The following is a 68936-nucleotide window of genomic DNA, read 5'->3' on the forward strand; positions in this document are numbered from 1 at the left end:
CTTCTACTTGAGGGTGAGGCTATCCAAGTTCTGTGGGAATCTGTGTGCGAGTCCCAAGTACTCATGAGTACAATTGGGAAAATAATCTCTGACTTGTTCTAAGAGTTTAAGCAAGGAAATGGAGTCTCTAGAAAGAAAAAGAAGAGTTCTGGAAATGACACTCTATTTTCCAACCAATAAAGTCCTCCAGGTACCTGAGGGAGACCTTGTCAGGCAGGAATCTGGGTTTGGAAAGACTGGAAAGGGTTAACATTAGCAGGACTGGAGGCCTCCACACTCTAGGACTTAGCATTATACTTAATACCCTCCTTCAAATAGTACCTGTGGTTGTAAATTAATATTTCTGTTGGAATTGACATCCAAGCCCCCTGGTCTGGTTCGTCAGACTCTCAACCCTCACAATACTCAGTAGGAATCTCCTGCTGCGTTCAGTGTCTCCTCACTGTACCGCAGACACAATTTCCATTCCTCTCGAACTGTACTGTAAAGGAGACTCTTCGTCCTTCCTCACGACACAGCTCACACCCCACGGCACAGGGTTCTCCGACTCCGTATCTGTGCTGACCTCTTCTGAAAACTGGTTCCCTACAGGACTGCTTAGATTTGTGGCTTGTCTTTCCCACTGGTTTTTGGATGCCCTTAAAGCCAGAAATGACCTTTCCTTTTAACAGAAAGGTGGGTTATTAAGTCAAGAAGTCCTGTGTATGAGTCTCAAGGTGAGTGGCCCAGCAAGCTACCATTTTTATTTTTTAAGAGTGTCACTGTTGCCCAGGCTGGAGTGTAATGGTGCCATCTCGCCTCACTGCAACCTCCTCCTGGGTTCAAGCGATTCTCCTGCCTCAGCCTCCCAAGTAGCTGGGATTACAGGCGCGCACCACCAAACACAGCTGATTTTTATATTTTTAGTCGACAGGGTTTCTTTCACCATGTTGGCCAGGCTGGTCTCAAACTCCTGACCTCAGGTGATCCGCCTGCCTCAGCCTCCCAAAATGCTGAGATTACAGGCGTGAGCCACTGGCCCCCACCACTTCTCTGAGCCAGTGTCCACATCTGTGAAATGGGTGGAAGGCTGGTGTGAGAAATGAGAATACGCATCAAGTTCCTGTTCACACTAAGTTTTCAAAAAACGAGGTCCTTCTCCTTTTCTCATCTCTAGAATACGCTGTTACTCTCTGGATGAAGTAGGTGATTCCTGAATGGTGTCAGAGCAGTTTGCACTATCATGTGCCAGTGTGCAGCAGTTTAATCTGTAGAAGCCACTGGAAGCCTTATGACCCGAGGCTGAAAACTGAGGGTGAGAATTGCCTTGTTCTTCCTCGTACTCCCACTGCACATGGTGCTTTGTACTCACAGAGTGCTAAGTTTTGTTGGAACAAGAAATGAGATTTCTCCAATGCTACTCAAGTTCACCGGAGGGCACAGCTGCTCCTCAGAAGCCCTCACCCACAGACACATAAGCTACTGCCCTTAGGCTCCTGCCCTGGGGTCTCCAAGCCAAAGTGCTCCTCAGCCCTCCATGGCATCTGCCCCTCTGTCCAATGTCAGGCAGAGGCTCCCAGGGATGGGAAATAGGAGGGGCTCCTAATAGTGACAGTGGCTGAAGAACTCCAGGGTGGTTTTGAGAATGCAATGGCAGCCTTAGCCACTGGAGGAGGACTAACCACAAAGAGTGAGGAAGAGTCAAGGCCCGGCTTCAGACAGGCCGCAGTGCTCAGCCTTCCTTTTACCCTGATGAGTGTTCTCCCAGTGTCAGGAAGAGGGCAGAACTCTCTGTCAGGTCTTTGAGTCAACTGAATTGAGCAAGGAGGGCTGGACACCAGCCAGAGCCCCCAGGTAAGTGCTGGCATCAGCACGACACAGGACTCAGAGAGCACAGAGTTAACACGCTCCTGCCGAGTCCCAAAGAGTCACGAGTGTGAAAATACCGAGTGTGGGCACGCAGCCCTAGCCAGAGCCCTGCCTGGTGAGGCTGCTCTTATAATTTGGGAATCTGCTCAATTTTCTAAAAGAAAGCTCTGTTCTACTACACTCAGCATCAAGGGACAGCTCGGCTGTTTATTAAGTCAGTAGAAAAATGACTGTACAGGTTTAAGGTGCAGGAATGAAGATGGGGCAGACTGGGCCCCAGCATCTGAGGCCCCACCCCCATGCCAGAGAGCTCCAGTCCAGAGCCTGAAGTGTGGTCAGCACATGTGAGCTATCTGGATGTCCAGGAATATCTAAGTGTGCTGCCCCCGTAGGAGGCACTGGAATTCCTTGCCCAGCAGCTGGGCCTAAAGAGAAGAGGCTGAGGAAGCCAGGCCCTAGAAACGGCCCAGCACGGTGGCTAACAGAGCCATGCGGATGTACATGCCGTTCTCAGCCTGGCGGAAGTAGGCTGCGCGGGGATCCGAGTCCACTTCCACGCTGCAAAAAAAAAAAAAAAAAGGAAGTGTTATTGTGCAGCCCATGGATGACTTGTCCAGGACTAAGTCTCCTCCCCTCCACCAGCCCCGAGGCAGTCTCTGACTCTGATGCTGCACCACCTTATCTCGTTGACACGGGGCATCGGGTGCATCACCACCATCTTCTTCTTGGCCCGGGTCATGATGTGGGGAGTGAGGATGAACTGACCAAAGCACTGCAAGGCAGATGGGGTCCCCATTAGTGCCTTGGGGTAGGAGTGGCTACAGAGGACACAAGTCTGGGCTCCACTGGGGTCCCCTCCACACCCACATGCAGCTATGGCAATTGACAGATGTGAAGTTTAATAGCTCTGACCCAGCAGCCCTCAGCCCAGCCTTTCTGTCCTCATATCTGATGCCCTACGGCAGCAGCCCTGGCTTCTTCCTCAAGCCCAGCACTCACAGCTTCGTACTCCTGGGTAGAGCCAAATCGTTCCTTCTGGATTCGAGTCATGTAGAGCACATCGGTGTCAGGTAGCGCCTCCTCAATGCTCTCGAATTCCTCCTGGAGGTTGAGGAGAGCCATGGTGGATGCAGCGCTGGGCTCTGACTGCCCAACCCACATCTCCATGGCTTCCAGGCTGGGCTGTGAGGGTCTCACCTGCTTGGTGCCGCGGGAGGCCACAAAGGCCCGCACAGTGGGTGGCATGCGCAGGCTGGGAGGTGCCACATAGCGCAGGCTGACACGATACTGGGTGAGCAGGCAGGCCAGGGAATGTACTGTGCGTCCGTGCTTCAGGTCACCCACCATCGTGATCTAGGGGAGGAACCCAGTCACCACAGGGATCCCAGACTGAGTGCCCCCCGACATCATTTCCAAGCTTTTAAAAGCCTCTGGAGCAGAATGAAGGCCTCCTTGATGCAGCTGTCCTGGACCGGGGTAACCACTTCCTGCCTCCCTCTCTAGATCGTCCCCTGGCAGGGATCCAACCCCTGCCACCACCCTCACCGTCATGCCATTGACAGTTCCCAGCTCCTCACGGATGGTGAAGATGTCCAGCAGGGCCTGGGTGGGGTGCTCTCCGACCCCATCCCCAGCATTGATCACTGGCCTCCGGCAGTGCTTGGCGGCCAGCTGGAAAAAAGGGGAAAATCCTGTCTTTTGCAGCTCAGAGGCCCCCCAACTGCCAGTCCCCCTCTTCTGGGGTCCCCTCACTCATCTGGCCCAAAACACAGAAAACGTGGGCAGAAGGGTTCTCATGCCCCTGGGTCCAGCCTTCTTAACCCCATCTCAGTACCCAGGCTGGCCTCACCTCCACTGCTCCAGGCTGGGGGTGCCGGAGCACGACGACGTCGGCATAGCAGCTCATGGTCTGCACGGAGTCAGCCAGGGATTCGCCCTTCTGGACGGACGATGTGGCTTCCGAGAAGCTGAGCACAGCACCTCCCAGCCGGGCCATGGCTGCTGCAAAGGAGCTGCTGGTCCGTGTGCTCACTTCATAGAACATGGAGGCCATGACCTTCCCCTAGGGAAAGAGCAAGGTGGAAGGTGTACGTATGCGTGTCCACCCTGGGGAAACCCCAGGTAGGCACCACCACCCCAACTGACACTTGAGGGGTGCTGTGAGGACCCTTCTGCACCCAAACCTCCCCTGTGACCTGTCAGAGCCTTGACGTTTCCACCACTGGTGTCACTCTGAGCTAAAGGCTCTGCCTCCAGAAAACCACCCATCATTAAGTGTCTGAACGAGCTGGGAAAGGAGGACACACCCTAGCTCTCTCCCATGATTGCAGCAGCCCAGACCAGAAGACCCCACTAGTGGGGCGATGGTCTCATGCTCAGGGCCTCCCCAGCCAGCTAAATCCTGCTTTGGGGAGGGAAAACGTGGGAGAAGATCTACAGCAGCAGAGGGATGGACTAGCATAAGGGGACGGGATGGCAGCGGGAGGAAGACCCACTCTGACCACTGCGCGGCCCTGCACTGATGTGGCCCAAGGGCAGGCGATGGCCTGGACCCTACCCCCGGCCCTGATCCTGACCTTCAGGATGTCGAGGCTCCGCTCCTTCTGCACCATCATACGCAGTGTGTGTGCCACATTGAACAGGTGAGACATCTAAGAAAGAGCCCAAGTTAGCTAGAAAGGTCCTAGCCCCAGCTTTCCAAATCCTCAAAGCTCTGGGTGGTCCCATCCTCCCTGCCCCAGGCACCTGATCCTTGGTGAACTGCTGGACGGACAGGATATGTTGGCCCACTAATGAGTGCAGCAGGGGTGAGGTCTGGGGGTGCAGCAAGCCAGGGGTCCCCAGGTTCTGGGGAGATGCCTGTCTAGGTACTGGTGGTGGAGGGTAGCAGGTGCCATCAGGGGTTCCCATCAGCTCTGCAGTGAGGGATGGGGCAGAAAAGGCTGGTCAGAGGGTTCCTCCTACCAAGGCCAGATCAGAGGTCCCCGAGGTGAGTGTGTGTCAGGGTGGAGTCTCACCTGGCTCGGCTACCTTCCGAGAGGACTTCTCCTTTGGCTCCTCAGCTGCAAACAGGACAAGAGGACAGATATACATTTATGGCTGAGGTTTGGAAAGAAACCCCATATTCCCAGGAACTCTGAATCACAGTGTATGTGTTAAACCAATTCACAACACAGTAATATAGCAGGTTAGGGGAGGGCAGGGGACTGCAGCAGCTCTGGGGACAGACAGGTGGCTTCCCATGGGGCTGTGTTGTATGGGAGCAGTGGTGCCCTCCCGGGGCTCTCCCAGTTGGCAAAGGCATCCTAGGCAAGAGGAACGGCCAGACTCACACCAACCAACAACCTGGATTTACCCCACGCTCTGCTGCCCCGTGGGATCCCAGCTCCTGGGCGGAGGAACACAGCTGCCCACAACAAAAAAGGGCATGTGAGAAGCTGTGAGATGTCTACTCACACTGGGGAGACTTGTTTAGGCAAAGGATGGCACGGCAGATCAGACGAGGATAAAGGGATGGAGAGGAGGACATGTAAGTAGAGAAAGGCGAGGCACTGGGAAGAAGTGGATCCTGTCCCTACACAGTCTCTGAGTCACAGGAACCCCACTCTTACCTGGCAAACCTGGGTCGGAGGCTCGATGGATTCGGGGCGGCAGATGGAAGCGGCCATCAGGAAGCCCTGGGATGCCACGGCGGGGTCTTTCAGGTGTCTGGAGGGATAACGTTAGCCCAGAGTTTTTTTTTTTTTTTCTTTTGAGATGGAGTCTTGTTCTGTCGCTCAGGCTGGAGTGCAGTGGCGTGACCTTCTGGGTTCAAGCAATTCTCCTGCCTCAGCCTCCCAAGTAGCTGGGATTACAGATGTGCACCACCACGCCTGGCTAATTTTTTTATTTTTAGTAGAGATGGGGTTTCACCATGTTGGCTAGGCTGGTCTTAAACTCCTGACCTCAGATGATCCGCCTGCCTTGGCCTCCCAAAGTACTGGGATTACAAGCGTGAGCCACCACATCTGGCCTGGCCCAGCATTTTAAAAAAATAATTGACCCAACCCCACTTCAAATTCAGTCCCTCAAGAAAACCCCAATTGTTCCTGAACCACCAATGAAAATGTTCAAGCTGTTCATCCTGCCCTGAGACTAACACCTCCCAGCCCCCTAGCCCAGTAGTGTGGATACCGTGGTCATCTCACTGGTGGCAGGGGCTGAGGGTGGGAGCTGAGGAACAGCCCCCTGTGGCCACTTCCGTACATCCTGTCCATAGCCCGGGGGTACCAGAACCTGCAGGCAGAAGGCAGGGCACTCAGGAGGGAGCAGAGAGAACTCAGGTCCTAAAGGGGTAGATGTCAGCAAGGACAAAAAGCACCTTGGGGGAGCTGTGCCCCCAACCCCTGGTCCAGGGCAGTGGTGCACATAGTGGGACAGTGTAGATGTGCTGGGTAGGGAAGAAATGAACGTGGTGCAGAAGAGGGCACTACTGAGATCAGGCAGGGGCTACTTGCGTACCTGCCCATCGATATAGGCAACCTCCCCTCGCAAGACCACACGGCGGATGGTGCCCTTCACTTTCTGCCCTTCAAAAGGTGTCCAGTGGGCCTTGGAGAAGGGCATGTGGCTGGGGATTGTCCACTCATGCTCCAGATCCACCTGCCCAGAGGACATGGGTTATGCTAGGGAAAGGATCCCCAGAGAACATATCCTAGGGCTGGAGAGCCCCCCTCCTGCTCTGGGCCTCATCCCCACACCTCCACATAGGTGTCCTCCTGCGGGGGCAGGTGAAAGATGCGCCGAGGATTGTGGTGCAATCGCTGCAGCAGGTCGTCCAGGCTGAGCCGGCCCTCGCTTACAGCCGTCAGGAGTAGTGGCAGCATGGTCTCTAACCCTGGGAACCCAGGTGGGGGCCTGGACCCACACTTCTCCTCCAAGGTATGGGGAGCTGGGAGAAAGAAAGCCATTACCCTCAGGACCAATCACCTCCATGTCTAGGAAGTCACTCACACCCCAGGACTGCACTTCCAACAACCTCCTTATGCTCACTACCACTCCCAGTGCTCATTTTTTCTGGGAACTAGAAACAAGGGCAACAGGACTGCTGCCATCTTCTGGAGCCCACACTTTTACCCATGTATTCTTTCATTTGCAGTTCTACTCACTGGCTCATTCATTCTTTCAACAAGTATTTATCAGGCACCTATCACAGACCAGGTACCCTAGAGGCTAGGGTCCCATACGGATCAAGACCCTGTCCTAGTAGAGTCCTGAGGCCTGGCCTGCTTCCCATTTTCTTGCTAGGGCTGTCCCACAAGCCCCACTGGGCAGAGGAGGTACATGCTGGATTCTCTCACCATGGTCTGAGGCAAAGCAGTCGATGACAGCCATGTTCTCCCACAGGGCTTCCACATCCTGGCGGGAGCCAAGCTCAGGCCGGACCTCCCCCTTCCCAGGCCCCAGGCGCTCCAGGTCATCATGGCTTAGGAACAGGTGGTGGGGAGCCACCTCGCAGGTCACTGGCAAGCCCCGTGCCTTTGCAGCTTTAATTAGCAGGATCTGGGGAACAATGGGAAGATCCAGAAGAGGCACCACCCATATGCCTTGCCCTACACAAAGTCCCATTGGCCAACATCCCTGCTCAAAAAATGATGATGTAGACCTGCAAGGGTGCTGGCTCGAGACCCTCCTCCCGCTGTCTCCAGACTCTCCTCCTGCTGTCTCCTGCCCCTAAGGACTACCCTGACCTTTGGTGTTACTGGGAAAGCAACAGGGACAGCAGGATCTCAGGTGTACTCTTACCTCCTCCTTCCGTGCCACGTGACATATGTGCACTGAGCGCTGAGTGAGCTGAGCCACCATGAGGACAGCAGCCACGGTTTGCTGCTCCGCGTGAGCCACAATGGGGAGGTGGGAGGGCCATGTCTCGAAATGCTGGGAGCAGAAAGAACTGATGAAGGAGTGTGCAGAATCTCTGTGCTCATCAGAGCCCAGCGTCCCCAGGAGCTCCCCTGAATCCTCACTGCTACCAGCCCACTTAGGCAGGGGCCCACAAGCCAGGAGACACTGGGTGGTGGCCTCCTGCCACATTCACACTCCCTACCTCCATCCACTGGACCACGCTGTCCAGCCGCAGCTCAGAGAAGGTCTCATTGAGGTAAAGCTTCAGCCCGGCTGCAGACCCGGCCACGGTGCCCAAGGTTCCTGCATTTTCAGACGAGGCCCCAAGGAATAGCGCAAAGTCGCACCGGGCGCCAGCCTCTGCCAGCTGGAGAGGATACACAGAGGTAAGGCTCACTGGCACCCATGCCCACACAGGCTAGCCTGGCACCAGTGGCCTGGGCCCATAGGGCGGGGCAGAAGGAAAAGGGCTCAGGGAAGCAAGGGTGGCTGGTGGGGGCATATGGGTCTCCAATACCAGGAAGAGTGCAGTGGCTCACCTTCTGGGCCAGGGCCAGAGCAGGGGCGTCAATGATGGGGGGCCGGGTATTAGGCATGGCACACACCATGGTGATACCCCCAGCCAGGGCAGCGGCTGTGCCTGAAGCAAAGTCCTCCTTATGTGTCCCACCTGGTTCCCGCAGGTGCACATGGACATCAATCAATCCTGGGAGAAAATGGAAGCAGCAAGATTACAGGAAGATTCAGAAATAGGAAGGGTGAGCTGGACATGGTGGCTCACGCCTGTAATCCTAGCACTTTGGGAGGCCGAGGTGGGCAGATCACCTGAGATCAGGAGTTCGAGACCAACCTGACCAACATGGTGAAACCCCGTCTCTACTAAAAACACAAAAATTAGCCTGGTGTGGTAGCACACGCCTGTAATCCTAGCTACTTGGGAGGCTGAGGCAGGAAAATCGCTTGAACCTGGGAGGCGGAGGTTGCAGTGAGCCGATATCACACCACTGCACTCCAACCTGGGCGATGGAGTAAGACTCTGTCTCAAAAAAAAAAAAAAAATTCCTCAGACAAGGCCACTGTGGACACTGTGGATTAAAGAATGAAAGAGTGAGAAACATTCTGGGGTCTTCACAGTCTGTGCAGTCCAGGACAAAGAGTGGGCCCCCCAGCCATCCTTCACCACACTGCAGGTCTCTATGCCAGGGGCTGCCAGTGTTCAGAAGCCAAGTTCTCCCCAAAGACTTACCCGGCAGTCGCACAAGCTTTTGGGAGGTCATACAGTCAACATGCACCTTCAAAGGAGGGGCTGGCCCGATCTGGCCTAGGGCCTGCAAGTGGAAAGCAGTCAGCTTTAAGGGAAGGGTGATCCTGGGAGTTGTAGGGAGAGATGTGGTTTTCCCATAAACCAGGCTCTGCACACTCTATACCCACCATCTCTCCCTCTGTAGCCACAAAGCTTTATTACTAGCATGGCTGTTCCATACTCACTCCTCCCTCTTTCTTCTTCCCATCAACACTGGCAGTCTCCCTCCCAGCACATGGGTCTCAGTTACCTCCACAAAGAGTTTGGTGCACTTGATATCGATGATTAGGGGCACGGAGAAGTCAGCGGCCAAGCGTCGGGTGCGGTAGCCCTTGGTGACAAAGGAAGAGAGACGCCGGCCCCCAGCTCCACGCATTGACAGGTTAATCACCAGCTCAAAGTTTTTCTCAGCTAGCTGCTCCAGGATGCTCCGCTGTGGTGGGCACTCACCATCCACAGCCTCCTCAAAGTGCCAGTCCACAGCTGTTACCTGCCAACCCGGAGTCAAGGTCAGGGCCAAGCTGAGTCTGGCAGCGGTCAGGAAGGCTAGCCTTAAGGGAGAGGAGCTGGCCCAGGAGCCCATGATGAGGAGACTGAGGACCCATAGGGTGGGCACCGAGGGCTGCCTCTATTTGATACTGGCAAAGTGTATTTCTTGGCAGGAAAGATATCTACACTAAGTAAGATGGGTTACCAAGGACTAGGTGCAGTATGAGCTCACACACATGTACACAGAGAAAATCCTGGAAGGAAAAATATAAGAACAGTGGTACAGAGATTTTAAGAGACTTTTCTCTTTGCTTCCTGTGTATTCTGCTTTCTGCATGGAATATAGCTTACTAGTATAACAGTAATAATAAAAGCAGGGGAATAGGAGATAATTCTTTGTTTTTTTTTTTTTTTTTTTGAGACAGCATCTCACTGTTTCCCAAGCTGGAGTGCAATGGTGCACTCACTGCACACTCGCAGCTCACTGCAGCCTCTACCTCGTGGGCTCAAGAGATTCTCCTGCCTTAGCCTCCTGAGTATCTGGGACTACAGGCATATGCCACCGTGCCCAGCCCAGATAATTCTTTGGTGCAGTATTTTCACCCCCTTGGGGAAGGGCAGCAGTGGGGTAGGTTGCCAGAGTTCCTGCACCTTGACGCCATGCTCAGTGTAGAAGTCAGCTGTGCCGAGACTGGCATAGAGACTGTAGCCCAGGCTCTCCAGTAGCCGCACAGTTGGGAGCAGCTCACTTTTGTTCTGAAACCAAACAGAAGGATGAAATTGTTTTCTTCCTGTCTTCCATTTCAAGGTCAGCCCTGGCCCAGGGAGCCACGGCCCTCGGGAAGCCCTCCTGGATTCTGATACCTTATAGCTGCCAATGGTCAGCAGGATATTCTTCTTGGGGATCTTAAAGCCAGTGCTTAGCATGGCCTTGAGGTATGCCTCACAGCGGCTCTCCCCAAAGCCAGCCACCTCCCCAGTACTGGTCATTTCCACACCCAACACCACGTCAGCACCCGCCAAGCGGGAGAAGGAGAACTGAGGCACCTAAAGGGGTGGGAGGGAAGAGAGAGGGCCAAGGTGTGAGAGGACCTCCTCCCTCACCAGCAGACGGACACAGTACCCTGTTCTTGATCCCATCTGAATGGCAGGGTCAGCCTGCCCTCTCTGTGTGCCCTCCTGCTTTCCAAACGTACTTGGGGTCATCCCTCAGCTTCTGCTTAGGATGTGCCCTTGCAAATAAAAAACCTTAACCATCCTTCAAAACTCAATTCAAATAGCACCCCTTCGCTCAAGCCTTCCCAGATCACCCCTTTTGGAAGCAGCACCTCCTGTCTCTTGAACTCCTGCAGCATTCTGTTTACAGGTCAAATATGTAGTTTTACCACGGACTGTTCTATACCAAAGCTTTTTTGGGGATCCAACTTCTCTTCCCTCCCATTACCATCAAGTAAGCTCTTAAGGGACAATGACCACCTCATTACCCCCACGATCCGGCAATGCCTTGCAGTCAGTGCCTGGTTTACATGCTGACTGACAACTCTGTGTGGTGAGTGAACTCTCTCCTGCTATTTTTCTGCTAACCCCAAGGGTTTCGATATTCCTTACCTTTACTCCCACGACTCCAGAACCAGTCATTAGCCCCACAGGTTCCACTTCTTCCCCCATGATGACCCGCGTGGCCAAGGCTACTAGGTCCACACCCAGTGTCTTGGAAACGAAGGGGAAGGAGCGAGAGACACGTACGTTGCATTCAATAACTTTCAGCTGGTCATCCTGGGGCAGAGAAGACTGGTCAGGCCTTCTGCAGGTTGGCCTTGCTGACACTATCTATAGGCCTAGACTCTTCCTCTCAGTCCTCAGCTCTGGGGGATCAGACTGAGCAGGGTTCAGGGTGACTGACTGTCATAAGCCCCAACACCATGAGCTCTAGCTACAGCCCTTTCCCTCCAGCTTCCCTGCCTACTTGGATGAAGGCAGGAGACAGTGCAGGGCTTCATGGCACTGTGGCCAGCACACAACATGCAAGAGCTGTGGCCCTTTAGTTCTTTCCTTTAGCCTTATTACCTTGGCAATGAGCTGCAGATTGAAGGGTCCTGTGACCTGTAGCTCCTGGCCCACAGCATGCACAATGGCTTTGATCCGCTCCAGGGTTTTGGCAGTGATATCTTGTGGGGGGGTCACCAGCGTCGCATCACCTGAATGCACACCTGCATTCTCCACATGCTCAGAGATGGCGATGGCTGCCACCACACCATCAGAGGCCACGGCATCCACGTCAATCTCCTAGCGGGGGGACACAGACAGTGGGACATAGGGCCACTTTCTTCTCTCACCTACTCTAGGATTGTCTCTTCCTTCAACGAGCCCCACATAGCCCACTGTTCCCAGCCCTGGTGCCTATGATTCTGCTGGACCAGAGAAGGAAGTCTCCTCCAGGGCTGGCAGCATGCCCTCAGAGACTTCACTGTCTGCAGCCTCCCACCTTAGCCTCCTGGATGAACTTGGAGATGACCACGGGATGCTCTTTGGAGACGGCTGCTGCGCTGCTCAGGAAGCGCTCCAGGTCTCCATCCGTGTAGGCCACATTCATAGCAGCACCGCTCAGCACATAGGAGGGGCGCACCACACAGGGGTACCCCACGGTCTGGCAGAATTGGCGAGCAGACTACAGGAGGCAGGGAGCTTAGCTGAGTTGTTCACACTTACCCCCAAGCATCATCCAGCCTCCGGGTAACCCACCAGGTCCCAGCCCACCTCGAGGTCACTGAGCTCCCTCCACTGAGGCTGGCTGATACCAATGGTGTCAAGGAGCCGGGAAAACTTGAAACGGTTCTCAGCCGAGTCAATGGCTTCAGGGGAGGTGCCCAGCACCCGGCACTGCTGCCGATGCAACGCCATGGCCATGTTGTTGGGCAGCTGTCCACCCATGGATAGGATCACACCTTCAGGGTTCTCGAGCTCATAGATGTCCATCACCACCTACGTTGCAGGGGGAGAAACAAGTGGTGGCAGCAAAAGAGGGCAGGAATCTGAGCCTTCCTGCTCACTGCTTCCCTCAGCCGCCACCAAGTTTCAAAGAATCTTAGGTCAGCCAGCTGTTCTACTCGACCCTGGCCACCCAAGCTACCAGGAAGCCTCCATCTCCCTCACCTCAAAAGAGATCTCATCAAAGTAGAGTCGATCACACATGTCATAGTCGGTGCTGACTGTCTCTGGGTTATAGTTCACCATGATGGTCTTATATCCCATCTGCAAGAGGGAGGGGAAGGGTACTTAGCAGTCAGGTGGGAGGAAAATCGTGGAGAAAATCGTGGAGAAACTAAGCCAAAGCCCCTACTTCAGAGACTGCCAGCACAGCTTCCTCTGAAAGAGCTGTACAGGACCCCTGCCTTGGGAGGGAAGGAGGTACAAAGTGTTGGGGAAGAGATTCATGTACCGTGTGGGGCATGAGAGATGGCCTAAAAGGACCCCCACCCCAAAGCTCTATGACCAAAGTAAGGGATGGCAATTAATAGGAAATGCCAGGATTAGTGCCAAGCAATTGCTAGAGATGAACAGAATAGCAAGGAAACTGGAAAGAAAATGAACTCTCTGACCTTTCGGAGCTGCTGGATGCAGCCTACAGCACACCAGTCAAATTCAACGCTAGAGCCAATACGGTAGACGCCAGAGCCAAGGACTAGGACATGAGGTGTTCGAAAGGTGAGGTCATGGGTGGTGCCCCAATACGTTAGGTATAGGTAATTTGTCTGGGCTGGCCACTCAGCTGCAACTGTGTCAATCTGTTTCACTGCTGGACAGATCCCCAGTTCCTGACGCAGCTTGCGAACAGCCAGCTCTGTGCTAAAATAGAAAAAGGGTCTGAAACACAGGCCCAGAGAGTAGGGTACAGACTGATAGAGGGTTGAGACCCCAGGGCACAGATGAGAGGAAATATCCTTGGAACCAAGGTCAGAAGCCTCTAAAGCTCTCCCACACTCTCCTTCCTCCCTCCCAAGGGTCCCTCACTGATACAAAGGTTCTGCCCCACATTTCCCAGCCAGAAGCTCTCATTGCCACCTCTGACCTCAGAACTGCAAGGGCAATCTGTTTGTCTGAGAAGCCAAGACACTTGGCCTGTTGCAGCAGGTCTGGCGGCAAAGGCTGTCCACGGTGTTGTTCTAGCAGCTGGGCATGTGCGATGATACGCTTCATTCGGTGCAGGAACCAGCGGTCGATGCGTGTGAGCTCATACAGGCGGTCCACTGAATAACCAGCCCACAAAGCAGCTGCCACCACAAAAATCCGCTTATCTGTTGGAGTCTCCAACTCCTGATAGAAAGGGGGTAGACAGACAGAAGCTACTGCCAGCCCATCTAAAAGCCTGAGCGTTAAGTAGCTGCCCTTGTCTCAGGAAGGGGAAACTGTACACCAGAGCACAGGCTGTGTAACTGCAAAAACCTGGATACCAATCCTGGGTCTACCTCTCATTGGCTATGTGGCTTTGAGTAATTTCTATAACCTATGTCTCAGTTTCCTCATCTGTAAAAACAAGTCTAGTAATACACCCTTGCGTGCTAATGAGACATCTCAAAATTCTCAGCAAAGTGGAAACAAAGCAAATGTCCAATGATGACTGCTGCTACTGTTACTGGTAACAAGCTCATGGTCTGGGGGCGATGAGAAGCAGGGTCTATTTTAGGGGTATTGCCAGGGGAGGGGAGCTACTTACCATATCGCTGACTGGTTTCACTGTGTGATCAAAGCCCACACAGTTCTCATCCACCATGCGCAGGGCCTTCTGGAAGGCCTCCTCAAATGAACGCCCAATGCCCATGACTTCACCTGGAAGAACAGAATGGAAGGAATGAAGGTGTGGAGGTGGAAGGGGTGGGAAGAAGGCACTGCCCATAATGCTTATGGTTTATAGTCAAGACTCTGGGAGATTCTCAAGGCAAGTCACATGATGGTGGGATTCACGGTGTTTCACAACTAAGAAATCTTAATGGCCGGGCGCAGTGGCTCACGCCTGTAATCCCAGCACTTTGGGAGGCTGAGGCGGAAGGATCACGAGGTCAGGAGATCGAGACCATCCTGGCTAACATGGTGAAACCCCGTCTCTACTAAAAATACAAAAAAATTAGCCGGGAGTGGTGGCGGACGCCTGTAGCCCCAGCTACTCCAGAGGCTGAGGCAGGAAAATGGCGTGAACCCGGGAGGTGGAGCTTGTAGTGAGCAGCGATCGCACCATTGCACTCCAGCCCGGGGAACAAAGCGAGACTCCGTCTCAAACAAAACAAAACAAACAAACAAACAAACAAAAAGAAATCTTAACTTATAGCTCTTTTCCCTGCTATTTTCATGGATAAGCTCAGGCTTTGTGCTTATTAATGAATATGGAATCAATATGCCTAAAACGGGCATGGGGATACTGGAATATATCCCCATACACTGGATACTGGAAGTTTATCACAGTGGCCCAAACCACTGATGGCTGTCCAGTTATTGGGTTTGATTTATTCACATAATCATAACACCAACTGGAATTCTTTAAAACTTTTTTAAAAAGTGTAGATAATAGGAAGATGATCCCTACTACTCATCCATGCAGAGCAAATCACATTTACAACAATCATTTTAGAGTTTCTCTTTCTGGACTTTTCTTCATAGGTTCATAGGTTTTTTTTTTTTTTTTTTTTTTTAGATGGACTTTCGCTCTTGTTGCCCAGGCTGGAATGCAATGGCATGGTCTCGACTCACTGCAACCTCTGCTTCCTGGGTTCAAGAGATTCTCCTGCCTCAGCCTCCTGAGTAGCTGTGATTACAGGTGCGTGTCACCATGTCTGGCTAATTAGAGACGGGATTTCACCATGTTGGCCAAGCTGGTCTCAAACTCCTGACCCCATGATCCACCCGCCTCGGCCTCCCAAAGTGCTGGGGTTACAGGCGTGAGCCACCGTGCCGGGCCCTTCATAGGTATGTTTTACATATGATCACAGCATACATATAATTTCCATCCTGTGTTTTTTCCTCATCATACATTTTCCCACATTGCCACGTGGCCTCATCAACACCAACTTAATTCTTTCTTGAGACGGAGTTTCTCTCATCACCCAGGCTGGACTGCAATGGCATGATCTCAGCTCAGTGTAACCTGTGCCTCCTGGGTTCTCCTGCCTCAGCCTCCCAAGTAGCTGGGATTACAGGCACCTGCCACCATGCCTGGGTAATTTTTGTATTTTTAGTAGAGACGGGGTTTCACCATGTTGGCCAGGCTGGTCTCGAACTCTCAACCTCAGGTGATCCACCTGCCTCGGCCTCCCAAAGTGCTGGGATTACAGGCGTGTGCCACTGCGCCCAGCCAACTAACTTAATTCTTATATGATCTGCCATAATTTAACTGCTAACTGAAGGACATTTAGCTTTTTTTTTTTTTTTTTTTCCTGAGACGTAGTCTCACTGTGTTGCCCAGGCTGGAGTCAGTGGTGCAATCTCAGCTCACTGCAACCTCTGCTTCCTGAGGTCAAGCGATTCTCCTGCCTCAGCCTCCTCAGTAGCTGGGACTACAGGTGCGTGCCACCATGCCTAGCTAATTTTTGTATATTTTCTAGAGATGGGGTTTCACCATATTGGCCAGGCTAGTCTCAAACTCCTGACCTCATGATATGCCCACCTCACCCTCCCAAAGTGCTGGGATTACAGGCATGAGCCACCGCGCCCGGCCCATTTCACTTTTAAGTGTTTACAATTAGGCAGTCCTGGTGGCTCTCACCTGTAATCCAACACTTTGGAAGGCTGAGGCAGAAGGATCACCTAAGGCAGATTGAGACCAGCCTGCACAACATAGTGAGACCTCCCTCTCTACAAAAAATAATTAAAAAAAAAAAAAAATTAGCAAGGTGTGGTGGTGTACACCTGTAGTCTCACTCCTCAGAAGGATGGGGTGGGAGATTACTTAAGCCTAGGAGATCCAAGCTGCAGTGAGCTAAGTCACACCATTGCACTCCACCCTGGGTGACAGAATAAAACTCCGTATTAAAAAAAAAGTTTTCATAATTATAAGTGAGGCTGTGATGTTTTCTTTCTTTTTTAACGAGACAGGGTCGGCCGGGCATGGTGACTCATGCCTGTAATCCCAGCACTTTGGGAGGCCGAGGCAGGCGGATCACGAGGTTAAGAGATCGAGACCATCCTGAGCAATATGATGAAACCCCCGTCTCTACTAAAAATACAAAAATTAGCTGGGCGTGGTTGTGCGCACCTGTAGTCCCAGCTACTCAGGAGGCTGAGGCAGGCGAATCGCTTGAACCTGGGAGGCAGAGGTTGCAGTGAGCCGAGATAGCACCACTGCACTCCAGCCTGGCGACAGAGGAAGACTCTGCCTCAAAAAAAAAAAAAAAAAAGAAAAGAAAAAAGAGACAGGGTCTCGGCCAGGCGGCACAGTGGCCTGTAATCCCAGCACTTTGGGAGGCCAAGGTGGGTGGATCACCTGAGCACGGGCGTTCAAGACCAGCCTGATCAACAGGGAGAAACCCTGTCTCTATTAAAATACAAAATTAGCCAGGCGTGATGGCACATGCCTGTAATCCCAGTTACTCTGGAGGCTGAGACAGGAGAATCACTTGAACCCAGGAGGCAGAGATTGTGGTGAGCCGAGATCACACCATTGCACTACAGCCTGGGCAACAAGAATGAAAATCCGTCTCAAACAAACAAACAAACAAGCAAAAAAGACAGGGTCTTAGCCTGGCACCCAGGCTGGAACGCAGTGGTACAATCACAGCTCACTGCAACCTTGAACTCGTGGGCTCAAGCGATCCTCCCACCTGAGCTTTCCAAAGTGCTGGGATTAATTACAACCACCGTGCCTGGACTGGATATGATGTTTTCTGTTTTGGATAATCTCCTTAGGATAAATTTCCAGATATGTAGAGGCAATAGGTAACACAAATTTTATAGCCCTTGATGAGTACGAATAACTTTATAGAAGTCTGTGCTTCATAATACAAAGTTTAAGCAACCTTCTAAGAAGTGGGCATAAACAGTGTCTCATTTAACTAGATTTCTATTTACTAATGAGAGGAACCGTCTTTTCTCTAGGTTTGCTTATTGATTTCTTCTTCTGTAAAGTTTTGTTCATCTCCTCTGACTATTTACTCTAGGGGCTTAAGTATTTCTTACCAAGTGTATTTTTCTATTTACAATCCTAACATTTACATTTCTTTAAAAAAGTTTTAAAAACACTACGATGTTAACAGTAGTGTGACTGATTTTGTTCAATTTCTTTGTAACTGTGGTTGTAAGACTTTTTATTTTGAGATTTGTTAAAAAAGGAGAAGCCTTTTTTCTAGGCATACACATATGCCTAGAAATGTATGCAGTCGTAGATGCACGGCTGAATTATGCAGTCGCAGATACACGGTCAAATTAATCAATCTCTGTAAGGCAAGATTACAGGTGACTATTGTTCTTTGGTTAAACTGTCTTTCCTCGTTTTCCATGATTCATGTTTCTTACTTGTATAATAAAAGTTACAAAAAGTTACCAAAGAAGACCACATTCCAAGAATACTTGAACAGATGTAAAACAATTAAATGTCTCATCTAGGAACCAATCTTTCATTGGCCTATTTTCAATCCACTTCTTTTTGCCACAATTTAATTATGGCTTCATTCCCATGTTTATTCTAATTTTCATATAACAGAGATTCATCTCCAGAAGGAAAAAATTGGCAGTCTTGCAGAATTTCTAAAAATTCTGAAATAATATCTGAGCTTAGACTTTGTTTAAAGGCCACTACTGCTCTAAATGGAAATCTGGAGCACCACAAAATGCTCTTATCCATCAGGCTGGTGGCGCTGTGTCTGGTACACGTATATTTTTGTTTTGGTTGAAATGTGTTAGAGGACGGTCTTCCGCAACTAAAGGGATACCACAAAGAAACATACTAACTCAATTCTAACATGCTCTGCCACTGCTGGGTAATGTTACGGCCATTCATCATTCACTAATAAATTTCCTTGTTACCAAAAAGGTTTATGATGCCCTGCTCTGATGTAAACATCATACTAAAAAAAAAGGTCATTTAGTGACCAAAGCACAAAGTGCCAGAGGAGGAGATACTGCAAAAATGAGATGAGATAGTCTGATGGCTTGCACCTATCCCAGAGATTCTGTATTCCAACACAGATTTCCAGATGCCTCCCCAACTCCTGACAAGGACTATAATCTAAGTTTGAAATGTCTCAAGCACCTGCTCCCATAGGACGTAAAAGGCCATGCCAGGGAACTCTTGACATTTAAGATTCTTGGTCATGGTGGGGCCCCATGGGGGTGCCCAGGGCATGAGTCTCACCAACGCTCTTCATGCAGCTCCCAATCTTTGTGCTGACTCGCAGGAACTTGCTAAGGTCCCATCGAGGAATCTTCACCACACAATAATCCAGGCTGGGTTCAAAGGCTGCTGTACCCCCTGTCACAGAGTTCCTGGGGTCCAGCAGGTGGGATGCCAGAAGGACAGTGAAGGAAGCATAAAGGGTGAGCTTCCGGATAGCTCTTTCCATTCCCACAAATCCAGGCCAATGTCCTTTTCATATTCCCTGTCCCATCAATATTTTCCTCAGCCCCCGACCCACTTCCCCACTGTGATATCTCCCTCATCCTCGTACCTGAGCTCAGGCAAAGGGATGCCCAATGCTAGCTTGGCTGCCACATAAGCCAGTGGATAACCTGTGGCCTTACTGGCCAGGGCAGAGCTGCGAGAGAGCCTGGCATTCACTTCAATGATGTAATACTGCAAAGAAGGAGAATAAAGTCACTGGCCTAGAAGACCCTGTCTAGGAGAGGTCTCAGAAAGGAGAGAAAATAAGCCCTCCCCATAGGATGGCTAGCAAAAGGGCCCTCTCTAAGGCCCAACCCTAGTAAAGAAGATTCCAGCTTCTACTCCAGGGACTGTAAGCCCAAAAGACCTCAACCTCAAGGGCCAAAAATTATGCAAGAAGAGGGGGTAACAACTAGACTATCAGTTCCAGGGCCTAGAGCTTACCTGCTCAGACTCAGGGTTCAAGGCATACTGCACATTGCACTCCCCAACAATTCCCAGGTGCTGGGTCACCTTGATAGCTGTCTGCCTCAGGAGCTGATACTCCCTGTCATTCAGTGTCTGGCTAGGGGCCACCACTATGGACTCACCAGTGTGGATGCCCAGTGGGTCCAAGTTCTCCATGTTACACACCTGTGAAGGGGGGTGCCATGGAGGTCACTGCCAAGCAGAGTCAGGAGAGGCAGAAGGCTGCACCCCAGGGTCCTGTTACCTCTGGGGCTGCACCTAACCTGGGTCTGAGGGACATACAACTCGCAAAGACCTTGACCTGGGCCTCTGCTCTTCCAAAAGCTCATCCTGCCTGACACGACTCCCACCCTTCCCCCATTCACTCACCGTGACACAGTTGCCATAGGCGTCTCTCACCACCTCGTACTCAATCTCCTTCCATCCCTTCAGAGACTTGTCTACTAGCACTTGGCTGGTATGGGCAAAAGCTGGGGCCACGAGAGCAGAGAGCTCCTCCCTGTTAGAGGCAAAGCCAGAGCCCAGGCCACCCAGGGCAAAGGCTGCACGCACTAGCACAGGGTACCCCAGCCGTTCAGCGGCTGCCTGGGCCTGCAATGAGTGGAAGAGATGAACAAACAGGTTATTTCCTGCTGTCCAAGGCGTGCCTGACCCACATAAAAAAAGATATAAAGAAAATAACATGGCTGGGCATAGTGGCTCACGCCTGTAACCCCAGCAATTTGGGAGGCCGAGGGGGGGGTGGATCACCTGAGGTCAGGAGTTCGAGATCAGCCTGACCAACATGGAGAAACCCCATCTCTACTAAAAATACAAAATTAGCTGGGCATGGTGGCGCATGCCAGTAATCCCAGCTACTCAGGAAGCTGAGGCAGGAGAGTCGCTTGAATCTGGGAGGTGGAGGTTATGATGAGCCGAGATCACGCCACTGTACTCCAGCCTGCGCAACAAGAGTGAAACTCCGTCTCAAAAAAAAAAAAAAAAAAAAAGGAAAGAAAATTAAAAAAAAAAAAAAAAAAGAAAGAAAATAACACTACCAAAAAAAACACCACCATTCTTCCTTTACTCAAACACCCCTCCAACCTGTTCAAGAGAATTTGCTGCCTCGCTCGGGGCCACATGCTCTCCGATCTCTGCCATTCTGGCAGCAAAGGCTCGTCGATCCTCGGTCAGCTCAATGGTCTCCACTGGTGTGCCCAGGACCCGGACCCCATACCGAGCCAGCACCCCGGCCTTGGTCAGCTCCACACCACAGTTCAGAGCAGTCTGGCCCCCAAAAGTCAGTAACACACCATCGGGGCGTTCATTGCGTATCACCTGAGGATGGAGAGGGGAGTTACAGGCATCAGAACCTTGTGGGTAGAGAGGCAATCAAAGTTTAATAACCCAGAGTGACCACTGGGCCCCCCTGCCCAGTCCTCTTTTCATTCCAGCCTTGCCCCAGTCATACCTGGGTTACATAATGAGGTGTTATGGGAAGAAAATAGACCTTGTCGGCCAGCCCCTGGGAGGTCTGCACTGTGGCAATATTGGGGTTGATCAGCAACGTCTGGATGTTTTCCTCCTTCAGGGCCTTAATTGCCTAAAAGGACAAGAATGGCATCTCAGCCTCTGCTGAAGAAGCAAAATTGCAAACAGCCTTAGAGTAGCATTCTCCTCTTCTTTCCCTCCCTGTACTCTTGGCCCCTAATAATTGACTTCTATTTCTTACTACATCTTTCTCCACATTCCCCAAATCTGGTTCATTTCCTCCCTGCAACCTTAGCCCTTCTCCTTAAGACCCTTTCCATTCTTGAGGGTCACACACCCAGAAGGGTGGGGAGGAACATGCCTCACCTGAGAGCCCGAGTAGTCAAATTCTCCAGCTTGGCCAATGGAGAGGCCCCCTGAGCCCAGGATCAGAACCTTTCGTGGTGGTGGAAGTCCAGAGCCGGGAGTGGGAATCCCAGGGGGACAGAGGCGCTCAGTCAGCCGCTCTCTAACTGGAAGCAAAGAAGGTCGTAGAATGTTAGAGCTGAGCTGGACCCAAGAGGTCAACTGGATTAGCTCCCTCGCTTTCAGAAGAGTCTAGAGCAAATTATGCACCTCAGGAGGAGCAGAGAGAGGACCAGAACCCAGGACCCTGGAGTTCCTTTCAACAGAAGCTTAAACGGTATCTTGGGTTGGTTGCCACCCATCCCCAATCCCCTTAACCTCCTAGACAACTAGGAGTTGCCCAGGGCATGTCCACCTTATGCCCATCCTGGAGCCAACCCTGTTCTTAGGTCCACAACCCAGTTCTACTCAGGATCTTACCTGTCTGGCCCCCAGGGTTCCCAGCTGTGGCCTCTTTCACAGTTTCCAGAAAGATATCGAAAAGCAGTTCCATATCTGAAGGGCCAGCTTGGTGCTCTGGGTGAAACTGGACACTATTGAAGAGATTGCATCATGAAAACCATCATGGTCCCTGGCATGACACTGGCAGCCTCGAGGTGGGTAGTGGGACAGGGGACTTGGATCCACTGCCGTGCTTTACTTTTCCATCATCAAGGCCCACAGGGCTTCAAAGTTTCACAGACCCAGTCAACCAGGCTCACCTGAAGAAAGGCAAGCTGTTGTGCACAATGCCTTCATTGGAACCATCATTGGCGTTGGTGAAGAGAGGAGCCCAGTCTGCTGGCAGTGAGTCTGTCTCCACAGCAAACCCATGGTTCTGGGATGTCAGAAAGCAGCGCCCAGAGCCCACCAACAAGCAGGGCTGGTTATGGCCTCGGTTCCCATATCTGGAGGTAGAAGCATGCCGAGTCACAGGCCCTGCTCACCCTCTCTTCACTACTGAACCTACCCCAGCTCTCACTGATCTCCTGTTCTCAGTAGCCTCGCTCCTGTTTCCTTTTTGGTTTTTTTTTTTTTTTGAGACGTAGTCTCCCTCTGTTTCCCGGGCTGGAGGGCAATGGCATGATCTCCGCTCACTGCAACCTCCGCCTCCCAGGTTCAAGCGATTCTCCTGCCTCAGCCTCCGGAGTAGCTGGGATTACAGGCGCACACCACCATGGCTGGCCAACTTTTGTATTTTTAGTAGAGACAGGGTTTCACCATGTTGGCCAGGCTGGTCTCGAACTCCTGACCTCCAGTGATCCGCCCACCTTGGCCTCCCAAAGTGCTGGGATTACAGGTGGGAGCCACCTCACCTGCAACCCCCCGCTCCTATTTCAACACGAATAAACACCAACTCTCTTCTCATTCCTGAGACACCCCACCCCTCATGCCACAAGTATGGGCCCCTTCTGCTCCCCACAAGTCCCACCTCATCTTGTAAGTCTTGGCCCCAATGGCTAAGGCCAATAGCTGGTGTCCCAGGCAGATCCCAAAGACAGGTCGGGGATTAGGCTCAGATAAAACACGGCTCAGTGTGGATACGACACTGGGATAGGAGGCAGGGTCACCAGGCCCATTACTTAAGAAGAGACCCTCATACTCTGGAGTGGGCAGAAAAGATGACATCAAAATCAGTATTTAAATTACAGAAGACACACCTGCAGCCCCCCAGCCCATGAGAGTGTTAAGTCCCAATGTCTATCTTCTTCACTGCAACTCCTACTGACTTTTAGCAATTGGACCAAGGGATAGATCTTCCACCCAAGCTGCTTGTCTGAGGCCCTGAACAGGCCCCAGCTACTCACCTTGGCTGTCTAGTGCATGGTCCCAGGGTACCACAGTGACCTCAGCCCCACGCTGGCAGAGGCATCGGATCTGATTATACTTGAGGCCACAGTCCAAAGCAAGGATCCGAGGGGCACCCCCTGTATTGAATACCCGTGGAGTCTGAGAAATAGACGAATAAAGGGCAACAGTTGGCAGCTGTGCTCAGTGGGTATAAGATATACCTGCACCAACTCCTACCTTCAAAGCCTCCTTTGATTCTCTCCTGTGTTCACCCCCCAATTGTGGGCAGAATATAACTACTGTGCTAGAGCTTGCAACACTCTCCCACTCTACCTCTGTACCTTAATGGAGACCTCTGGTACCAGGGGGCGGGCATTGGGGTCCAAGAATGGCAGGGATGAAGGTTCTGTTCCATTCTGGACCAGCTTCCCCAGCAGAGACCCCTGTTCCCGCAACTTCTTGGTCAGCTCCCGAGTGTCTACTCCTGTCAAAATAGCACAGTCTTAGGGATCACATTCCCACAACTCAGTCATCTGTGAGGTTAGACTTCCAGAAGCACTTCCATTCCAGAGCCCCAGTCACACACAGCTATTCTATGTGCATCAAAATCCTGGGCCATTGTGACAGAAGTATACTACCATGAAGTATTCCTGCCAAAAATATCACATCTGAATTGAACAACTCTAAATCTATCCATTTATAGAAAATAATATAAAGGGAAAAAAAGAATACGCTAAGTAACACTACGGGAGTGTAACCAAGTAAGTGCAGACTATGGGATACTAGATACGGGAAAAATGACCTGTTTTCAAATAGGTTACAAGGTCCACAGATTAAGAGACTTATCAACCAAATGCAATGCATGAACCCTGTTTAGAGCGAGATTCAAATGAACAGTAAAAAAAAAAAAAAAAAAAAAAAAATTGGGAAATTTTAAACATTGCCTGGACACTTGTATTAGGGAATTATTAATTTTTTTAGTGTATGACGTTATTATGATCATGTTTTTTAAAGATTCCTTTTGCATAGATATTGAACTATTTGTAGATGAAATGATATGATGTCTGAGATTTGCATCAAAATAATTCAGTGGTGGTGATGAAATAAGATTAGCCCTAAGCTGATGATTATGGAAGGTGGGAGTTCCTTCCTGTGTTGGAAATTTTCTTTCTGAGTGATAGTTCAATTCTTTCTCCCAGCCCAACTCCAATCTAAACCTTCCAACTATCACAATCTTAGAGTCAGGTCCCAGCAGATTACAGAAACCTTGATTCTTTCCATCCAGGCATGCTGTGCTCTGCCCAAATATGCCCCTGCTTGCCACCATACCTTGCAAGCCAGGGATGCCATGCTGCTGCAGCCACTCATGCAGGGTGCGGGTGGCACTCCAGTGGCTGGGAGTAGGACAGCACTCTCCCACTACCAGTGCTGCTACGTGGATGCCCGAGGATTCAAACCACTGTAGATGGAAAGAGATTGTGAGAAGCCTCAGGCCAAGTTATTTCTTTGCAGCATTTTCCCGATTGTGTGGCCACAGACCCTATATTCAGCCACATTGAATGGCCTTCAATATACCAAACTTTTGGTGCTTTTGCATAGATATTTCCATTTACCAACAACGCTCTCTCCTATACGAAACACAACCCACAGGCCCAGGGTGCCCCGATGATCACTGAAAATGACATTTTCCTTTTTATTTATTTATTATTTTTTTTGAGACAGAGTCTCACTCTGTCACCCAGGCTGCAATGCAGTGGCGACATCTAAGCTCACTGCAACCTCTGCCTCCCAGATTCAAGCAATTCTCTTGCTTTAGCCTCCCGAGTAGCTGGGACTACAGGCGCCCGCCACCACGCCCGGCTAATTTTTTGTATTTTTAGTAGAGACGGGGTTTCACCATGTTAGCCAGGATGGTCTCAGATCTCCTGACCTTGTGATCTGCCCACCTCAGCCTCCCAAAGTGCTGGGATTACAGGAGTGAGCCATCGCACCTAGCCATTCCTTTTTTTTTTTTTTGAGACAGGGTCTTGCTGTTATCCAGGCTGGAGTGCAGAGTGCAGTGGCGCAAATACACGGTTCACTACAGCCTCAATCTCCTGGGCTCAAGTGATTCTCCCACCTCAGACTCCTGAGTATTTGGGACCACAGGTGTGGATCATCACACCTGGCTAATTTTTTGAATTTTTTGTAGTGACAGGGTCTCACCATGTTGCCAGGCTGCTCTCAAACTTCCTGGGCTCAAGCGATCCCCCCACCTCAGCCTTCCAAAGTGCTGGGATTACAAGTCATGAGCTACCGTGCCCCGCCTCTTTCTTCCTTTATCTAAAACTGAAATCACAAATCCCTTCTCTGTGGAGCCCCTCCCACTCACCCAATACAGCTTGTGCCTCCATCTTAGAGCTGTTTTAATACTTTATTTCCTCTCTTGCTATTTACGTCATATGATGAATATGTATTTGTGTCTTTGTCACGAAACAGAGAACTCAAGAGCAAGGCACATGGTGTCAGTCAGACATTTATTGAGGTGCAGGCATTGCAAAAGATGCTGAGAAAAGAGCAATGAGCAAAAAAAGATGAGGTTCCTGTCTTCATGATGTTTATTTCTGACTTAGGGAGCTAGAAAACAAGATAACACCCATATAAATATTAATTATAGAGTGTGATTAAAAACTGAGTAAGATAGGGAGGTACAAAATACATTACCAAATAAAAAACAGAGGTTCAGGGCACAATACTAAGCATGCCTCCCAAACTTCATTTGGGATTATTTAAAAAAGAAAAGGCCAGGCGCGGTGGCTCACGCCTGTAATCCCAGCGCTTTGGGAGGCCGAGGTGGGCAGATCACCTGTGATCGGGAGTTCAAAACCAGCCTGACCAACATGGAGAAACCCTGTCTCTACTAAAAATACAAAATTAGCTGGGAATGGTAGCCCATGCATGTAATCCCAGCTACTCGGGAGGCTGAGGTGGGAGAATAGCTTGAACCCGGGAGGCGGAGGTTGCAGTGAGCCAAGGTTGCACCATTGCACTCCAACCTGAGCAACAAGAAAGAAACTCTACCTCAAAGCAAAATAAAAATAAAAAAAAATTAAATAAAAAAACATAACATACCAGCCTGGGCAATGTGACAATACCCGGTCTCTACAAAAAATACAAAAAAAGTAGCCAGGCATGGTGGCAGGTGCCTGTAGTCCCAGCTACTTGGGGGTTGAGGTGGGAGGACTACTTGAGCTCAGGCGGCAGAAGCTGCAGTGAGCCATGATTATGCCACTGCACTCCAGCCTGGGTGACAAAGTGAGACCTTGTCCCCCCCAAAAAAAACCCCATAAACTTGTTACTCAATAGATAAGCATTTAATAGCTACACAGAAACAGAAAGTTTATGTGGGAGGGATCAGCATATTTAAACTGCATTCAGCTGGGTGATGAACAGTTTAAGGAACCTGCATTCTGAGACTGTCCAGGGATCTGAAGGATAGTTTGGCAGAACCCTCCCTGGCCAGGTGGAATAATCCATTTATATGTGCGAGTGGCTCCAAGAGGCCTTTCCCACCCTGATCCTAATCAGGCCTCAATTTTGTAGTTTTATAAACTCAATTTTGTCAGTGTGCCTAGAGTTGACAAAGGTGATGACTGACAAAGGTTAACCAAATTCACAAGAATTCACTATCAACTAGAATGCAGTGTATTTATAGGTTTGTGATGAACCTAGAAATTCTTTTCCAGGAAGAACAACATGTACGTCCTCTATCCGGAGCTCGCTCTCCCCAGCGTCAGGGTGGCTGGGAAGGCAAATTAAGAATTAAAGGCTTACACCTGCAGTGAGGCCAAACAAATTTTGAGAGATACTACTCTAGGCCAGATTGACTTCCTCTATTACCTTAATTACTCTATGTTGGGTTTTTTTTAATGCTTGAACTGTCAAGAGGGCAACTTAGTTTCCAAATTTCAGAGGTGAAGGAATAGGGGAAACCTCACTGTAGGAAGAAACTCAGTTTTCTCACCTAGAGGTAAGAACACAACTGAAAAGCAGAAAATCAGACGAGGCCATGTCAGTAGGTCTAGAAGATAATGTCACTGGTTTTGTAGGTAAATTGGCACTCACTGTCACAGAGAAGTATGTGACCCTAGTTTCCAGTCTCTTTCCACTAATTTATGTAGTCCTAAAAAGCACTGCTCCCATCTGACTCTGCTGCTAAAAAAAAACCTTCAATGGATCCTTTACCAAACTAAGCTGACTCTGCTTTGGCTTCAGGTCCCTCCATGCCCACCGGATTTAACTTATCTGCAGGCTTTTTTCTCATGACTTCTGCATGCCTAACAAGTTGGACAAGGCTGTTCCCTTACACCTCTTTTACTTCTCCTTGATCCATGCCTTCACTACATACAGAATGCTTTCAGCTATACTGGAGCCTTGATGCCCTTAACAAAGGCGGTAGCTTTTTCCTGAGGCCTCCAACACTCTGTGCCTCCCAAGGCACTTAACAACCCCTAACTACAGTTACTAGTGATCTTAGTCCTTGACTTTATCACTTCAGTGGGTATGTTTTCTGCAGGATGCCCAGCAGGGTGTCAACGTCTCCTACTTCACTAATAGTTAACAATTACTGACTTGAAAAGGAATGTAGAGAAAGCACTGGGTGTGGCTACCTTGCAGAGACCGAACTCATCCATTTCATCTGGGGGGATGCCATAGTTGCCGATCAGAGGATAGGTGAGCACTAAGATCTGTGCCTTGTAGGAGGGATCAGTGAGGGCCTCGGGGTAGCCGACCATGCCGGTTTGAAACACTGCAAGAAAGAAGCAGGGCTGGGCTCCGGTAGGGCACCCTTCAGAACACTCCCCGCGCGACGAGCACGCCCCAGTGGAGGCTGCCTTGGTCGCGAGTGGTTTATGGCGCTGGGGCCCATGGGCACCGAATGGGGGAAGGGGGTACGCTGGCGGGAAAATGGCGGGGTCTGGACGGGGAAGGTTGGGAGGAGAGGCGCATCACAGAGTGGGATAAGGTCTGCAGCCTAACCGGGCTTGCTTACCCACTTCCCCGGCAGTCGACACGGCGGCCCCAAAGGGCTGGCCCCGCAGGACCGACCCGTCCTCCAACACTAGGGCCGCCATGGGAAGGGAGCTCAGAGGCGGGGGCGAGTACGGAGAAGCGGGAAGGACTGCAAACTCCACTGGAACCACGTGAGGACGGCGCGCCGGAGTCGGTCCACGTGGCTAACGGCGCGGGGCGCTGGAGAGAAGCCGGGCGCGGCAGCGTAGGAGCCTCCGGCGCGCTTGGCGGCAGCAGCAGAGACTGCGGCGGCGCGGACACAGGCGGCGTGAGGGGCGGGGCCGGGCACGTAAGGGGCGGGGTCCGCGGAGCCACGGGGAGTGGGCCCCCGTGGTCTCCGCACTGCAAAACCGGGGGAAACCTGAAAAAAGCGGCTGCCCTAAAGCAGTCCCTCCCACCCCAAGCAAGAAACACGTAAAGGCAGGGCGCCCTTCCTTAAAAAGAAAGAGAGGGGAAAAAAAAAAGAAAAAAGTGTTTATTATAGGCAACACCAATGGGAACTGGTATTTGTCTACACCAAGGGAGTGCAATTTTTCATCTTCCAATGGCGGCCTCAACCTTGAGGCGAATCCACTGGCGAAAGATGCCTTTCTAGGAAGCAGAGCTCCCTGACTGGGCTAAGATAGTTCAGATTGATCTTAGGTCAATGGTAAGACCTATGTAGTTCATGAAGTCTTGGCTTTTCGGCGCTGGGTCGCCCAAAGCAGAATGGAGACGGATAGAGTGGTGGATCCCAGAATCCCGAAGAACATAAGCAGTGAGAACGAGCCCTGTGAACAACAGACCAAAAAACATCCCCATACAACGTTACATGGAGGGCCACATCCTAACACCTAGTTCTTTCCTAATATACCTATCACTTTGTCTAGGGCAATTCTATAGTTTTCCACCTATAGGAAATTTGTATCAGCTCCTGGTCTTGTGGCTCTCCTTTCTGAGAAGACTTGCTCTATGCATTCCTTGTATCCCTAGTTAGACGGCCTAATTCCTCACCTGGCGCATACACTTGTATCCATGGAAACCATCAGCACAAACACACTGCAAAAGACCTGGACCATCAGGTACACAAGATCCATTCTCAGGACACATTTCTGAAGGCCAGAGAGAAATAGAGAACATCACTTTATCCATTTCATTAGGCATATTTCTCAAATTATCTGTTTCAACTTAGATTCTCTCAATCATTGCTAGGATAAAGGAAGAAGAAAGAAAATTACAGATAAAAACAGTAACAATAATGTCAGGCCTCTGAGCCCAAGCTAAGCTATCATATCCCCTGTGACCTGCACGTATACATCCAGATGGTCTGAAGCAACTGAAGATCCACAAAAGAAATGAAAATAGCCTTAACTGATGACATTCCACCATTGTGATTTGTTTCTGCCCCACCCTAACTGATCAATATACTTTGTAATCTCCCTTACCCTTAAGAAGGTTCCTTGTAATCTCTCCCACGCTTAAGGTTCTTTGTAATTCTCCCCACCCTTGAGAATGTACTTTGTAAGATCCACCCCCTGCCCGCAAAACAGCGCTCCTAACTCCACTGCCTATCCCAAAACCTGTAAGAACTAATGATAATCCCACCACCCTTTGCTGACTCTCTTTTTGGACTCAGCCCACCTGCACCCAGGTGAAATAAACAGCCTTGTTGCTCACACAAAGCCTGTTTGGTGGTCTCTTTACACGGACACACGTGAGACAAATAATAGAGTATATCTTAAGATCTTTTCTTTCAAAGGGGTTATAGCCCCAGAACTCTGAATGAAAGGCACTTAGGCAACTTTGTCTTTCTGATCTAAAGTGGAAAATACAAGGGAGAAAAGACAATTCCCAGAAGTTTGGAGGTAAGACAGCATACCTGGGTCCCCAGTGTTATTGCAAAGGTTCTTTTGCCCTTGACAGATTTGGTTGTCTATATAAGAGGTGATAGTATTCCAGGCATTAATTCCTCCAGGACAGCTGACATCTTGTGGCAGTATCCTAAAGAGAAATGTGGTCATAACATGCAAAGTTGCTAAACTCACAGCATCATCCCTCTTTGATTCTCTTCCCATACCCTTACTCACAGAGTCTGGAGCTGAGTAAAGCCACGGAAGGTGTTGGCCAAGTCACCTTTGAGGGGGTTTGCTTGCAGGTCTCTGCAAAGTACACAATGTTAGCACTTTCGCATCAACCTACATTATATTAGCCTTTTGGGTGGGAGGTACCTAACTACTTACATGATGACAGTGGTATGTGCCTGATGAAAGTTTGGACCAGGGTCCTCCAGAGAACAGTTCTGGAGATCCAGCCTGAGGAAATAAAGTAATCAATATAACTGTGTGTTCCTCTTTTTCTTCAGCCACGGCACAGTTTGTATTTGACTACACAACCCCCCTTGGAGCTAATAATTGAACACAGCTGTGTTCAGAGTCACACACTAGGAGCTGTGGTAGACATTTTAATTCTGCATTATCCAATAGAATCGCCACTTGCCACATGTAACTACTTAGATTTAAATTAATGTACCTTAGGCTGGGTGTAGTGACTCACTCCTGTAATCCCAGCACTTTAGGAGGCCAAGCGGGGGAGGATCACTTGAACCTAGGAATTCGAGACCAGCCTGGGCAATATGAATGAGACCCTGACTCTATACAGAAAAATTAATTTAACCTAAAAATTCAGTGTCTCATTTGCACTAGCCATATTTCAAGTGCAAATGGAATAACCACATGTTAGTAGCTACTGTACTGGTTAGTACAGATACGGAACATTTTCCTTTTTTGAGACAGAGTCTTACTCTGTTGCCCAAGTTGGAGTGCAGTGGCACGATCTCGGCTCACTGCAACCTCCGTCTCCCGGGTTCAAGCAATTCTCCTGCCTCAGCCTCCTGAGTAGCTGAGATTATAGGCACATGCCACCACGCCTGGCTAATTTTTGTATTTTTAGTAGAGACGGGGTTTCACCATGTTGGTCAGGCTGGTCTTGAACTCTTGACCTCGTGATCCGCCCATCTGGGCCTCCCAAAGTGCTGGGATTACAGGCATGAGCCACCACGCCTGGCTCGGAACATTTTCATAATCACAAAAAGTTCTATCCGCCAGCACTGTTCTAATCGGTTATGCATCTATCGGGAGAAATCTGTGTTTCTTGTCTACATTAGTGAATCTCATATTATGATTTTCAGATCCACGGAGGGCCTTTAAATTAAAAAAAAAAAAAAAGCAAGTCACATAAATCAAAGTTTTTTTCCACATGTATTTTCTACCACAGATTGGTTGTAAACTGCTGGACATTAAGGATCATGCCACGTTATTTTTTTCTTCAATATCTACTGCTATCCATTCCTTTATTCTACAAATATTTACTGAGTCCCTACAAACTGCAAACACTGGGAGAATGTTAAAAATATGTAACACAGTATTTTGGCCTTTGAGTGGCTTACAATGTAGTTAGAGGAACAAGAGCACTGCCCAAAAATAAAAGCACTGTAAACATTAAATTACAATTTAAAGGAAACCACAGGACGGTGTATAAATATATTTGAGTGGACACTAAAGATTACAGAAAGTTTTTAAAAAAGGTATTACTGAATCGCTTGAACCCAGGAGGTGGAGGGCGCGGTGAGCCGAGATCATGCCATTGCATTCCAGCCTGGGCAACAAGAGTGAAACTCCGTCTCAAAAAAATAAATAAATAATTTAAAAAAGGTATTACTCTGGAACTTAGTAGTAGTAAATATTCACAAAAGATGTTGGAATTGAAGGATGGATATTTCCTAATTTGGTAGAGGAAGGCAATTTCAGGTATGGAGAGAGGCCTGAACAAAGGTGGAATACCTTTGAGGGCAGGCAAATCTGGCTGGTGCAGACCATTATGGAGGTTTGAGTGGACAAGTAATTGGAAATAATGTTGGAAAAGTGGGTTGGGACTAGTATGGTACTTAATGGTTTGAATTTTGTCCTGAGAGCAACAGACAGTTACTAAATATAGTATTAAAGCAGGAGAGTGATAATGGAAAATGTTGGTTTTCTAAAAGCTTAATACAGAGAAGTATTTAGGTAGATGAAGGAAAGAAGAGAATGGAAGCAAAACGTAACATTCTGAGTTTGAAGTTAGGGTGCACTCAGTAGGAAATGCTTAATAGGAAGCTAGAGGTACCCGTATGTACCTGGAGTGTGGAAAGGTTAAAAAAGACACTAAAGAGATCTAGTTTTGGTAGACATCTGCGTGATGACTACAGCTGAAACCATAATAGGTGGATTCTTTAAATAATATAAGGGTATAAAAGCAGCCAGGCTAAGGAATGGCCTGTATCCAGCATCTAGGGATGTCTTCCCCTCACCCCAAGATGGTGCCCTTCTGATTCAGGCAGCAACGGGCATGCAGCATTAGCTCTCGTGTCGTTTTACAATAAAGGGCCACTTTTGACAAATTTTGCACGCTCCCTGGACATTGGGTGCATATCTGCAGAAGAGAAAGAAACATTAGAACTCCAGAAAGAAAAGCCAAGAAAAGAACGGCGATCAAGAATTAACTGCCAGTACACGTTTCCAGAATTCCTCTAACACGGGGCCGATAAATGGATAAACGGCTCGTGTCCCACCCTTGTAACAGGCTAGGCTAGGAGATGCCATTTCTTCCTCCAGAGTCCTGCGCCGAATCAGCTCCCGACACTTTCAGTACCAGATATCGCACAGGGAAGGTCCTCATCTCTGAAGATCACTATTCGAACATATTTATTATGCTTTCTGCAGAGACTTCTCAATCTGACAGCCCTAGTTTGGCGCGGTGTAAAAGGACCGCAGGTACGTAAAGAACTCATCAAGCATTACAAAAGAAAAGTACAGCCCTACCACCGCACGATATATGGCGTTCGTGCGTAGAGAGATTACACAAGAGCCAGAGGACCCGTCTGTAGAAAGAACTTAAAGTTATTCTAAAATTAAGGGGCGAAATCAAGTTTCACAGGTCTTTGAAAGTCGGCAGGACTGGGGCGCCGAAGGCCTGCACGACGTGAGTACTTGGGAACAGGACCTGGCTGGGCAGGGTCGGGAAGCGTCAGGGACGAAATCAGAGCCGCAGGCCCGCCGAGGAGAAGGGGGAGCCGCTGGCGAGCGCGACGCACGGCTGGCCAGCGACCCTGCTTCAGCCCGACCTCAAACTTGCTTCTGTACCTCGGGTAGCGCCAGAGCCCTTTCCACGCCCAGAGCGAGGAGCAGGGCGGCAGCCCAGGGCACCAGGGTCGTAAGACTACCCGGGCCGTGAGGCGCCATTTTCCGTTCCCTTGGTGCTCCGCTGCTCGCGCGACCCGGCCCCGCGGCCCCGCCCCGCAGCGCGTCAGGCCCTCTTCCCCGGGCGTGGCCTAAGCGGCCCGGTCCAGTCGGCCTGGGGCTGCTTGGCGGCTTTTCCTGCTCGTGGAGCTCTGCGCTGGTCTTCATGCGCCCCAGCCCTCTTTCGGGGACACTGGCCGACCCCCTCTTCCTTTTCCCCTTTAGTGAAGGCCTCCCCCGTCGCCGCGCGGCTTCCCGGAGCCGACTGCAGACTCCCTCAGCCCGGTGTTCCCCGCGTCCGGACGCCGAGGTCGCGGCTTCGCAGAAACTCGGGCCCCTCCATCCGCCCTCAGTAAACATGGCGGCACGGCGAGCGGGGCGGGCAGGGGGCGGGGCCCCCGCGGGCTCCCGGCCGGGTTCTGGCTACCCACGTGTGGAGACCGGGCAGGTGGGCCTGGAGAGCGTGAGCCGGTGCCGAGAGGCACCGGGGAGCGGCGTCTGAGCCGGGGCGGGGACAAGGGGGCGGGGAGGGGCGGAGCGAGCAGGCCTCCGGCGTGGGTCTGAGAAGATCTTAAGTGCGAGCGGTAAGGTGGTGGTCTCCGCCGCGTAGAGGGAAGCGGGAAACCGGGAAAGAACGAGGGTGAGGGTGATGAGGGAAGGGCAAACCTCAAACTCCAGCGGGAGGACACGAGCCTGGATCGCCCCGGGCACCTAGTCCTCTTCACCTCAATCCTGATAGCGCATAGCGTCCGGGAGCCTGGCGAGGAGGTAGGAGCGGGATAGACGCTTCCCTAACTCATTTTCTTTGCCTTCCCAGGAAAAGGGAGCGATGTTGATCTCAGGAAGCACAAAGGGACCTTCCTAGCTCTGACTGAACCACGGAGGTAAGGGAGTGCGTTGCTGCCCCAGGGTGGGCCAGCGCCCTGACTGAAGGGCGCCAGGGGATCCCTGCTCCCGGCGCGACAGTGTTGGTTAGGGCCAGCCAGAAAGCTCCTTAAAGCCGACCCAAGTGATCATCTCGAGTAGCCGAGCCAGGCTTCCCTTCCACATTACCCCCATGGTGTCTGCCTGGAAGTTCCTGAAAGGTTTACGTTTAGCTGGCTGGCAAATTTTCTAAGGTGTTAGTAGCTATTAGCATTTTAAGGAGGGCCCCCAAAGCCTTTCACACCTTGAGGAATTATAGGCCACAGGACAGATTTTGAGGGAATCTTTTTGGAACAGTTAGTCCTGCAGTGGTCTCATTGCCTTTTGTAGGAGTCAATGCGATCCACTGCAGTGTGTGACCGAAGTGAGTTCAGGTTTTTATTTTTATTTTTATTTTTATTTTTATTTTTATTTTGAGACGGAGTCTCGCTCTGTCGCCCAGGCTGGAGTGCAGTGGCGCGATCTCGGCTCACTGCAAGCTCCGCCTCGCAGGTTCACGCCATTCTCCTGCCTCAACCTCCCGAGTAGCTGGGACTACAGGCGCCTGCCACCACGACTGGCTAATTTTTTGTATTTTTTAGTAGAGACGGGGTTTCACCGTGTTAGCCGGGATGGTCTCCATCTCCTGACCTCGTGATCTGCCCGCCTCGGCCTCCCAAAGTGCTGGGATTACAGGCATGAGCCACCGTGCCAGGCCAAGTTCAGGTTTTTAAAAGGGGTCCCACATCACTGCCTGTAATCCCAGCACTTTGGGAGGCCGAGGCAGGCGGATCGTCAGGTCAGGAGTTTTGAGACCAGCCTGGCCAATATGGTGAAATCTTGTCTCTACTAAAAATACAAAAAAAAAAATTAGCTGGGCGCGGTAGCACATGCCTGTAGTCCCAGCTACTCAGGAGGCTGAGGCAGAAGAATCACTTGAACCCAGGAGGTGGAGGTTGCAGTGAGCCGAGATCGTGTCACTGCACTCCAGCCTGGGCGACAGAGCAAGACTCCGTCTCCAAAAAAAAAAGGGGGGGTCCCCACAATCTGCTCTTTGTGCCTTGGCGTGTTATAGTTGTAGTGAAACAACAGCTAGCTCTTGCTTTTGGCCGCCCTCTTTCTGGAGAGATGCAAGACCATAGCGTTTGGATCAATGTAGGGTGTTTAGAAAACCACAGATCTGTTCTCAGAATCTGGTCTGTTGCTAGGTCAGGTTTTTCCTGTCTTCCCTGGGGCTCTCTCAGGCCATCCAGGGGAATTCTCCATACATCACACAAATAGAATTTTATCAGGAAGTCCCATCAGCAGAGTGTCTTTATTTCTGTACCTCCGTGTCCCATACTGGGACTTTCCTTCCTGTCTCTGGCCACCTACCTCTCTAAACCACTAACCCTATAGTTAGTTCTTTGTTCTGTGTTCTTTGCACACAGGAGACCTCTTCTTTCCTCTTACTCCCCAGTAGTTCCCATCATCTCTATCATAGCAGTAAAAACTTGCCAAAGACGAATGAGAAAACTCAGGGTGTTGCAATGTGCAAAGGCCCAGGGCACGTTTAGATTAAACCAGAGTTTAAGCCTGTTGGGAATCTTGTAGAACATGTGATCCAAGAGTTGCCAGCTCTGATTTTCCCTCTTTATTGGCCCCAAGAGGTTCAGAGTTCAGGTTTAGTCTGCATGAGGCCATATCTTGCCAGCCAGCCAGTGTCTGCCCAAGAACACACTGCGGGAGAGCGGAAAGACAGCCTAATCTTTCTCCTAGTGGGCAAAAGCAGAAGACATAGTTTATGTTAGTCTGTCTCTTGATTAGTTGAAATCTAAACTATGTCCTGTGAATGACTGACTGCAACACTCTGCTCCTGCCCTGGTTCTGGGAATAGTGAGGACAGGGCCCTTGGTGAACACCTGTCATAGCTGCAGACAGCACTGTTTCTTTCTCTCTTGTTTTGTTTCATGCTGCATAACCTTGAGCAAGTTATTTAATCTCTCAGTTTTCTTGTGTTAACTGGAGAGTATTCGTGTCTTAATCTGAGACATGCTGTTTTGAAAATGTTAGCTTCATTATGTATTATTACTAATGTTTATAAAGCACCTCACACACTGCTGGGTTACATAGCAGGTGCTCAGCAAATGTTAACTGTCGTCATGTTAGGCTGTCTAACTACATGGCATTCTCTGGTGTTTTTTCCCCATACCAATAAGTACCCCAGAGGATTGCCTTTGAAGACAATATGATACGCTTGGAGAACAGACAGGGTGGATGGTGAATCCCTAGACCTGGGTTCTAATTTATGCTCTGACAATAGTCGGCTCTGTGCTTTTGGAAAGGTCACTTGAACTATCTGAGCCTTAGCGTGTTTATCTGTGAAATCGTCAGTGGTGGGGGGTTGGTTGTAATAGTGGTGTCCAAAGATTTAAGATTTTAAATATTACGATCCCTTCCCTCTTTCTCTGAGGATTGTGGTGTATTCTTGGGGGATTAACATTTCTTGTGCAGGAGTTAGAAAATCAACTTTCAACTTTCCCGTGTTTTCAGTTCCTTCTTTCCAACTCCCTCCCGCACAGAGTGCCAAGAGTACTTTAGGCTGAAAGCCTAATCCATCTAGGAATGTTGTTGAATATGAGCTCCCTCTTCCCTGTTCTGGAGCCTCTAGGGCTGAATTGGAGTTTGGGGGCCATAGGGTGATAGGGCCATTTGGAACACAGCCATTGGTTCCCTGAAGGGGCCAGAACAAATGACTGCTGAGCTTCACCCCACCCCCAATTCCTGATCTCTCACCTCAGCTACTCATAGAGCCAGATCCTCAGCTCTGCAGCTCCAGGCAACTCTGCCTCAGAACAGGGATTGCTTCTCCAGGTAGGTGTCTGTCCCCAGCAGGATACGACCACTCTCTTTGGCTGGTCCCTTTGCCTCTCAGCTCCGTGGCTGGGTTGCTTCTCTCCAATCGTCATTCTGAAACCCTGACTCCAGCATGGTGCCCTCTCACCTTTCCCCTCTCACTTTTGAATCCTGCCGCTCTTCCTGCGTCTGCTGTTGACTGTGATTTTGCAGGTAGAGGGGCTGAGAGGTGGGTGGCAGCACTTATCTAGTGGTGTTGGGGAGAACCTTAAGAAAGGGGTTGGCCTGGGGACGCCTGAAATGGAGTCTGTGGCTGCCACAGAGGCAGTCTCACTGATGATCAGTTAGAAGGGTGACACTGGGGATCACAGGAGGCGAGGGCCGAGGCCAGGGGCAGTAGGGGAAGCCCTGCTGCCATTAGTCTCCATGCTGTGTTTCCTGCTGGGCTGTGGCGCCAGGCTGGGCTCTGCTGGCTTAGTGTATTGTAGTGACTGGGTCTGTGCCTTCAAGTGGGGCCGGGAAATTCTGCAAAGAAACTTAGGCTAGAGTTTATTTTTCTTTTGGTACTTGGGTGGAGACCTAAGAAGGTTGTTGAATTTCACAGCTGTGCATACTCAAAGGTCCTGGCCAAGTTATATTGTCTCCTGGCTGTTGCACTCTGATGCTTCTCCCTCACTTATGTCCCCTACCAAACCCATACCAGGGCCTCTAGACCTTGAAGGGCTACCACTATGCTGGCTGGTCCACTTCTGATGGCATGCGATGTACAAGGCCCAAGGGTGAATGGCTACCAAGGCCAGATAGGCCTCACTAAGAGCTAATTCCTTTGCAGCTCACCCTGGACAGTATCACTCCGTGGAGGAAGACTGTGAGACTGTGGCTGGAAGCCAGATTGTAGCCACACATCCGCCCCTGCCCTACCCCAGAGCCCTGAAGCAGCAACTGGCTGCAGTTCACAGACACAGTGAGGATATGAGTGTAGGGGTGAGCACCTCAGCCCCTCTTTCCCCAACCTCGGGCACAAGCGTGGGCATGTCCACCTTCTCCATCGTGGACTATGTGGTGTTCGTCCTGCTGCTGGTTCTCTCTCTTGCCATTGGGCTCTACCATGCTTGTCGTGGCTGGGGCCGGCATACTGTTGGTGAGCTGCTGATGGCGGACCGCAAAATGGGCTGCCTTCCGGTGGCGCTGTCCCTGCTGGCCACCTTCCAGTCAGCCGTGGCCATCCTGGGTGTGCCGTCAGAGATCTACCGATTTGGGACCCAATATTGGTTCCTGGGCTGCTGCTACTTTCTGGGGCTGCTGATACCTGCACACATCTTCATCCCCGTTTTCTACCGCCTGCATCTCACCAGTGCCTATGAGGTGAGCAGGGATGGAAGGGAGAAGTGCGTGGGACACTGGGGTTGGGGTGGAGAGGAGGGACAGGCACATAGGAAGGACCTGGGACCCTAGACCTCCTCCACCTAATGAGAGGGACAGAAAACTCATTGTGTGTTTATAATTCTTTCTCAGTGATGTTAGGTATAGGGGCAGGATTGGAGAGGAGGGTGCTATGCCGAGTAGGACTCAGAGTGGGTATGGGTTGGATATTCCCTCATGTTCCTGAGCATCTTGAGGGAATTTGTGTGTGAGTTGTCGGGGTGAAGTCAGGAGAAAAATCTTTTTTTCTGTATACCCAGTACCTGGAGCTTCGATTCAATAAAACTGTGCGAGTGTGTGGAACTGTGACCTTCATCTTTCAGATGGTAAGCAGAATGAGGATAGAAACCGAGCCTGGGGGATGTTGGGGGACCTGAACGCAAGCATGCTGAGGGAATTGGAGTCTCCCCTGCTCTCAGATTGGCAGGATTGAAATTCCTGCTAGAGGTCAGCATCTGTGAGGACCCCAGAGGCATCCTGCTGCCCATGCCTTCCAATTCCAGCACAGATACTGTGGTGGCAGCAAGCCAGAATTTGAGAGGAGAAGGAAGAGGGAAGTGAGCCTAGGTGAGGGGAAGCCATGGGCATATTGGCGCTGAGGCCCATCTTTCTTCCTCTCTCTTCCCACCGTTCTCCGGCCCCCATCACATTTTTTCCACATGCAACAGGTGATCTACATGGGAGTTGTGCTCTATGCTCCGTCATTGGCTCTCAATGCAGGTGAGGAGTCACACAGCCCCTGGCTTTCAGCCATGGTAGGTTAGGAAAGCACCTTTGGGAGAGGCAGATGGAGGAGCGTATGTGGAAAAGAACCTGACCTTGAATGGGGAATTAATTCACCTCTTGGGCCCTTGGGTGGGTCTCTACCAGAGGAAGGCTTGGTCCACCTCAATTGACAGCTAGTAACATGTTACCATGCCCTATCTGAACTGGTTAGTCAATACCTTTTGGTGGAGCTCTGCAAACATTTTTCTCCGTTGTGGTGAATGATTTATTTCATTGTTAATGACCAATGCTTTATCTCTGTGGCATGACGTGATTGCCCTACCAGGGCTTCTCCCCTGGGGAACCCTTTTCCAGGGATAAGAATGTGACTTCTATGCTTACAGTGACTGGCTTTGATCTGTGGCTGTCTGTGCTGGCCCTAGGCATTGTCTGTACCGTCTATACAGCTCTGGTAAGTGCAGTAAGCCCTGGTGTGGGGAGGGGAAGGGATGAAGTAAGGAGGGGACATGGAAAGAGAAGGAAAAGAAGAGATAAGCTGAGAATATAGGTGAGGAGAATATAGGTGAAATTCTGGGGTGGTAATATTTATGATAGGATTTAGCAGTGGGGATGGTATATGAAGGTAGAGGATGGGATGGGAATGATGTCAACAGGGTCACAGCAATTACATGCCTAATGGCAGGAGAGTCCCCTCACTGGTAGTATGTTCTTAGGGTGGATGGTTTCAGGAGTGTCCAAGGGAGAGAATATAGTCATGGGTTCTTAGTTTCTGTTTCTGGTTGGGTCAGTAAAGCCCCTTCGTCATCCCTCTTTTATACATATCACCAGAGACAGAAACTAAAAACTGGCTTCAGGCTGCAAAAAGCCTAAAACAAAACAAAACAAAACAAAATGGAACAACAACAAAATAAGGCAGGTTGGACAAGCTGGGTTTAGAAGGCCTCTGTGGCAGGTTTGCTGTGCTTTCCTTGCAGGGTGGGCTGAAGGCCGTCATCTGGACAGATGTGTTCCAGACACTGGTCATGTTCCTCGGGCAGCTGGCAGTTATCATCGTGGGGTCAGCCAAGGTGGGCGGCTTGGGGCGTGTGTGGGCCGTGGCTTCCCAGCACGGCCGCATCTCTGGGTTTGAGTAAGTATACCCCTACTCCTGGCTGGGGTCTGCAGTGCCTGGGCGCTGAGCCCATCCTAGAGGCTGGTCTCGGCTATAGTAAGCAGAAGGTAAACTGGGAAGCCTGAGGTGTAACAGCAGACAGTGGGAAACTGGTCCTGCAGAGATGGAGGGTGATTACAGGTGCCCGGCTAGTGTTTATAGAGAGTCAGGACATTACCTGGGATGAGTACCTGGAATGAGCCTGGGGTGGAAGAATGGAGCCTCCCTCTAACTGGCTGTGCTGTCTCTCGAGTGCACCCAGCTTCTTGCTTTCAGTCCCCCCCTTGGCCCTAGCAGTGGTGTCTCTCCTTTCCTGTCCACTGACTCCTGTTGCCAAGAGGGCAGGAAGGCTGTGTCTCTCAGGCTTTGCACAATGACTGGGTGGTGTCTGTTACAGGCTGGATCCAGACCCCTTTGTGCGGCACACCTTCTGGACCTTGGCCTTCGGGGGTGTCTTCATGATGCTCTCCTTATACGGGGTGAACCAGGCTCAGGTGCAGCGGTACCTCAGTTCCCGCACGGAGAAGGCTGCTGTGCTGTGAGTGCAGGGACAGGAAGGGAGTGGAGCAAGGTCTAGGGGAAGGGGTTCCCCAGAGATAATTGGGGTGGGGCAGGATGCCAGAGTGCATACACATCCACTGTGGTCAGGATGTGGGTCTCCTTTCTGGAGGTCAGGGGCACACACCTGAGGGTGTCTGTTAACGCCGGCTCTCCTCCTGGCACTGACCTCTTTTGCAGCTCCTGTTATGCAGTGTTCCCCTTCCAGCAGGTGTCCCTCTGCGTGGGCTGCCTCATTGGCCTGGTCATGTTCGCGTATTACCAGGAGTATCCCATGAGCATTCAGCAGGCTCAGGCAGCCCCAGACCAGGTGAGAAGGCGCTGTTCTGTTCCCGTGAGGGCAGGCCTGGCCCCACAACAGGAGTGTCTAGGTAGGAAAGGACTGACTGCAGAAAGGACTCCCACCCTGGGTGGGAGACGGTTGTAAAATCCTTTCCCACTCTGAGATGCTAGGAATCTAGCATGTGAGGATCGCGGTCCCTAGCATCACCTAACCACAGTGCTCATCCTACTGGGGTGAGGACCTACCCTTACTGACTCCCCATTGGGCTCCATGTGCTCTGCTGGGAGCTATCACATACCTGGTCTCACCTAAGCCTCTAACAGCCTCATTTCACAGAGGAGAAAACAGACTCAATGAGGTAGCCAGTAAGCAGAAGTCACACTAGTAGCCAGAAACAGAGCTACGGGCGAATTGTGTCATTCCCTCTGTAGAGCTCATTTTCTCTCCACTTAATGTGTAGACACTTGGGTCAGCAGAGATGCCCCAGGCCCTGGCTTCCCTTGTAATGCACCCAGTCTCGGTAGACTTGCTGGGGCACATGTAAAGGGAGCTTCCCTGCAGAGCCGGCCCTGGGAAGGCCCCTCTCTGAGGACTGCTGTGCACCTCCGCTCTGCTTGCAGTTCGTCCTGTACTTTGTGATGGATCTCCTGAAGGGCCTGCCGGGCCTGCCAGGGCTCTTCATTGCCTGCCTCTTCAGCGGCTCTCTCAGGTACCCACTTTGACGATTTCCCTCAGGCCTGGTGCACCTGACCCCTATTTGGTACAAGGTGATGGGTGGAGCGGGGTGGTAGTGGGTGGGGAATCCCTCTAAGTTTCTCACTGTGCCTGCCCCATCTATGTGGATGACAAGGGATAGCTCATCTTTGTAGGCCACAGCACAACAGAGATACCCCTGTTTTGGTTAAGAGTTCTTTTATGGTACCAGAAATTGATCTACTCGAATGAAACCCATATCCACATTCAAAAAAGGACTGTGTCCTTGCCTTCCAGGCCGGCTCTGAGGTGGCATCAAGTCCAACTATGAGGAGGTTTCTTGGTGGTACCTGTCATCTCCCCGCTTTAGGACACCATTTCCTCCATAGAGTCCCATAGAGCTGACAATTTTGCCTCGCTCAACTCCTCATCCTCTTCCTCTTTTTCAGCACTATATCCTCTGCTTTTAATTCATTGGCAACTGTTACGATGGAAGACCTGATTCGACCTTGGTTCCCTGAGTTCTCTGAAGCCCGGGCCATCATGCTTTCCAGAGGCCTTGGTGGGGTTATGCTTCCTCATCTCTTCAGTCTGGGTCTTTCTAAGCTTCATCCTGACCATTGTCATCAGTTTGCTGTAAAACTCCCACTTTATCCGGGGCTCAGCACTTGCCTAATGAAGCACACAACCTTCCCTGCATGCATGGTTGTTTACATCTCAGGGCATGTCCTAGGGAGGTCTCTGAGTCACATAGGAGTGAGGACTTGGTGGGAGGAAGCTGGGGCATGATGTAATATGCCTTTTGTTTCCAGAGAGACAGAGGTGGTAGTTTGGCTGGGCAGGGAGCCTTGCTTTACCCCATTGCTTGTGTTAACTCACACCTTCTTGTTTCCTCTCCTGTCCTTTCCCCCCAGCCTTTGGCTATGGGCTGCTTTGTCTAGGAATGGCCTATATTTCCTCCCAGATGGGACCTGTGCTGCAGGTAATAACTATAGAGGGTAGGAAGCAATTTTAAGGGAGAGAAGGAATTGATTGAAACAGGAAGTTGAGAAGGGCAGCTATATTGAGGGGAATGACCAGGGGGCAGGCGTAAGAGATTCCCCTTTGATGGACCGTCTTTACTGTGAACAGACTTGCAAGCAGCCAGAGGACGCAGGGTCATTCCTGGGATGTTGTAGGCTGAGAGAGAGCTAAGGATCAGCCTCAGAGAACTCAAAACACATCCCTCTCCATCAGCCCCCTAGCAGGCTTTCCTGCCCTCTGGAGTTCTTTTTTTTTTTTTTTTTTTTTTTTTTGAGACAGAGTCTCATTCTGTTGCTCAGGCTGGAGTGCAGTGGCGCGATCTCAGTTGACTGCAACCTCCACCTCCCACGTTCAAGTGATTCTCCTGTCTCAGCCTCCTAAGTAGCTGAGGGACTACAGGCATGTGCCACCGTGTCTGGCTAATTTTTGTATTTGTAGTAGAGACGGGGTTTTACCATGTTGGCCAGGCTAGTCTGGAGCTCCTGACCTCAGGTGATCGTCCTGCCTTGGCCTCCCAAACTGCTGTAATTACAGGCATGAGCCACCGCTCGGCCACCTCTGGAGTTCTGATTGTTCCCACAGAAGAGACAGATCTGACAAGTGGGGCTCCAAGGTCATGGCTGGTGGCTATGCTTTATGGTGAGTCTGGGCATCTCTGAGTCTGTGTTCTTTTTCCTTTTCTTCTCACCCTGTCCTCCTAGGCAGCAATCAGCATCTTTGGCATGGTTGGGGGACCGCTGCTGGGACTCTTCTGCCTTGGAATGTTCTTTCCATGTGCTAACCCTCCTGTGAGTGATGCATCTGGATCCACAGTCATGTGTAGCAGGATGGACCTGGGGGTTGGCAGGGCTGTCACCAGGAGAGCTGAGGACTGCCGTGAGGGCTGGCAGGACTGGCCTTGTGACAGGCCTGCACTGTGTCTCGGCAGGGTGCTGTTGTGGGCCTGTTGGCTGGGCTCGTCATGGCCTTCTGGATTGGCATTGGGAGCATCGTGACCAGCATGGGCTCCAGCATGCCACCCTCTCCCTCTAATGGGTCCAGCTTCTCCCTGCCCACCAATCTAACCGTTGCCACTGTGACCACACTGATGCCCTTGACTACCTTCTCCAAGTAAGGCGGGGCTTGCTATCTTCTTGTTTTCTCAAAGCCCTCCTTTGAGGGCTTTCACAGGGGTCTTGCTAAGGGATGGGCCACCAGAGGCCCCAGGGAAATGTTGGGTATTGGGTCCCAAGACCCTGGGACCATGCAGGTAAGTAGAGATTGGTGCCCAAGGAATGCCCTGCCAACGAATTGCTTATTGTTCTCACCTCTGCTCTTCCCAGGCCCACAGGGCTGCGGCGGTTCTATTCCTTGTCTTACTTGTGGTACAGTGCTCACAACTCCACCACAGTGATTGTGGTGGGCCTGATTGTCAGTCTACTCACTGGTAAGGATGTGGGATCGCGGTGCAGATGAGCACCGAGGGGTTAACAGAGGGCCCTAAGGGACTCTAGGGAGAAAGGCTCCTGCCCTCTGAGCTCTTGGGTGTCCGTAGCTGTCAGGCTTTTCTGCTGGGATGTAGGAGGTGGGTGGGGGCTGGGGTCTCTGGGGGCCAAGGGAGGACATGGGGCCCGCTGCTGTGGATGGTTCCACCCAGAGACTCAGAAGCACATTTCCATTCAGGGAGAATGCGAGGCCGGTCCCTGAACCCTGCAACCATTTACCCAGTGTTGCCAAAGCTCCTGTCCTTCCTTCCGTTGTCCTGGCAGAAGCGGCTCCACTGCAGGAGCTATGGCCAGGTAGTACCTGCTGTCCAAGTGACCCCTCCCTGCCCTTCTCCACAGATGCCACTGACTCTTCAGGTTCCCTTCTACCCCTTTTCTCTCCCCCTGCCCCGGGTGCCCCTCTCAGGATCAGCTAAGCCTAGGCTGTCCCACACGGCTGTCTCAGGTTCTACCCACAGGACTGCACTGGCTTGGTGGGCAGAAGGATCTCAGGGCTCAGAGGAGCTCAGCCCTGGCCTGGGCCAGTCAGCTCCCCTCCCCAGCCCACCCTGTGCTCCCTGCTGTGCTGTGCCCTCCCTCTTTTCCCCCTGCTCTCCCTCCCGAACCCAGCCTTGCTGGGCTCCCTTCTGGCGGGGACCTTTTTTGTGTGAATCCTGTCAAGCACCCATCATCTGTCTTCACCAGTTCCACCCCTTTGGCTCTGTGTTTGCAGGACCACCTCATGGACACTGGCCTGTTTCCTGAGAAGCCGAGGAATGGTGTGCTGGGGGACAGCAGAGACAAGGAGGCCATGGCCCTGGATGGCACAGCCTATCAGGGGAGCAGCTCCACCTGCATCCTCCAGGAGACCTCCCTGTGATGTTGACTCAGGACCCCGCCTCTGTCCTCACTGTGCCAGGCCATAGCCAGAGGCCACCCTGTAGTACAGGGATGAGTCTTGGTGTATTCTGCAGGGACAGGCCTGGATGATCTAGCTCATACCAAAGGACCTTGTTCTGAGAGGTTCTTGCCTGCAGGAGAAGCTGTCACATCTCAAGCATGTGAGGCACCGTTTTTCTCGTCGCTTGCCAATCTGTTTTTTAAAGGATCAGGCTTGTAGGGAGCAGGATCATGCAAGAAATAGGGATGGAAGTGCATCCTCTGGGAAAAAGATAATGGCTTCTGATTCAACATAGCCAGAGTCCTTTGAAGTAAGTGGCTAGAAACAGCACTCTGGTTATAGTTGCCCCAGGGCCTGATTCAGGACTGACTCTCCACCATAAAACTGGAAGCTGCTTCCCCTGTAGTCCCCATTTCAGTACCAGTTCTGCCAGCCACAGTGAGCCCCTATTATTACTTTCAGATTGTCTGTGACACTCAAGCCCCTCTCATTTTTATCTGTCTACCTCCATTCTGAAGAGGGAGGTTTTGGTGTCCCTGGGCCTCTGGGAATAGAAGGTCCATTTGTCTCCTTTGTGTAGAGCAAGCACGTTTTCCGCCTCACTGTCTCCATCCTCCACCTCTGAGATGGACACTTAAGAGACGGGGCAAATGTGGATCCAAGAGACCAGGGCCATGACCGGGTCCACTGTGGAGCAGCCATCTATCTACCCGACTCCTGAGCCAGGCTGCCGTGGTGTCATTTCTGTCATCCGTGCTCTGTTTCCTTTTGGAGTTTCTTCTCCACATTATCTTTGTTCCTGGGGAATAAAAACTACCATTGGACCTAGAATTTGGGCTCCTGTACTGTCTTCACCTGCTCTTGTCCACCCTACTGCATCCTCTGGTGAGGATAAGGAGTCCTATCCTATGTACAGGTCACCTTCCTGTGCTGAGGAGGGGGGCTGTGGCTTCAAGTCCCTGCTGTCCCTGTGTCTGCAGGGGACAGCGTTGTGCTCACCATGGTGGAAGATGCACACCCTCTCCTAGGGCTTCTCATCCCCTGGGGCTTACTTAGTCTGTCCCTTCTCCGGCCCCACTTTCCCTTTGCCAGAACCTTTTGCTCTCAGATTTTTACTTTTGGAACTGGAGGAAGAATGTTCCCATCTGATTTTAGAAACGGAACATTCTAGCTGGACTTTTATGGTCTTGTGAAGAACACTGTGCTCACGCCCTCCCACACCTGGCCTCTGCCCCTGCCTGGCCCTGTTCAGCTGCCCACATCAGCTCTGCACCAGCTCTCCGGGGTCTCTTAACAGAGACCGGGTCCCAGGCATATCTGAATTCAGCCTCAACTGAGGCCTTCTCCCAGGGCTTCTAGAGCACATTCCAGCTGTTCTCTCATACTCCATGTAGCTTAGGCCTGGGATGTTCTGTGTCCCTTTTTCTACCTATACCCCAGCTCACTCGGTCACACCCCAGCCCCTTTCACCTCTGCCCTGGCCAGCCCTGTGGAGGAACAGGGCCTGGTTGTGCCAGAGCCAAGACACTAGCTACTCCCAACCTGCCTAGGCCTCATTTATATTCATGACGATAATATTGTCTCCTAATGGGTCTTAAACCTGTTGCCCTGGATTTTTTTTTCCATTCCACAAGGCTCTGGTCTTGAACATAAACATTCCTTCCAGTATGGACTTTAGGTGTCTGGTCATGATCTATTCTCAGTCTGGGAAGGTACTTTGACAGGCCAAAGGTGTGTCCACTGAATCTACCATATTTCAGACATGCCTGAGTGGTACTCCAGGGAGAACTGGGGAGAATGATCCCCAGGGTTTAATTTGCTGAATTAGGTAGGGTGGAAGTGAGTCTATGTAAGAGGACATGGAAACATGTTACGAGGGGCCCTTGGACTCAGGCCTATTTTGTTTTGTCCTGTGAATTAAAACTTCAATGATGGGAAGATAAGAAGCCTATAATTATTATTTAGAAAAGATTCCTTTGGGAGACCGAGGCAAGAGGGTTGCTTGAGGCCAGGAGTTCCAGACCAGACTGGGCAACATAACCAGATCCTGTCTCTACAAAAACAAACTAGCCAGCATGGTGGCATGAGCCTGTAGTTCCAGCCACTTGGGAGGCTGAGGTGGGAGGATTGCTTGAGCCCAGGAGGCTGAGGTTGCAGTGAGCCAAGATTGTACCACTGCACTCCAGCCTGGGCAACAGAGCAAGACCTTGTATCTAAAAGAAAACAAAACACAACAAAATCCCTTTTCCTTCATAGATTGTTTTTGGGGAATGCAATCGAATCTATCATGCCAGACTCCCAAATTCAAGCCTTGTTTCCTGTTTCAGGTGTCCTGGTAGAGCTGCTTCTAGGACAAGGTCTTACCAACGGAGGCAATAGAAACTGAGAATGTCTGTAAAAACTAGAAGTGGACGATTTATATCTCAAGCCCTACACGAAGGAGAGACTGGTGATTGTCACCAAGAACTGTTGAGGGAATGGGATCATCTCTGGATTCTTAGGGCCTGATCTCTGAACCCATTTTCTGGCCAAGCCAGTGTCTGTAGGAGAGTTGAGAGCAGGATGCCCCTCACTGCTGCCCTTGGTCCAGGGCTTTACATAAAAAATACCACATTGGTCATATCTGCAAACATTGGGATTGTAAAGTGAGTAATGCCCAGAACTGCACTCTGTAAGTCCTCCAAGAACTGTGCATCCTTCCAGTAGAAGTGAGGACAGTCCCCGAACATGCCAGGTTGACTCTGCCCCGAGGTCTGCCCTCTTCTCCGTAGTCCCTCCTCCTGGGACCCAAGGGCACTGTTCCTTGGTTAACTACCTTACCCTACCAATCTGACAAAATTGTAGACCTAAGTGGGACCTCATTTGTTCGGTATATTTATCAATCACCTACTACATTCAAGGGCCTCACTTTTTTTTTTTTTTTTTTTTTTGAGACAGAATCTTGCTGGAGTGCAGTGGCGCAATCTCAGCTCACTGTAACCTCCGCCTCCTGAGTTCAAGCAATTCTCTGCCTCAGCCTCCTGAGTAGCTGGGATTACAGGCACCCGCCACCATGCCCAGCTAATTTTTTGTATTTTTAGTAGAGATGGGGTTTCACCATCTTGGCCAGGCTGGTCTTGAACTCCTGACCTCGTGGTCCACCTGCCTTGGCCTCCCAAAGTGCTGGGATTACAGGTGTGAGCCACTGCACCTGGCCAGGCCTCACCTTTTATACAGCTAAAGAAACTGCTATGCCACCCCAGGACTCTACCAGGTGTCAATCTGAAATTCTTGCATTTTAACTATATTTGCATAGAAGAGGAAATAAGAATGCCACAGGATTAAAAACTTTCAAGAGTTATGATATTTAAGGGCAAGTGGCAAAAAGATCCAATTCGTACAACTTTCAAACCTTATAACAGAGGGCAAAGATGCTCTTTCATTTCTAACATAGTAAACCTTTTTCTTCGTGCAGCATTTAAAAAGTACTGTTTGATGGTTACGAGGGTGTAGTCTAAGGCTTGGGTTCAAATACTGGTGCATGCATTTAACCTTAAGCTTCAGTTTCTTCATCTGTTAAATGTGAAATTCACAGGGTTAAGGACTCAAAACTATGTTGCGTGCATATATGTACATATATGTATATATGTGTTCCCTAAATATCAGTTATTATAATAATTATTCATTGTAGTTTTCAAAGCACTTTTCATATACTACCTGATATTATTCCTTGGGAAAGAAATACTTCCCATATCATCTGCGTTTTTAATATATAAAGTAACTGGATTGCTTGGCTGGTAAGTGCTTGAGGCAGAGCTAAAATGAGGGTCTGTGACTCCCAGGAGCCCACCAAGTTGTATTTGTGTTGTCATGAAAACAATGTCCTTTTGGGTAGGATATTGTTACCTGTGTTCACAGAGTGTTTTCTGGGACATCAGTCCCTAGTACAATGAGGTGCTAAGTTGGCGGCGATGGTACTATATCATTCTAGAATCTTTCTGGAGCAGTGGCTTGAAAACTTTTTTGACTGAGACCCACAGTAAGAAATATATTTTACATCATGATCCAACACACACATAAATTACATATATGTTTGTTTCTTTTTTTTGAGACAGGGCCTTGCTCTGTCGCCTAGGCTGGAGTGCAGTGTCACCATCTTGGCTCACCATAACCTCTGTCTCCCAGGCTCAACTTGAGCAATCCTCTCACCTCAGCCAGGGCTACATGGGGAAGTAGTTAGCCAGGGAACAACCCATAACATGATGTGAAGAACTCACATCAATTACAAACAAGGTAGTTTGGAGCCATTGACTTGATTCATGCTAAGATGGCTGCAGTTTTACCCAGATTGCGTTTACAATATCAGTGCAAATATCCATAGAGTGAAAACGGCAAATTACATTTTAGTATTACCGTATAAGAAAACAGTTTTCCAATTTCATCCATGTCCCTACAAAGGACATGAACTCATCATTTTTTATGGCTGCATAGTATTCCGTGGTGTATATGTGCCACGTTTTCTTAATCCAGTCTATCATTGTTGGACATTTGGGTTGGTTCCAAGTCTTTGCTATTGGGAATAGTGCCGCAATAAACATACGTGTGCATGTGTCTTTATAGCAGCATGATTTATAGTCCTTTGGGGACTGTTGTGGGGTGGGGGGAGGGGGGAGGGATAGCATTAGGAGATATACCTAATGCTAAATGATGAGTTAATGGGTGCAGCACACCAGCATGGCACATGTATACATATGTAACTAACTGCCACATTGTGCACATGTACCCTAAAACTTAAAGTATAATAAAAAAAAAAAAAAAAAAAGAAAACAGTTTTAACTTTAGCGACCCCTTGATGTGATCTCAGGGACCCCTAGGGTTTCGTGGACCACACTTTGGGAACTGTCGCCCTAAACCAGGAGACATACAAGAACTATCATAATAACACACTAACCTCAGGCCAGGCGCCATGGCTCACGTCTATAATCCTAGCACTTCGAGAGGCCAAGGCGGGCAGATCACTTGAGCTCAAGAGTTCAAGACTAGCCTGGCCAACATGGAGAAACCCCATTTCTACTAAAAATAAAAAAAAAAATAAACGAAAAAATTAGCTATACGTGGTCGTGCACGTCTGTGAGCCCAGCGTGAGCTGAGATCGCGCCACTGCACTCTAGCCTGAGCAACAGAGCAAGACTCTGCCAAACAAAACAAAACAAAACAAACAAAAACATAACCCCAATCTGGAGACAACCCAAAAGTCCATACGATCTAGTGTTACGTGCTTACAGGGGTGCTATGTAGCAATGGCAAACAAATTAACCACAATCACACACGTTGACAGAACAATGTTGATCAAAAGAGAGCAGTCACAGAAGGAAACACTATGATTCTCTTTGTTAAAGTTCAACATGGAAAAAATTAAGCTCTATTGTTCTTGGCCCCATAAGAAGGTGGTAAAACCATGAAAAAAAGGCAAGGCAATGATTAACCCCAGGGTCAGGATAGTGGCTCCTTGAGGGAAGAGGGTGAATGATGTGGTCAGGGATGAGCTTTAAAAGTACCAGCACTGTTGTAGCGGACATCATAGAGGTTCACTTTATTTATTTATTTATTTTCTCTTTGAGACGGAGTTTCGCTCTTGTCACCCAGGCTGGAGTGCAATGATGCAACCTCAGCTCACTTTAACAAACTAGCCAGCACGGGTTCAAGCAATTCTTCTGCCTCAGCCTCCCAGGTTCAAGCAATTCTTCTGCCTCAGCCTCCCGAGTAGCTGGGATTACAGGTGCCTGCCACCATGCCAGGCTAATTTTTGTATTTTTGGTAGAGACAGGGTTTCACCACATTGTCCAGGCTGGTCTCGAACTCCTGACCTCAGGTGATCCATCTGCCTCGGCCTCCCAAAGTGCTGGGATTACAGGTGTGAGCCACTGAGCCCAGCCTAGATGTTCACTTTAAACATTACAAATATGTATGTATTAAATGTGTGTATCTCACGGTAAATATTTTAAATCAATTGATATCACATGATGATCATTGGCATTGCTGTCTATTTTCAATATATTATTAAGGAGAAAAAGCAAGATGCAGAATAACATATAATATGCTACCATTTCTAGTAAAAATGATGAGCAAAAGAATATGTCAGTACTTGGCTGGCCGCAGTGGCTCACGCCTGTAATCCCAGCACTTTGCGAGGCCGAGGCAGGCAGATCACGAGGTCAGGAGATCGAGACCGTCCTGGCTAACACGGTGAAACCCTGTGTCTACTAAAAATACAAAAAATTAGCCGGGCATGGTTGCAGGTGGCTGTAGTCCCAGCTACTTGGGGGGCTGAGGCAGGAGAATGGCGTGAACCTGCGAGGCGGAGCTTGCAGTGAGCCAAGATTGCACCACTGCACTCCAGCCTGGGCAACAGAGCGTGACTCCATCTCAAAAAAAAAAAATATGTCAGTACTTGTTTGCATATGCATAAACTATCTCTAGAGTACTATAGAAGAAACTAACAATGATCACTGGCTGAGAGAGGGGCCAGCAGGAAGGGAGACAGGGGTAAGAGGGGCCTGATCTCTTATCTCTGTATGCTTTTTTTTTTTTAATTCTTTTTGATTTAGACATGGCTATCACAGAATTTCTATGCCTTTTTATACAATTTATAAAGGATAATATTTTAGTATTAGTAATACAAGAACAATTCCTGTATTACTAATACTAAAATCAATTCCTTCCTTCCTTCCTTCCTTCCTTCCTTCCTTCTTTCCTTCCTTTTTCTTGAGACAGGGTCTCACTGTGTCGCCCAGACTGGAGTGCAATGGTGCAATCATGGCTCACTGCAGCCTTAACCTCCTGGGCTCCAGTGGTCCTCCTACCTCAGCCTCCTGAGTACCTGGGACTACAGGTGCACACCACCACTCTTGGCTAATACTTTTGAATTTTCTTTGCAGAGATGCAGGTCTTATCTTACCATATTGCCCAGGCTGGTCTCAGACTCCTAGGCTCAAACAATCTGCCCACCTTGGCCTCCCAAAGTGCTAGGATTACAGGTGTGAGTCATTGCACCCGGCCAAAGTATTTCTTAAAGCCCTATACATCTGGAAGTTTAAAAATACTCCTGAATAACATCTGCATTAAAGAGAAAATCACACTGGAAATTATAAATCCTTTAAAAATGTACTGCAGCTAGAGCGTCACATAGCAAAAACTGTGGCTTTAGATGGGCTATCTTAAATGTTGAATAATCTGATGGGCAAAAAAGAAAATCTCATTTAATTTGCTTTGTTTGATTAGTATTGAGTTTGAGCACCTTTCTCTTTTTTTCTCTTTCTTTTCTCCTCCTCCTTTTCGATTTAGATTTTTCTGTGAACTTCCTGGTCACATCCTTTGTCAATTTAAAACATTGTCAGAACTCTGTATATGTTCTGAATAGTAATTTCGTGCAACAGTTTTTTCCCCTCACTCCCTTTTCCTTTAAATTTGATTATTTTAGTATTTCTTTTAACTCAAGTTTTAAATTTTATGAACACAAATCTCTCAGTCTTTTATAGCTCCCATTGTTTGTTTGTTTTGGAGATGGAGTCTTGCTCTATTGCCCAGGCTGGAGTGCAGTGGAGCGATCTCGACTCACTGCAACCTCTGCCTCCCGGGATCAAGTGATTCTCCTGCCTCAACCTCTGGAGTAGCTGGGATTACAGGCGCACACCACCATGCCTGGCTAATTTTTTTTTTTTTTTTTTTTTTTTTTTTGAGACGGAGTCTCACTCTGTCGCCCAGGCTGGAGTGCAGTGGCGCGATCTTGGCTCACTGCAAGCTCCGCCTCCCGAGTTCAGGCCATTCTCCTGCCTCAGCCTCCCGAGTAGCTGAGACTGCAGGCGCCTGCCACCATGCTCGGCTAATTTTTTTTGTATTTTTAGTAGAGACGGGGTTTCACCATGTTGGTCAGGAGGTCTCCATCTCCTGACCTCGTGATCCACCCACCTCGGCCTCCCAAAGTGCTGGGATTACAGGCGTAAGCCACCGTCCCTGGCCCAGCCACCGCGCCCGACCCAGCTCCTGGGTTTTGTATTTTGTTGAGGAAGGCATTTACTACCCCAATATTAATAAAATATAGTTTAAATATTTAATATTTCAACTTTTATCTCTAAATATTTAATCGTTTTACCACCTGTGTTTGATGTGATGGGGTAGAAGATTCAATCTAATGTTATTTTTCCCTTCAGTGGATAGCCAATTATTTCATACAATTTATTGAAAAAGCCACTCTTCCTTCAAGACTTTAAATGCCACCACTATCATAAGCTACATTTATATTGCAAAATCGATTTATATTTATAAACTTTCTGTATATTTAGATCTACATTTTCATATATGGCAGGGAAAATTCCCACTCATAATCTTTTTAAAGATTTTTTTTTTTTGGCTGTTATTGAACATTTCTCTTCCAAAAGAGAATCAGAATTCTCCAATTCCAATTTTAAAACCCTATTAAGATTTTATTAGGATTGTATTAAACTTATAGACTAATTTGATTGTCTCACATGACAACAGCAGAGAAACTGCTTTTCCTGAACGACGTGAGTGCCACATCTGTGTGGCTTTCCATTCAGTTTTTCATGTGTGAATTTTGGTTACTTGCTTTTGACAGGCAATCTCAGAGAGCCCTCGCTCTGTCTGAATTGTCCACAAGGGGTCCCCAATATCCAAAGTATGGATGGTGCTTATAGTGAGCTCCCCTCTCAGTCTTTGCATAGGCACTGTTATTTCAAAATGGCAAGCAGGCTCAGATTATTAAGGCTCAATTAACTTCCATTATTTGCATGTAGAAATGCAGTAGTGATCCTAACCAACCTAGTTTAATCACCTCGACAGATTGAAAGAAGCTTTCCATTTACTCTGCAAAACATACTGACCAGTGGGCAAAGCCCACTGAAATCCCACAGCTAGTGGCTACTCTGAAGCAATCGCACACACGTGACTCTCCCACTGGGTTGCCAAGAATCAGTTGTGTTTTTTTCTCAAATCTGTGTTTGCTGATTGTACAGGTATTCTAATCACCTTGTTGTTATCAGGTGGGAGCAGAAGGCCAGGTTCCTCACAGAGCCCCCATTAACACCCTGGGAGGAGCACCTCATTACGTTTGGGCAGGGGTGTTAAGTTCAGGCTCCCCACTAGCCTCTGCTGACACACCGTGGCTGGGGAGGAGTGCTTCCTACGTGGTCTCCAGTGACACTGTGGGTGTGGGACTTTCTGATGCTAGGGATTTCTATTCTGAACACTTTATGTAAATGGAATCATAACATATGTGGCCTTTTGTGCCTGACTTCTTCACTTACCATAATGTTTTCAAGGTTTATCCATGTTGTAGCATACATCAGGACTTCATTCCTTTACATTGTAGATGTACTACATTTTGGGCCAGGTGTGGTGGCTCATGCCTGTAATCCCAGCACTTTGGGAGGCCGAGGCGGGTGGATCACCTGAGGTCAGGAGTTCAAGACGAGCCTGACCAACATGGTGAAACCCTGTCTCTACTAAAAATACAAAAAATTAGCCAGGGGTGGTGGTGGGCGCCTGTAATCCCAGCTACTCAGGAAGCTGGGGCAGGAGAATCACTTGAACCTGGGAGGCAGAGGTTGCAGTGAGCCGAGAGTGCGCCACTGCACTCCAGCCTGGGCGACAACAGTGAGACTCCGTCTCAAAAAAAAAAAAGGTGTACTATATTTTGATAATTTTCTTTGTTTTGTGTTTGTTTTTTTTTTTTAGATGGAGTCTCACTGTCACCCAGGCTGGAGTGCAGTGGCGTGATCTCAGCTCACTGCAACCTCTGCTTCCCGAGTTCAAGTGATTCTCCTGCCTCAGCCTCCCGAGTAGCTGGGACTACAGGCATGCACCACTACGTCTGGCTAATTTTTGTATTTTTTGTAGGGACAGGGTTTCACCATGTTGGCCAGGATGGTCTCAATCTCTTGACCTCATGATCCACCCACCTTGGCCTCCCAAAGTGTTGGGATTACAGGCGTGAGCCACTGCACCCGGCTGATAATTTTCCATTGCATGGATGTGTACTACATTTTGTTTATCCATTCATCAGTTCATGGACATTTGGGTTGTTTCCATTTTTGGTTATTATGAATAATGCTGCAATGAACATTCATGTACAGGTTTTTGTGTGGACACATTTTCATTTCTCTTAGTTATATACCTAGGAGTGGAATTGCTGGGTCATGTGGTAATTACGTTTAGCCTTTTGAGGAATTAGCAGACTGTTTTCCAGAGTGGTTGCAAACTTTACATTCCCAGCAGCAAACTTATAAGAGTTCCTATTTCCTTTGGGAGGCCAAGGCAGGCGGATCACGAGGTCGGGAGATGAGACCATCCTTGCTAACACAGTGAAACCCTGCCTCTACTAAAAATACAAACAATTAGCCGGGCGTTGTGGTGGGCGCTTGTAGTCCCAGCTACTTGGGAGGCTGAGGCAGGAGAATGGCCTGAACCTGGGAGGCGGAGCTTGCAATGAGCCAAGATCCCGCCACTGCGCTCCAGCCTGGGCGACAAAGCGAGACTGTCTCAAAAAACAAACAAACAAAGTTTCTATTTCTCCAAATTCTTGTCAACTCTTGTTAGTGTCCATCTTTTTTTTTAATCTTAGTAGGTATGAAGTGGTTCTCATGGTAGGGGTTTTCTTTCTTGTATTTTATTCTTATTTTTAGAGCAGTTTTAGTTTTTTTGTTTTTGTTTTTGTTTTTTTAATTGATAGGAGAGTACAGGGAGTTCCCATATACCTTCTCTCCCTGGGCACACAATTTCCCTTACTGTTTTTTTTTCTTTTTTTTTTCTAGATGGAGTCTCACTCTGTCGCCCAGGCTGGAGTGCAGTGGCGTGATCTCAGCTCACTGCAACCTCCACCTCATGGGTTCAAGCGATTCTCCTGCCTCAGCCTCCCAAGTAGCTGGGATTACAGGCGTGTGCCACCATGCCTGGCTAATTTTTGTATTTTTAGTAGAGACGGGGTTTCACCATGTTGGTCAGGCTGGTCTCAATCTCCTGAACTCGTGATCCTCCCACCTCAGCCTCCCAACGTGCTAGGATTACAGGCATGAGCCACCGGGCCTGGCCCTTTTTTCTTTTTTTTGACAGGGTTTCACTCTGTTGCTCAGGCTGGGGTACAGTGATGTGATCATGGCTCACTGCAGCCTCAACCTCCTGGGCTCAGGTGATCTTCCCACCTCAGCTTCCTGAGTAGTGGGGATCACAGATGCAAGCCACCATGCCTGGCTAATTTTTAAATTTTTTGTGAAGATAGGAGTTCACCATATTGCCTAGGCTGGTCTCAAACTTCTGGATTCAAGCGATCCCCTCACCTGTAGTCTGTTTTGAATTAATTTTGGTATATGGTATGAGGTAGTCACCTAACTTCATTTTTTGGCAAGCATGTATCCAGTAGTCCCAAAACAATTTGTTGAAGGGACCATTTTTCCCCATTCAATGTCTTGGCACCCTCACTGAAAATCAGTAGACCACACACAAAAAGGCTGCTTTCTGAACTTTCAATTCTATTCTATGGTAGAAAGGAAAAGGGGATGATAAGATTTATTTTTGAATATCAACATAACATGTTTGTCTTTGGTTAGTTGTTTACTTGGTATGTTTTTCTAACTTCTTTTTTTTTTGAGACAGAGTTTTCTCTCTTGTTGCTCAGGCTGGAGTGCAATGGCACGATCTCAGCTCACTGCAACCTCCACCTCCCAGGTTCAAGAGACTCTCCTGCCTCAGCCTCCCGAGTAACTGGGATTACAGGCATGCGCCACCATGCCCGACTAGTTTTGTACTTTTAGTAGAGACGGGGTTTCTCCATGTTGGTCAGGCTGGTCTCAAACTCTTGACCTTGTGATCTGCCCGCCTCGGCCTCCCAAAATGCTAGGATTACAGGCATGAGCCACCACCCCCGGCCCTGTTTTATTCCACTTTGTCCTTAAATTTAAATCTTGTGTCTTTTTTTTTTTTTTTTTTTTTTTTGAGACAGAGTCTCACACTGTTGCCCAGGCTGGTGTGCAATGATGCGATCTCGGCTCACTGCAACCTCTGCCTCAAACTTCTGGGCTCAAACTCCTGGGCTCAAGCCATCCCATGGCCTCAGCCTCCCAAAGTGCTGGGATTATAGGTGTGAGCTACTGCACCCAGCCAGGAAGTCCTTTCTCAGCTTAAAGCTCAGAAGTCATAAAATAAGTGATTTCTAAATTTCACTATATAAAAATTAAACATCAGACTAATTCTTTTAGTAGATAAAGAATTCAAACAAATCAGCAAGTAAAAGGCCTATAGTCAATAAAATAATAGGCAAAAATGTAGACAGTTCACAGAAAAGAAAATACAAATGTCTTTTAGTATATAAAAACTTTATCCTCTAGTAAGACAAGTGAAAAGCATACTACTGTGAGATATTCCTTTCACCTCTCAGAATGGCAAAGTTAAAAAAATTTTGATAATACACCGCTGACCAGGGTGTGGCAATGCATTTTTGGCAGTAGTGCAAATTGGTAAAATTGCATTGAGGTCATTTTGGCAGTAGCCATCAACATCCCAGTATTTTATTTTCTTTTATTTTTTTTGAGACAGAGTCTCACTCTGTCACCCAGGCTGGAGTGCAGTGGCACAATCTCAAATCACTGCAACTTCGGCCTCCCAAGTTCAAGCAATTCTTCTGCTGCAGCCTCCCAAGTAGCTGGGATTATAGGTGGGCACCACCACGCCCAGCGAATTTTTCTATTTTTAGTAGAGACAGGGTTTCACCATGTTGGCCAGGGTGGTCTTGAACTCCTGACCTCAGGTGATCCGCCTGCCTTGGCCTCCCAGAGTGCTGGGATTACAGGCATGAGCCACCACACCTGGCCCAATATCCCAGTACTTCAGATGCAGCAATTCTGTTTTTAGCATTTTTATGCCACAGATTTGCCCACACACAGGCACAAAGGTGTATATGGAAGGGTAATTATTACAAGGTTCTTTTTGTCCTAAAAAAAAAAATAACAAATTAGAAGTAAAATGACATGTCTGTCTCAGACTGTATTCTTGGTTGCAAGTGGCAGATGTGACTCTGGTTGGTGAGCTGAAAGTGACTTACTATAGAGACAGGTGTTGAGAGGGATGGAGCATAGACTTGATGCTAAACCTCAAGAAATAAAGCCATGAACCACATATAGAAATAGCCAGATGAAGAAAACACCCGGAATGTTGAGCTGCCACCAAGAACTCTAAGCTGCAATTTGGACTGCTGTCAAGAACTTGACTGTAGCCACAACTGTAACTCATGCCGGTGCCACCAATGTCCCTTCTGCAGCAGGAACTTGCTTTGTAGCCCCTACTGCTCTCCAAGCTATAGCTTGTGGTGCACCCTTGCCAGCAAAATGGATGCCCTGCCCACGGCCCATTTCCTCCTAGGGACCACTTCTGATTTGGAGACTGGCAAAGGTGCAACTGGACAGATCCGGGAAGCTTCAAAGGAGACTGGAGAGTGACTTTTTCTAAAAACATTAGAAGCATTCCAAAGGAGCTGGTGAGGCAAGAAACATGACGCATGTCCATCACACTGTCTATCAATAGGATATTGGCTAATACCTTGTGGCACATCCATGCATCAGAACCCCAGGCAGCCCTTGAACAGAATGAGATAGTTTTAAAAGTGATGATGTGTGAGAATCTCCAAGTTGGCCAATGTGTATTATATTCTACCATTGGTATTAAAAAGGGAGCTATACATATTTATATGGTTGTCCACATATACAAAACCCTAGAAGGATATGCAAGAATCTGATAATAATGGTTGTTTCTAGAGAAGAGAAAAGGGAGCCTAGAAGGGAAGGGAGACTTACTGGTGTGAATTCTATATATGCTGTGTATATATATAATCTATGCAAAATTTTTTAAAATAAAATGTTTGTGGCCAGGCTTGGTGGTGGCTCACACCTGTAATCCTAGCACTTTGGGAGGCCAAGGTGGGTGGATCACCTGAGGTCAAGAGTTGGAGACCAGCCTGTCCAATATGGTGAAACCTCATCTCTACTAAAAATACAAAAATTAGCTGGGCATGGTGATGGGCGCCTGTAATCCCAGCTATTTGGGAGGCTGAGGCAGGTGAATCGCTTGAACCCAGTAGGCAGAGATTGCAGGGAGCCAAGATGGCACCATTCCACTTCAGCCTGAGCAACAAAGCAAAAAATCCTTCTCAAAAAAAAATTTGCCATATGTCAGAATTGTGCTGTTAAACATTTGATAAATCGCATTCATTTTAGAATGTTTAGAAATAAAACAAATGAACAGTGAGTACTATCCACACTGTGATCAAAAGTGACAGCACAGATGCCATAGATGCTAATGATATCTCAGGATCACCAACCCCAGCTTCTGGGCTAAAGGTTGCCCTTCTCATGTCTACAATTGTGAAACAGCAGCCATCTGTCCCACAGAATCGGCCTGCCTGGCTAGCACTTCCTCATGAAGCCAGTTCAGATCTCTGAAGCTGTCAATGACAGCGAGGACACTGAGAACTGTTAACAAGAACAGCCAATCCATCCTGTCTCCTGCCCACTTCTCAAAGTCTGTGGGAGGGTTTCTGTGATTCCTAAACCGTGAGAAGTTGAGAAAGACTCGTGCAACACTTTTGGGCCAGTGGATCTCATAATAAAATAATTTTGTTTATTTGAGTGAGATAAGTTTCTTTAGCCGAGTTCTGGATCTACTAACCACAGCAATTTAATACTTGTTGAGTGAGCTTCAAAAACTTTCAGCTAAATCATTGAGGGTGCTTTCAGCAGCACAAACAGAACACCCAAGTAAAAGTGACTCAAACAGTGAGGACATTCGTTATTTCCCATAAAAGGCCTGGAAAAGAGAATTCCAGAGCTGCCTAATTCAGAAGTTCCACAATGTCAGAGTTCTGGCTCAGTCTCTCTGACTTTCTCGTGACTTTCCCTTCCCAGTGATAAGATGATCTCTGCTGTTCCCAGCACCATATCTTCACATGATGATCATTGAAGGCAGGATGCATAAGGAACTTTCCACACACTCTCTCTGTTTTTAATCAGGGAAGAAAATCTTTCCCAGAAGCCCCTGGAAGATTTCTCCTCTGCTCCAATTGGTCAGAACTGTGTTATAAGCCCACTCCCAAACTAATCACTAGCAAGGAGGAGAGGATTACCACTTGGCTTAATCGAAGCTCATCCTCAGTGCCTGGGGTTGCCTATTCATTGTTTATCTGAAATTCAGTTTTAATTGGGCATCCTGTATTTTTATTGCTAAATCTGGCCAACCCTACTGGGGGATGCACCTCCATCTTTTCAAGGCAGTTCCAGTTTACACAGCCCAGCATTTTCACATGAGCCTAAGGGTGGCTAGTGTCGTGTGTGTGTGTGTGTGTGTGTGTGTGTGTTTTGGAGGCAGTGGTTGGGGGTGGGGTTGGGAGGGAGGCAGTGGGGGGAGATCCAAGATCATAGTTTTATAATATTACAGAATAAAATAAAAATTCTCAAAGTCAGCTGGCTAAGATGAACAGGGACAACGTTTTTAAAACTAAGATGTGTGTAGGGCATGTTACCAGTTTACATTTGTGCCATCCAAAATTTTAAAAACCACCACCTAATAATGTTCTTTAGCTTGGCTGCAGCACTCAAAGGAGAGTGAAACACAGGCCAGCTGCTTCCTGAGACCCTGGAGTTATCTCTGTTTGGAAGACACTTAAGTGAGTATGACTGCCTTTTCAAAGACCCCTTGGGATTGAAGATCAAGGTGCTGTAGAAATGATCAGGGGGAAAGAGAATGTTTCCTATGGGAGTCAATGCTATTTCAACACTATTTTTATGAGTTTCCATAAGGGGGTGATTACGATGTAGGTAATGAAAAGGCATTTTTGGGTGCTGATTATATGTGTGAATACTGGGATGCTACTCATAGACATACAGAAACCCGCAACTCTTTTGCCAGCTTGCTAGCTTACCACTGTCAGTGGGCTGCCCCAGCTCTCACAGCCCCTGTGTAAAACCACTTGTCTGTCAGACTGTGTGAACTCTGTTTCATCACAGCCCAAGTAGCACTGGCAATTCTGGCAGCCGGACTGGAAACCATGTGGCAATCCTTTTAAGTGTGTCTCCCTTGGAACAGAAAAATCCAATGGCTTTCATGGAGACAATTATTGGGAACATGACTGGTAAACACCTATATTTTCTGTCAGAGAACCTGGCCCCAGAGATAAACTTATATGCATTCATGAGAAAGTAGTATTCGTTTGCTAAACTACATTTATGTTGTAGACTTGATTAAAGAAGAGCTTGTGTAAGTAAACACAAAAGACTGAATATGCATTTATCTGTTCCCTCCCAAATCCCCACTGTAATAACAGTAAAGAAATAAAAGGACCATAAACTCACAGGGTTAAAGAGAAGGGAAAAATATGACAGAAGTCAAAATATGTCAACACAATTTTGGATAATGAAAGCATATGGGCTGTCTTAGTCTGTTTTGTATTACTATAACAGAATACCAGTGACTGCGTGATTTATCAAAAGAAGAAATTTATTTGGCTTGTGGTTCTGGAGGCTGGGAAGTCCAAGATTGAGGGGCCACCTCTGGTGAAGGCCTTCTCTTTTTTTGGCTTTGTCATTCCTATGGTGGAAGGCAGAAGGGCAGGAGAGTCTGTGGTTGCATGTTTGTGCGTGGTTGGGGAGGGAGAGGAGGAGCCAAGAGAGGGCTGAACTCGTTGATCTCATTTTTTTTTTTTTTTTTTTTTTTTGAGACAGAGTCTCACCCTGTCACCCAGGCTGGAATGCTGTGGTGCGATATCGGCTCACTGCAACCTCTGCCTCCCAGGCTCAAGCAATTCTTGTGCCTCAGCCTCCTGAGTAGCTGGGATTATAGGCGTGCACCATCACACCTGGCTAATTTTGTACTTTTAGTAGAGACGAGGTTTTTCCATGTTGGCCAGGCTGGTCTCAAACTCCTGATCTCAGGTGATCCTCCATGACCTCGGCCTCCCAAAGTGCTGGGATTACAGGCATGAGCCACCACACCCAGCCCTGAACTCACTTTTATAACAAATCCACTCTTGAGATAATGAACCCACTCCCATGATAGTGACATTAATCTATTCATGAGGACAGACCATCATGACCTAATCATCTTTTAAATGTCTACCTTTCTCTCAAGAATGTTCACCTTTTCTCCTTGGAGAATGATTATAATAGCAGCTTTAAAGTCTTTGGTAATCCCAACATTGGGGCTGGCATCTGTTGATTGTCTTTCCCCTTGAGAACTGATAGAACTGATCAGATTTTCCTGGTTCTTTATATTCTGAATATTTTGTTCTGAGGCTCCGAGTTCTGTTATATCTTCTGGATATTGTTGATTTTCTTTTTTTCTTTTCTTTTTCTTTTTTTTTTTTTTTTTTGTTTTCTGGTTTTTTTTTCTTACACAGGGTCTAGCTCTGTTGTCAGAGCTAGAGAGCAGTGGCAAGATCTTGGCTCACTGCAACCTCTGCCTCCTTGACTACAAAAGTTCTCCCTCCTCAGCCTCCTGAGTAGCTGGGACCACAGGTGCAAGCCACCATGCCTGGCTAATTTTTTTTATTTTTTATGTTTTGGTAGAGATGGAGGTCTCACTTTGTTGCCCAAGCTGGTCTCTAACTCCTGGGCCTAAGCCATCCACCCACCTTGGTGTCCCAAAATGTTGGGATTACAGGCATGAGCCACAGCGATGAGCTGGTTAATGTTGATTTTCGTTTGTTTCTTTGTTTTAACAGGCCACCCACCCAGCGAGATTCAGACCACAAGTTCTGTCTCATCTTCTATGGATTCCCACATCAGTCAGTTCAGTTTTGGAAGACTTTGCTCTGCTGTTTGGGTCTGTTCCTTCATGTACCACTCAGGGGTTGGTCTGGGACTTGGATGTTGATTTATATTTACATTTTTAGTTTCATTCTCAGAGCCTTTGCTATGCATCTTTGGGCGTGTTCTGCACATGCATAGTTTAGGGGTGAACCTTGGAACTTAGATTAGTTTTTACACAGAATTTGAGATATTCTTCTCCAGCTGTCTCGTCTCAGGGATTTCCACATCACAAATAAACAAATGAATAGAATAACATTTCAAATAATACCCAAAAGGTTTTGGGGAGAGGGAGAGAGAACTGAACTAAATGTTTTGAAGACTTATATGGAAGAATAAGTCTGAGAATAGATGGACACATATTATAGAAGAATAGTGAGGTGGTCTTTGCCTTACTATATGGTAGAACAGATAGATAAGTAGCACACGGGAAAGTCCAGAAACAGATGTAAACATGGAGAGAGAATGAGTATCTGACAAGGTAGCACTTAAATTCATGCCAAGGCTGGAAACAAAGCAAATAGATAAACAAAATAATGCTTAATGGGAAAAATATATGTATTTTTTTGAGGGTCTCATTCTGTCACCCAGACTGGAGTGCAAGGGCGTGATCTCGGCTCACTGCAACCTCTGCCTCCTGAGTTCAAATGATTCTCCTGCTTCAGCCTCTGGAGAGCTGGGATTACACGTGCCCACCACCATGCCTGGTTAATTTTTGTATTTTTAGTAGGGACAGGGTTTCACCATGTTGGTCAGGCGGTTCTCGAAGTCCTGACCTCAGGTGATCCATCTACCTTGGCCTCCCAAAGTGTTGAGATTATAGGCATTAGCCACCATGCTCGGCCACTGTGCTGGTCTTGAAACATCTTTTGAAGACAGGGATCTTTGTGACAGGAGAGGTATATTACTCTTTAAAGGTCAGGGGCATGCATGAAGCTCCACACTTGTGGAGATGAGGTTGCCACAAGCTCTTTCTTTTCGCAAGGCTGGACTGGACAAGCAGTTGCAACAATTCAAAGTTCCTAGGACACACAGGGACAAGTTTTTAGCACCATTAGAAGTCAGTGTCAGGCCGGGCATGGTGGCTCACGCCTGTAATCCCAGCACTTTGGGAGGCTGAGGTGGGCAGATTATCTGAGGTCAGGAGTCTGAGACCAGCCTGGTCAGCGTGGTGAAATCTCATCTCTACTGGAAATATACAGATTAGCTGGGCATGGTGGAACACGCCTGTAATCCCAGCTACTTGGGAGGCTGAGGCAGGAGAATTGCTTGAACCTGGGAGGTGGAGGTTGCTGTGAGCTGAGATCACACCTCTGCACTCCAGACTGGGCGAAAGAGCAAGACTCTGTCTCAAAAAAAAAAAAAAAAAAAAAAAAAAGTCAGTGTCCCACAGGATGACATCCTGACAGAAGCCTGTTCTTGAGGCAAAGACAGTTGGCTCTTCCAAGTAGGAAAAATGGTTCTTGGGGAGTGGCCATCAGATGTGGCCGAGTTCATGTCTGCCCACTAGCGTCTTTAGGTTCTTTCAGGCATCATGGAAAACTAGAAATGCATCTGCAGATTGGTCCAGGGGGTACAAAAGACAAATCAGAGAGTTAACTGTGGTTGGTCTAAAGGTCTTGTTTTGATTTTGCAAGCCACATATTTGGGATTCCTTCATTGATCATGTGGTGTCACTTGCTTGGTCAGAACATGTTTTGAGTGATAGAAAGGATACTAAATTCTGATGCTGGAAATGTTTAGTGAGAGCATTTTTCTTTCACCTCCATTCGCTTCTGTGCCTCGCAGTTCATCCACCATGTTCATACATTTTGCATGAGACAAACTCATTGTCTGTGTTGCCAGGAAGATTCCCATTAGCAAAATATTTGGGAAATGTGTCGTAACATCCTGAATGAGGGTTGCCAAACAACCATTGCGCCCGATTATTTTTTCTGGCACTTTAGATACTTTTTTTTTTTTTTTTTGAGACAGAGTATCACTGTCGCCCAGGCTGGAGTGCACTGGTGTGATCTCGGCTCACTGCAACCTCCATTTCCCGGGTTCAAGTGATTCTCCTGCCTCAGCCTCCCAAGTAGCTGGGATTACAGGCACCTGCCACCATGCCTGGTTAAATTTTATATTTTTAATAGAGATGGGGTTTCACCATGTTGGGCAGGCTGGTCTCGAATGCCTGACCTCGGGTCATTCACCTGCCTGGGCCTCCCAAAGTGCTGGGATTATAGGGGTGAGCCACGAAGCCCAGCCTAGATACTCTTTAATCACCTTTCCAATGTAAAAAAAAAATTCTCTTCAAATTAGTTTTTCTCCAAAATTGACAGTCATGCCAGGATATGAACACACACAAAATATTGCTGCAATTGAACATACAAGGACTCAGTAGCCATAAGGGTGCATTTCAAAACTTTTGGATACTTTTTAAAAACAGTACTCTGTTTTTTTAGCTACTTTGCCTCTTTTCATATGTAATGTTCCTTTGTGCATAACTATCTTTGTTGGTTCAGCTTCTCAAACTGAGCAGTGGTTAACTGTGGGTCTTTCAAGCTGTCCAAATTGACATTTGATGTCATATCCAACATTCAAATAAGAATCCTTGTACTGACTGGGTAAAGTGGCTCATGCCTGTAATCCCAGCACTTTGTGAGGTCGAGGTGGGAGGTTTGCTTGAGCCCAGGAGTTTGAGACCAGCCTGGACAACATAGTGAGACCTCATCTCTACTAGAAATTAAACAAAAAAATTATCCAGGCTAGGACAGAAGAGGTCAAGGCTGCAGTGAACCATGATTACACCACTACACTCCAGCCTGGGTGACAGAGCGAGATTCTGTCTCGAAAAAACAAAAACGAAACAAAACAAAACAAAGAAAAAAGAAAAAAATGAAACCAAAAAAAGAATTCTTGTATATTGATCACACTCTTACCAGCTGTAATTCATTCTTCTATGACTTAGGGCAACAGAAACAAATCTGAAGGTGTTCCCCTTTTGGCAGTTTGTGAGTTCCCTGCCCCCTGCCCCAAATCAGACAAAGACATCACAAGAAAAGAAATCTACAGAACATCATCCCCTATGAATACAGTGCAAAAATATTCAAAAATATTAGTAAACAAAAACTAGCAGCTTGGCTGAACACAGGTTCTAAAAACAAACAAAACAAAACAAAAAACAACAAAAAAACACTAGCAGCACACAAAAAGGGTTTTACACCATGACTGAGTGGGATTTATCCCAGGATTGCAACTGTGGTTCAGCATATGAAAATCAATTAATGTGCTATGCCACATTAATGAAATGAAGGGGTGAAACCATATGATCATCTTAATAGATGCAGATAAAGCATTTTACAAAATCCAACACCCTTTCATGATAAAAACACTCAACAAACTAAGAATAGAAGGGACATTCCTCAACCTGATGAAAGGCACTTATGAAAAACTCACAGTTAATATTATTATAATTAATGATGAAAGACTGAAGTTTTCTCCCTAAGATCAGGAATAAAACAAAGATGCCTATTGCTGTCACTTTTATTCAACCTTGTACTGGCAGTTCTAGCCAGAACAATTAGGCAAGAAAAATATATATAGAAGTCATCCAAATTGGAAAGGAAGAAGTAAAACCACCTGCATTTGCATACAACATGATTTTGTATATAGAAAATCCCAAAGAATACACCAAAAATACTATTAGAACTAAGAAACAGGCCGGGCAGGTAGCTCACACCTGTAATCCCAGAACTTTGAGAGGTGGAGATGGATGGATAACTTGAGATCAAGAGTTTGAGACCAGCCTGGGCAACAGGCAAGACTCCATTTCTACAAAAAAAAATTTGAAAATTAGCTGGGGATAGTGGCACACACCTGTAATCCCAGCTACTCTGGAGGCTGAGATGGGAGGATTGCTTGAGCCCAGGAGGTGGAGGCTGCAGTGAGCTGAGATCACACTATTGCATTCCAACCTGGGTGACAGAGGGATACCCTCTCTCAAAAAACAAAAAAAGAAGAAAAAAATTAGTAATACAGTTACTTATATAGCATATTTTTGTCTTAAAATTACGTCAGGAAGTTTTTATTTCTATATTATTCCAATAAAAACAGATGCATGAGAAGAAGCACCCCCTTTTCTCCTGTTCTTCTTTGCTGGATCAAGTCATATCTTCACATATTGTCTGGAATTGCTACAGCTATTTTGAAACCCAAAGTGAAAGCATCATCAACCTGCTGAGGATAGCAAGGCAGAAAGACAAACTCATCGGTGGACCTGGATCTGTGACGACTTCATCAAGGCTCTGAGCCAATCGTGGACCACCTGGCCTCCAGACATCATCTTATGTGAAATGATGGCTGTCCTTATTGTGTAAGCTATTTGGTTTGAGTATGTTCTGCCTAGCAGCTAGAAGCGTCCAACTGATGCCAATGCTTCTGGTAAAAGTTGCGATTAAAGCAGATAATGGTGTTAGCTGACATGCTGATAAAATCGGAATCAGTACATAGCCAAGTCACGGATCTGGTGGAAAGTATTCAAATAGATCAATGCATGCTTGGTGATGCTGGTGCCTGTCATCATAAACATCCATCCAGGCCATCATGATCACCTCCGAATGGTACAGGACTAAAGTCCAACTCAGGATCTACACACCCTGCTTATAATAATGCCCTAACTTCCTTTGAAGATGAAACACATTTCTCTGTGTTCTTTGAACTATTGTACAGAAAAACTTCCCCAGGAAACTCTTTGAACTCATATTTGTTTGTTTCTCATTAAACAAAACAACAAAAAAAAATTGGCTGGGTGCGGTTGTTCATGCCTGTAATCTCAGCACTTTGGGCAGCTGAGGTGGGCGGATTGCTGAGCCCAGGAGTTCAAGGCCAGCCTGGGCAACATGATGAAACACTGTTTCTACTAAAAAATACAAAAATTAGCCGCGTGTGGTGGCATGTGCCTGTAGTCCCAGGTACAGGAGGGAGGCTACAGGAGGCTGAGGTGAGAGGATCACTTGAGCCCAGGAGCCAGAGGTTGCAGTGAGCCGCGATCACACCACTGTACTCCAGCCTGTGCAACAGAGTGAGACTGTCTCATAAAGATAAAAAATTTAAAAACTGGCCAGGCATGGTGGCTCATGTCTGTAATCCTACCACTTTGGAAGGCTGATGTGGGCAGATCGCCTGAGGTCAGGAGTTTGAGACCAGCCTGGCCAACGTGGTGAACCCCTCTCTCTACTAAAAATACAAAAATTAGCCGGGCATGGTGGTGCATGCCTGTAGTCCCAGCTACTCAAGAGGCTGAGTCAGGAGAATCGCTTGAACCTGAGACACAGAGGTTGCAGTGAGCCGAGATTGCATCACTGCACTCCAGCCTGGGTGACAGAGAAAGACTCTGTCTCAAAAAAAAAAAAATTAAAAATCTAAAAAAAATTATACATTTCATATAGTTTACAAGTCAAATAACCTAAAAAGGCATACACTTGAAAGATTCACTCTCTTGGTGGTGTGTGGCGCCTGTAGTCCCAGCTACTTGGGAGGCTGAGACAGAAGGACTGCTTGAGCCCAGGAGTTCAAGGCTGCAGTGAGCTGTGATAATGCCACTACACTCTAGCCTGGGCAACATAGTAAGACCCC

At 48.5% G+C, this 68936-nt stretch overlaps 3 protein-coding genes and 1 long non-coding RNA gene across 18 annotated transcripts; 2 read left to right on the forward strand and 2 right to left on the reverse strand.

The window, feature by feature from the left end:
• Positions 1 to 2035: 2035 nt before the first annotated feature.
• Positions 2036 to 28601, reverse strand: CAD (carbamoyl-phosphate synthetase 2, aspartate transcarbamylase, and dihydroorotase). 2 transcript variants are annotated; one of them, XM_009442188.5, is made up of 45 exons: positions 28252 to 28518; positions 27869 to 28008; positions 24549 to 24678; positions 23561 to 23703; positions 23237 to 23378; positions 22861 to 23032; positions 22151 to 22336; positions 21870 to 21982; positions 21411 to 21556; positions 21025 to 21156; positions 20658 to 20891; positions 19944 to 20165; positions 19551 to 19739; positions 19174 to 19298; positions 18861 to 18991; positions 14238 to 14350; positions 13593 to 13837; positions 13123 to 13369; positions 12677 to 12775; positions 12281 to 12505; positions 12009 to 12191; positions 11591 to 11809; positions 11132 to 11299; positions 10388 to 10570; positions 10175 to 10279; positions 9285 to 9524; positions 8978 to 9059; positions 8271 to 8437; positions 7934 to 8098; positions 7633 to 7764; positions 7188 to 7389; positions 6588 to 6778; positions 6349 to 6489; positions 6022 to 6123; positions 5460 to 5556; positions 5204 to 5254; positions 4866 to 4910; positions 4594 to 4763; positions 4425 to 4499; positions 3698 to 3910; positions 3394 to 3519; positions 3046 to 3201; positions 2848 to 2949; positions 2526 to 2620; positions 2036 to 2406 (listed from the first exon to the last, which is right to left on the reverse strand). In XM_009442188.5, exons 1-45 carry the CDS (start codon positions 28331 to 28333, stop codon positions 2304 to 2306), a joined length of 6729 nt encoding a protein of 2242 aa, XP_009440463.1. In that variant the 5' UTR covers positions 28334 to 28518; the 3' UTR covers positions 2036 to 2303. The 2 variants fall into 2 exon arrangements, with proteins under 2 accessions (XP_009440463.1, XP_001155357.1); XM_001155357.5 differs by lacking the exon at positions 5204 to 5254 and having other exon boundaries at positions 28252 to 28601.
• A 127-nt stretch (positions 28602 to 28728) lies between these two features.
• On the reverse strand, positions 28729 to 33883 carry ATRAID (all-trans retinoic acid induced differentiation factor). Of its 2 annotated transcripts, none has more exons than XM_001154610.5 (7): positions 33428 to 33883; positions 32596 to 32717; positions 30491 to 30562; positions 30338 to 30409; positions 30130 to 30251; positions 29265 to 29362; positions 28729 to 29041 (listed from the first exon to the last, which is right to left on the reverse strand). In XM_001154610.5, exons 1-7 carry the CDS (start codon positions 33881 to 33883, stop codon positions 28937 to 28939), a joined length of 1047 nt encoding a protein of 348 aa, XP_001154610.2. In that variant the 3' UTR covers positions 28729 to 28936. The 2 variants fall into 2 exon arrangements, with proteins under 2 accessions (XP_001154610.2, XP_001154440.2); XM_001154440.8 differs by having other exon boundaries at positions 33288 to 33450.
• Positions 32855 to 46311, forward strand: SLC5A6 (solute carrier family 5 member 6). Of its 13 annotated transcripts, none has more exons than XR_008546204.2 (18): positions 32855 to 33058; positions 34341 to 34407; positions 38094 to 38626; positions 38944 to 39009; positions 39352 to 39403; positions 39793 to 39860; positions 40384 to 40538; positions 40957 to 41097; positions 41298 to 41427; positions 42021 to 42109; positions 42543 to 42655; positions 43008 to 43075; positions 43818 to 43904; positions 44045 to 44226; positions 44439 to 44542; positions 44779 to 44894; positions 45313 to 45790; positions 46061 to 46311. XR_008546204.2 is itself a non-coding variant. In XM_016948237.2 (18 exons), the coding sequence occupies exons 4-18, from the start codon at positions 38234 to 38236 to the stop codon at positions 45457 to 45459; spliced, it is 1911 nt and encodes a 636-aa protein (XP_016803726.1). In that variant the 5' UTR covers positions 33743 to 33875; positions 34341 to 34407; positions 37207 to 37279; positions 38094 to 38233; the 3' UTR covers positions 45460 to 46311. The 13 variants fall into 13 exon arrangements, 9 of the variants coding, with proteins under 9 accessions (XP_016803725.1, XP_016803723.1, XP_016803726.1 ...); XR_008546202.1 differs by lacking the exon at positions 32855 to 33058 and adding an exon at positions 33743 to 33875; XM_016948237.2 differs by lacking the exon at positions 32855 to 33058 and adding exons at positions 33743 to 33875; positions 37207 to 37279 and having other exon boundaries at positions 45313 to 46311.
• Positions 46312 to 61097: 14786 nt separating this feature from the next.
• Positions 61098 to 68080, forward strand: LOC107971560 (uncharacterized). The gene is made up of 3 exons (XR_001714493.3): positions 61098 to 61183; positions 63236 to 63336; positions 67416 to 68080. It is a non-coding gene; the product is annotated as an uncharacterized LOC107971560 (long non-coding RNA).
• Positions 68081 to 68936: the final 856 nt, after the last annotated feature.

The sequence above is a fragment of the Pan troglodytes genome, chromosome 12, assembly GCF_028858775.2.
Source record: "Pan troglodytes isolate AG18354 chromosome 12, NHGRI_mPanTro3-v2.0_pri, whole genome shotgun sequence".
NCBI lineage: Eukaryota > Metazoa > Chordata > Mammalia > Primates > Hominidae > Pan > Pan troglodytes.

Excerpts from the sequence above, each read along its gene's own strand:
- CAD (XM_009442188.5), bottom strand. The coding sequence starts at position 28,333 with ATGGCGGCCCTAGTGTTGGAGGACGGGTCGGTCCTGCGGGGCCAGCCC. Across the intron at positions 23,033-23,236 it reads CCATGCACTAGACAGCCAAG|AGTATGAGGGTCTCTTCTTA; the intron begins GTGAGTAGCTGG and ends TGCCCACTCCAG. Across the intron at positions 4,911-5,203 it reads ACGGGGCAGCAGAGCGTGGG|CTGAGGAGCCAAAGGAGAAG; the intron begins GTAAATCCAGGT and ends TCCTGTTTGCAG.
- SLC5A6 (XM_016948236.4), top strand. The coding sequence starts at position 38,234 with ATGAGTGTAGGGGTGAGCACCTCAGCCCCTCTTTCCCCAACCTCGGGC. Across the intron at positions 39,861-40,383 it reads GTACCGTCTATACAGCTCTG|GGTGGGCTGAAGGCCGTCAT; the intron begins GTAAGTGCAGTA and ends CTTTCCTTGCAG. Across the intron at positions 40,539-40,956 it reads GGCCGCATCTCTGGGTTTGA|GCTGGATCCAGACCCCTTTG; the intron begins GTAAGTATACCC and ends TGTCTGTTACAG.
- ATRAID (XM_001154610.5), bottom strand. The coding sequence starts at position 33,883 with ATGTTTACTGAGGGCGGATGGAGGGGCCCGAGTTTCTGCGAAGCCGCG. Across the intron at positions 30,252-30,337 it reads TTTACTCAGCTCCAGACTCT|GATACTGCCACAAGATGTCA; the intron begins GTGAGTAAGGGT and ends ATTTCTCTTTAG. Across the intron at positions 29,042-29,264 it reads GATACAAGTGTATGCGCCAG|GGCTCGTTCTCACTGCTTAT; the intron begins GTGAGGAATTAG and ends TGTTGTTCACAG.